The following is a 72,089-nucleotide window of genomic DNA, read 5'->3' as shown; positions in this document are numbered from 1 at the left end:
TGACATCGGTATTGGCCAACACTCAAGGATGCAATATTGGTATTGTCCATACATCCACCCATTTACAGACCCGCTTGTTCCGTTTATCAGGATCGCGAGGGTCTGCTGGTGCCCATCTCCGACTCGCAATGGGCGGTAGCGGTAGGTGAAGGAACACCCTGGACAAGGCGCAAGTACAATGGTATTGTATCAAAGTTAAAAAAAAAAGGAAGTTAAAAAGTTATACGGGGACACCTTTAGATCCCATATACAGTACATCATAACTTTCAGTCACGGTCTGAATACACACAATGGATACTGTCATTGATGAAGCTCAAATTGTATATTTCTCGGTGTAACTGCTCTTCAGTTTTTCATTGGAAATGTGACAAAGGAAGACCTAAATTGTTTCCAAGTTTATTTACAGCTCTATAAGGCCTAAAAGTGTGGTGACAAGTTGAAAAACCTTTAAGTAGTAATAGCTGTCTCGGGTGAAGGCTAGCATAGCAGTGGTAAAATGGCTAAGACAGATTTGAAACTACTAGTATTTTCTCTTTTGTAAGCCAGACAGTTCTATTGGCTTTAATCACAGCGGGCCATAATTAATTATGAACTGTCACCTTAATCTTGTGGCCGTATCGTGATACATGGAATAATGCTTTTTAAGTGTGCTTAAACTTTTGCTTTCTTGAAAAATAACTGGAAAATCTTTTACAACCAGTAAAATATGACAATATATTACATGTTGCCAGAAGCAACTGGTTTTAGCTTAAGGGGTAATGTAGATCAACTCTTTTCTTTTAGAGTGTGATAAATTATTATCCGAGTTAAGTCACACCGTTAAGGCCTCAAGGCTCTCACAGACTTCTGTCTTCAACTCACACAGAGCATATGTCTCACACCTTTTCTTCCTTTACTTGCCTATAATCCCCTAATGACTCTACGCCTTTATTTCCCTTGAGGGCCTGTGAGCGGCTCACTGCTGCGGGAATGCATTAAATTCAAGAGTTGTTGACGCACGCTCAACAGAAAGCAATAACCTGTGCAGGGTCATTTTCCCCTTTCCTTTCATTTTCTGAGGTCGAATAGAATTGCCTTTTAGTGCAAGTGTGATTATGTTCCGTTTAACATGGGAATTATAAAATTACACACACAGACATGGCATTGTGTGTCTAAACGAGATGAAAAACAGCCAGACCGAGAAAGAAAGAGACACTTGGTAATACCAAGAGTTCAATTACAGATGTGTAGTTTTACAGCTTTAATAATCATATATGGCCCTAAACTATTTGAGATTGATGCATTTTTGCGAATTACAATCATCAAATAGTGTACTACATTGCTTGATATATTACCCTGAAAGATGACCGCTGGCTGTTTAATCTTGTTATCTCGTAACAGTTTGCCTTAAGCCTGCTGTTTGGAGCATAAATTTCACAGTTTACAAGATGACGTTTGTTACCAGCCATCTGCTGAACAGGTAAACAATCCTAGCCTTGTGTACTGTGTCAGAGAAAATAGGTAAATTGTTTACGTGGCAAACGAAGCGAAAAGTTAGTGAATCTCCTGGGCAGATGACGGAAAGGTGTGACTACAACCCGATAATGAAACATGTCCTCAGAGGAAGATTGGAAGATGAAAGTGAAATATACATCAGTGAAAGGGGGATCCCTATGCCTGAAGGCCAAAAGCTATGTCCCTTCTGGACTCTCCTTCAGCCTGAAACTCAACAGAGAGCAGCTAAATTAAATGACTGATGAAAGTGGCTGTAAAACATGACTCCCTTCAATCTGATTTGGACTAACTTAATTATCAGAATCAGAAGAGGGGCTTTTTCAAGCTTCTGGCACAAGACAGTTCATTAGAGACCCGTCAGCGCTTTGTTACCACTGCAACTCCTCTGGATCGATGTGTAATGTGCTTTTTGTTTAGGGAGACAGAGGGGGAAGGGGGAGGAGAAAAGACAAACTAATTGAGCTTCCTGCAATTATGATCCTAATAGCCTAATGACCCTCTGCGTGGTGAACCGGCAGAGCAGAGAATTTAGTCACTCAGTTTCAAGCAAGCACTACCACTTGGATCTTTCACTGTTAATCAGCAAATCAAAAATAACAGTGTCTCAATTTTGTTTACATCCAAAAAGTGCCGACAGTGCTATAATGATTTGCACGCACACGCACGCAGGCACACGTACACACACACACACACACACACAAAGATAAAGACACGCTCACATGAACAGCAGTTTGTGAATGGTCAAATGAAGCAGTGCTAATACGATGTCTCACACAGTAATTACAACCCAATCTGGGGTGTTTGAGCTGCATCTCCTTTTAATTGCTGCCCTCTCTTACAAATATTCTCTTTTTTTTTTTTTACAGCACTCTATCCTCTTACGTCACTCAATCTAAGCTTTGCGTTCCTGGCCATACTGGTTTTGAAGTATTAGCTGCACTAACATAGACCTAATTGGCTGTCATTGTGTGCTCAAAAAATGTGAATCCCCTTCCTCGACATAATCGTGTTTACAAGCGAGCATCGGGTGCCAGACTGCTGGGCTTGTCTAGATTCTGCTTGTTTAGGGAGTAATTTAGTGTAAAATTGGAGATGATAGCCAGCCAAAGAGAGAGAGAGAGAGAGAAGACCAAGCTCAGCATTAAATGCATGAGAGTTAAGAGATTCAAGGACTCCCTAAGATCAGAAACATACTGAAGTGTCAATACAGATGTCTAGTAACTTATCCAGACCAGCCAAACTAAAGGTACTGTATAAGCCACTTTATCTATACAATACCATTAAATGAATGCATAAAAAAATAGTTTGCACACTTAGCTAAATGCTATATTTGTTTTTTTTTCTGGTGCTTAAATTTTAACTACGGTAAGGTAAAGTCTCTCTAAAACATCTCTAAATCAATACATAAACACTGTGCCAAGAGGCCATTGAAGGGTGCATATGTATTTTTTTGATTATACTGTTTTATATAATAAATGGAATTAAATAAAATTTAAGGTAATTACTGTCATAGAAATTCAAATGAAAATACTCACCATTATTATTTTGCTGCTCTCAATAAAGGCCAAACACATTTTTTCAAATTGACTTAGATACAACAGTATCTCCCCAATTGTCCCAAAGTGTCAAAAGCAATTGATGATTAAAAGCTTCTTCATCTGCTATCTTGGTGACCGAAGGGCAAGTCTTCCCAAACAGTCCTTATTTACCAGTCTTGCTAATTCCCATTCCCTGCGCAGTGAAGGTTGGGGGGTCCACTTGAGGAGTCTGCACACTGTGAAGCAAACCTGACATTTCTCTTCTCTAATTGTGTTTTCTTCTTCCTTTGCTCTGGATGGTGAGTGTGTGCTTATTTGCTCTGGATTGTTTGTGTGGCTGTGCCAGACTAAATGTTGTAGATAAAACAATATTTACCGTGTTTGTGTGCGCACAGATCCGTGCGTATAGAGGCTATACTTATTCATCTTTGTGTGTGCACAATGCAGTGGAGTTTTTCTTTTCTTTTTGCCAATTAGGCACTCATTGGGTGGCCATCTCACTATCACCAAATAAAAAAGGAGAAAAATTTTTAAGACTCGACAAAGCCAGGACATGTAGAAATGTAATAGCAAACGTGATATAATACAACTCTGAGTCACATTGTGTGTTAAAAATATTTTTAGTTTTAATGTAGTTTCATACAGCTGAGATATCATCCATCAATCCATCTTCTCCCGGTCTTGGGAACAGCATCCTTAGGAGGGAAGCCCAAACTTCCCTCTCCCCGGCCACTTCATCCAGCTCTGGGATTCCAAGGCATTTCCAGGCTAGCCAAGAGACGTGCCCTGAACACCTCACAAGGGAGGGTTTTGGGGGCATCCTAATTAGGTACCGAGCCACCTCATCTGGCTCTTCTCAGTGCGGAGGAGCAGCGGCTCTACTCCGAGCCCCTCCCGGATAACTGAGATTCTCACCCAATCTCTAAGGGAAAGCCCAGCCACCCTACAGAGGAAACTCATTTCGGCAACTTGTACCCGCAACCTTATTCTTTCAGTCATTACCCAAAGCTCATGACCATAGGGGAGGGAAGGAATGAAGATTGAGAACTTTGCCTTTCAGCTGAGCTCCCTCTTCACCACAATGTATCAGTACTCACTGCAGACACCGCACCTATCCGCCTGTTGATCTCTCGCCCCAAGATACTTGAATTCCTCCACTTGGGGCAAGATCTCATCCCCAACACCAAAAAGGCACTCCACCTTTTTCCAGTCGAGAACATTGACTCAGATTTGAAAGTGCTGATTCTCCTTCCGGCCGCTTTACATTAGGTTGTGAATCAATCCAGTGAGCGCTGAAGGTCACGGTCTGATGTAGCCAAGAGAACCACATCATCTTTCAAAAAGCAGTGACCCAATCCGGAAGCCACCAAAAAGGACCCCCTCAACGCCCTGGCTGTGCCAAGAAATTCTCTCAAAAGTTCTAAACAGAATCAGTGACAAAGGGCAGTCCTGGCGGAGTCCAACCCTCACTGAAAACAAGTTCGACTTACTGCCGGCAATGCAGACCAAGCTCTGAGATAGGTCATAAAGGGAACGGACGACCCCTTTCAGGGGGTCTGATACCCCATACTTCCAGAAAATCCCCCACAGGAATCCCTACGGGACATGTGGACTGGTCAGGCAAACTCCAATGCACCCTCAAGGACTCTGCTGATGGTGTAGAGCTGGTCTATATTTCCGCAACCATGATAAAAACTGCATTGCTCCTCCTGGACCTGAGGTTCAACTATTCAGCGGACCTTCCTCTCCAGTGCAGTCAATTACAGTTGGGGTACTATATTTTTAAGAAATATATAATCTGCTTTGCTAAATACTGATCCCAAAAATATAATCTTATTTCATACTTTTCACATTCAGTTTCCCCACTGAGTTTCATCTGGATCGAAAGTGGCCATTTCATCAGGATTTATACCCAAAGAATTATAGTAAAATATTTGGCACTTGGCAGAGGTTTGCGCTCTCTAAGTGCTCTTGTTTATCAATAATTTATTTCTATTCAGGCCTATTATTTATTATATACAAATAAATAAAATACAAAACAGAGTTTTTCACAAAAGGTGGATAAATGAGAATGAATACATATGAGGCCATGCCAAAAAATACCGGACATGTGGCAATAACTAATGGTCAATAACTGGGTACGTCAAATATTTCCAAAATATTTGTGGTTTCTGCGATAGGTTGATGTGAAGATGTGAAAACAACACAGTCCTTATCCTTCTGTTAGCCTTTTCCATAGATCCATTACAACTGCTGGTGTGAGTATTAGGCTCCTTTGGGTAATCACATGGGCAATAAGCCACAAATCCCTGTATCGTAAAATGAATTGCAAGGAAAGCATGGTGCAAAGGTCAGTTCATTGGAGACAAACAACATGACAATGCATTCATCAAAATGTTCAAATTATCAATAATCTATATATTATCTGGTTAAATGGTGATTACCGATTACATACAACAATTGGTACTATCACTAGACTGTAGAGAAATAAATGATATTTTCATCCAACAAGGAGAACACGTTAGGCACAGGTGAGGCAGGCACCTGGATTAACATAAGCTTTATAGTCCTTTAGAAGGCTTATGGCTTTACAATGACTTCTAATAGTGGACACATGGCTCCTGTCAAAGGATCGTAACACAATGGTATAATGAATACTTATACTTAATTTAAAAATATTATGATGAAAAACTGAGAAACAAACAAATAATACCCAGGGTGCGTGAGTATTTTTGTCTGTCTCTGTGACATAATGGTGTCCTGTTCAGAGGATGTTCCCTGTTTTGCGCCAGTTACCCTTTACAAAAATAACTGGGTATAGAAGGTAAATAAAGATGTTGTTCCAATTTTTTGCCCTGGACATCCCTGGCTTCTTCCTTTTTTGATTATTTTTGGGTTTGCATGAGTGGCAGTAGAAGGAATTAGGGAGTAAGTGTCACTCCATTTGAAAATGGCAGCGACTGCATTTTTTGGGAGTCTGTGGTGCTTGAAGAATGAGTGACTCATGGTAAAGGTCAGAGGTTATTCATCATTGGGACTGAAAAAGATCACGGATTTGCATTGTCTGTTTTTTAGTTGCTGTTTGGAACTTGTGATAGGTTTTACATTGAGTGCCTATTTCAAACCAATGCAGCTCGGGACTGACAATTGGACTAGCTGAAGCTTTTTGAAGGTGAGAAATTAGAAAATTATAGGTGAGAAAAGGGTAGAGACTGAGGTTATGCAATTCAAGTAAACAGGGAAAGACACGAAAAGTCATTTTTGGTTGATTAGACAAATTTTCACTCCACTTCAGTGCAATTATCTTTTGTTATTTTGATTAAAAGAAAAATAATCTCTGATTTTTAGTTGGAATAAAAAGTGCCAATAAATTCTTGAGCTGGTTCCCACAGCAGTACTGGAAGGTAATATGGACCACTAGACTAAATGTGCATTAGTTACCTCGTCCTCGATCAATCATTTCAGCATTTCCTGAAGCGATGCCATATGGCATCCCTACCTCGCTCCTCTCACTTTGTTTCTGTACACCGTTGAAATTCTCACCTCTTTGTATCACCTCTTTTTTTTTTCTCTCCATCTCAACGTTCTTCAATAATCATGTTACTTGATCTCAGCATGGTCTTTTTTTTTTTACCTTTTTTTGCTCACCTTCACAGATGGGCATACAAGCACTCACCCATTTCCCACCTTGCCCTGCTGTCACGATTTTTCAGAAGAGTCAGACCTCAGCATGACAAAGAACAGTACAATCGGAATTTTTTTTAACATACTTGGACGACAAAAAAGAACCTTATAATATTTTTACTTTAACAAAAATTTGAATTAAACAAATATGATTTTAAGCATGTGTCATGTGGAAACTGTTAAAATCATATTCTATGAAGTTTTACAGAAATTGGCATTGGCCTTGGCATTATTATCAGCACTGAATTAGTTTGTACCTGCGATGGACTGGTGACCCGTCCAGGCTGTACCCCTGCCTTGACCCAGATGACAGCTGGAGATGGGCACCAGCAGACCCCCCTAAAAAGGAGCAAGCAGGTCAGAAACTGGATGAATGGATAATTTAGTTTGTATAGCTCAAAGGTCTGTCAGAAAATGAGTCTCATTCAAATGACAACATATGTCCTTTAAATTCTGTGCGCGTGAAAAAAAAATCTTAAAACATATATTGTATTGTTACCCAATCAATTGTTCGCCTGTTTTCATCTGCTTTGGGATCTTACGGAAAACCAAAGAAACTGCTGTTTCTTCGATGCAAAGCTGAAATTTTCAGATGGTGTGTGATATTTTGCATGATGAAACTTTTATTATATTGTTAAAGTTATTTGAACGCACAAAGGGAACAAATGTGACATTCTGGTATTGGTAATTAAGAAAAGGATGTCAGAAATGTGCACTGAGTCACTCTAACAAGAAACATTTGACATACATCAAATGAAAACAGTCAATCATCAAAGGTGGAGACAAACTTTAATAACGTACAAAAAATGAATAATCCCACTCAAAGAAGGTTGACATTATCTAAAAGGGTCAACTCACTGGAAATGTTTTCTCTGTATTGTAATGTAGGATATGATGTGGATTTGTTCAGGAGCAAGCTTTTGAGGTCAGCCACAGATATTAGAGATGAGGCTTTAGTACTGCAGTTCTTTCAAGTTCATTGCAAAGGTTTTTAACCAGGGTGAGGTCATACACTTTGCAGGCTAGTCAGGTACATATTAGACCACACTCAAAAAACCAAGGTCTCTTGACTTTTCCGAAAGAAAACACTCTCAACAAAAATTTAAAGACTAACTTATATCTTGTTTTAAAAGCTTTGATGGAGCTAATGCCAACACCTATAGAAAGTTAACAACTGAAGAATTGCATAAGTCACACATTTGAAATGTATCTTCTACTAAATCTATGGATGTAAGCTTAAAGGGAAATACTTTATTCTGATGGTTTTACTCCATATTGTAAATTGACTTGATTTTGGTAGCAATTTAATTACCATCTAAGTAGTCCCAAATCACCTACATTCACACACCAATGAGACACAGCAAGATTCCAAACCATGACAGGGAGCAACTTAGGGTTCAGCATCTTCCCCAAGAACCCCAACACAGGGACAGTTATTCTCAGAACCAAACTGTCTTTTATTCAAAAACTACTCATCTACAACCCATGCCATGGTTGCCCCAAAATGGTAACTTTTACATTTAATGCACCTCAGCGCTTGGTGAACAGGCCTCATACGTTTGTTTGGTCTGCCACTTTGTGCTTGAGCAGCTTCAATCTTCAAAAGTTATTTCTTTTGAACAGCAAAAGTTTAGCAATAAGTAGTTCTAATTGCCCCTAAAATGATCAGAAAACCAAAACATTGGTTATAAATAAATAACCTAAAATAATATGCTTTGAAAGAGAACTGTAATATTTTTAAAAGCTTTGATCTGTAATGGGTTTACGAAACTAAGTAAATGACAGTCAATCAGTCAACCGAAGGATATAAACAAATAGCTGCATAACTAAAAAAATTCTCATGAAATCAGTAAGGACAGCGATGACCGTAAGTTAATGTCAATAAAACTGCTAAAAGTTAGACAATGACTCAATATAACGCAACATTAGAAATGCCACACTTATGACTAGTGGTGGACACTACTGTACTTTTGTATTTTTGAGACTGTACTTTACCTGAGTATTATTCTTGGGGGATACTTCTTACTGTCACTCCACTACATTTGAAAGACAAATATTGTACTTTTTACTCCACTACATTTCTATGTATAGTATACTGTTGTTACTAAGTACTTTTTATCTCCTGTCAGCTCAGGTTTTTTCATTGCTTCGGTTCCGATACTAAAAGGTTTTTGTTCATCCTCATACAAGTTGTCTCAGCTCAACCAAACCTTTAATACGTCAGGCTCGTCAATGCAAGAGCAAACCAGAGAGAGGCAGGTTACATCTAGTAATAGTAGTGTTGTTGTTGTTTAGACAATTGCTTTGGCAGAGAAGGACGAAGATGCTCCGCCTGAGCATCCATTGCGTATTTCAGGCCCACATTCAAGGTTTTTGGAACCAAAAGTGATTTTTATTATGAAAACAGCAATTTAATGTCTGATTGGCTAACCAAAACAACACAAAACATTGTATTTTAATAGTTCTTAGTGTTTATTAAATATACCTCATGAGATTTGAGCATTTCAATTATATTCAATATTTAGGTATTTTTTTATGGAAATACTTAAGTACTTTTTAGTTTTTGACAAGTAGTATCTGTACTTTCACTCTAGTAATAAGGGGGAATACTTTGTCTACCCCGGCTTGTGACTTGTACTCTAAAACTATGGCTCAAAGAAAGAAGCTTTTCCTTTCAACAGATTACATTTTAGGAAAGTCTTCAAATATAGTGGTGAAAAATCTTACAAAAATAAGACGAGACACAAGTAAACATGTTATAAAAGGCCTTTTAAAAATCATATTTACATATTATGTTAGGCTGAACAATAATATTCTTCATGGATAAATGTGTGTAACAGCTTAGCATGGCAGTGTCAGCATCATTGCAGGGTTGTGATGTAAGTTGTGTTTGTTGCATTTATCGTATTCTAAGAAAGATCTTTTCAGGAATATTTTAAGTTAATTATAATTTTTCTCAACTGTAAGTACTCAGCATATTTTTAATCAGTTTTTCTTAGGTTAACTTCTTTTGAATCTGTAATTCATTAAAAACCTATTCCTGCTCAGCTGTTGATGTCATGCCAATAATAGCATAGTTTATTGCTCAGTTGGTTTTTGGCAGCTCATTTTCTTTTCAGTAAGGTACAGAATAAAGTCATACTCTGCTCTAATCCCCACTCAGAGTCATAGGTGAGTATATTTTGGGTTTGATTTGCACTGAGCCTATTAGAAGTCCTTGTCTTTAACAGACTGTTGGGAGTTGTGTTGCAATATCTGCTATTGTTCCACACGTTAAACAGTGTGAATAGTCTAGTAAGGAAAGCCTTTCCACTTAAACACTGCCAAGCCTTTGTATTTTTCACTTGGACTGACCCCTCTGCGAATACAAATTCCTCCGTCCAGTTGTTGCTGAGGCACCATCTGTTATTAACAGAGTCTTTAAATAATGATTAGAAACAATTTGGGTGGGCTAAATAAAAACAGTGTGGACAACTGTAAAGAAAGGAAAATCTGTGTATTGTTCATTCTTTGGTTATTCCATTTTAAAACGAAATCAAAATAACAAATAAACAGTGTGGTTATTTTGTTTTACTGACTTAAGACCAAAGCAGAAATACAGAAAAATAAATAACCAGAGCAGCATTTTTCTGTTTTAAAATCAAACATCCAGTTTGTTTGATATTTGGATATTTAAGGGAAACTCCCCTTTAATGCACATTAGTTGTTTTTTTTTTTTTTTTTTTGAATGCATGTTTTGTTTTATTTGAAGGGCTAATATAAATGAAAAACTTTGTTGTGCTTTTTTGAAAAGCAAAGGCTACTGGAATATTAAAAAAAAGTCAGAATATCAAATAAACATTTACTTTATTTGAAAAACATGTCTAAAAATGTATTCTAGGCTATTTATGCACTATTAAAAAAATAGTGAAAAGCTTAACCGCATCCGCATTTTGGTGCATCCCTAGTTTTGTTTCACTGCCGCTCTGCGAGGTTATTTCCTCAAACCTGCAGCGCATCACACTGTCACGCTTTAGAGCAGGGACCGTATTGGCGACAGATGATCAGTGATGTGCAGTCAGGGTAGGCAAGGTAGGCAGTGCCTACCCAAGAGTGAATTGAATATTTGTTTTAATTATAATATATATAATATATAATATAATTATAAATTATTTATTTTTCAATATCCGATAGCCTACTGTACCTATAAGTTTGAAAATGTCAGTATTTTGTGCTTTTCATAGCCCAAATCGCTAAACATCGCTATTTCCTAACCACTGTAAGGCAGGAGGAGGCCACACCCCTTCTCAAAGGCACGTTTCTGCTCTGCCTCTGTTCCCATAGTGTGTTTTTATGTGTTTGCGCATGCGCAGTCAGTTCCCCAAGATGACAACCATTTACGTCCAAAGGCAGCGTAGAGAGCTGCCTTTGGACGTAACCGTGCTATGCTAAATGCTATACGTAAGTTAACAGTGCATTAGTGAATTGATATCACGTGACCGCTGCTGCTACGTTCTCTAGCTAGTGGGCGCTAGAGACAAAGAAACCTTTAAAAGATGGAAGACCAACATCTTTCTTATTATGAATTTAATATTTTGATAAGCGAATTGAGATGACTTTGTTGTAAATTGCGCTGTACAAATAAAGTTGAATTGAATTGAATTAACACTTGCCAGCAGAAACATATATTGTCATTGGTGGTCTCGATTTGGAACGCCCTACCTACGCAACCTTAGTGCTCACGGCATGTCACTGATGATGATGCACTGATCATTTCTGAATACAGGAATGGAAAAAGTTAATGAAATCAGGCTTTCCACACAAACAAATGTTAATTTGTCATATGAGGGGAAAAAGGAAAGATTTTAAATGTGACTCGGACAGAAGAATGTGGCCGATCTTTCACATTGCAATAACTTGTTACATTATTTATCAATGAAGGTGTTTCAAATTAAAAGTGTACTTTATAATTTTCATGGATTTCAATGACATTTACAAGCGTTGGGAAAACTCCAAGTTCCGTGATTTCTAGACCGCCCCAAAAAAAATGACATAATGCCCCAGTCCACCTCCTTTCCTTCAGACCACCTTCATTCACAGACTATGCGCTTTTGGTCTACTTACGCACGGTGGGCATGTCAGGACTCTGGATGAGAGAATGCACACAGTAGAGAAGTGCATAACTGCAGGCGCGTAAAAAGTGTTTAACTCCAGATGGGAAAATAGACCCCTAATTAAATTGACCTCACTTCCTTTTCGACTTGGCTGCTGCTGTGTAGATTTCAATAAAATAAAGATCATACACAATCACTATTGTTTCTTCATATTTTTAATGACAATAATAATAAATGCAAACTTAGAATAACACTAAAAAGGAGAGGAAATGCTGTCTCCAAAATTGTACTGGTTTAGAGCAGCAAAGTGAAGGATGTTGGTGCTCAAGTTAAAGAACATGGATACAGATGTCCAGGTTTAAGGTGGTTTATTTTGCTGTGGTCTGTAAAGTGATATAACAAACGTCTATCAGTATAGTAGATGCCACACATCATGTAAACTACAATAAAATGAGCAATATCAACTCTGGTGCGTTCAAAACATGGGAAATATCAAACTTATAAGAAAAACAGAGTATAAATGAATGAAACATTAAACTCAATAAAGAGTAAACAATGCATCAAGTGTGGGCTTTCTAACAAACACAAAATAGCGATGACCCTATTTAAAAAAAAAAAAGTCGGTGGGCACAATGCTTGCGTTGCGCGGGCCGGGCTCGCTCATAGTGACGGACTTAACAACAGTGATACGTGCATTTGTGTCTATAAAACACCAGAAAAATCTCCACTAACAAGATAAAAGTCCATACTCTTGTCACTATGTCTCTATTGAGAAAACAGTCGCTAAAAGCGATCACAAAATATACCGGTAAGGAAGGTTGAGTTTTGGTTTCTGTTTTAAAACAGAGCGGAGATTTTTTTTTCCCCACACCTTTAAAAAAAAAATTGTAAGCACAGTGCGTACAAGATTCCGGCTGGCAGTGCCACTGTGTCTGCGGACAGTTAAGCCACTAGTTGACGCGAAATATGCGCTGAGTGAGAAGAGGCGTTTGAATGGCGTAGTATCCTCCGCCCACGCTACTTATAGTAGGTGGAACTACCTGGGGCTGGGCGATTTGGGCGTTTTTAAATCTCAATATTTTCAAGCTGTATCACAATGTCAGTTAAAGCCACATGCCAAATGCCACACAGGGACCATTATTAACAGAGGTGTAGAGAACAAAGAACTATATCAGTATTTAGAAAACAAATCACGTGCATAGGGGTGGGGGGGGGAAAAAAATCGTTTCACATAAGAATTGCGATTCTAATCATCCACAATTCTGAATCGATTCATAAACTTCCAAAATCAATTTTTTTTTTAAATTCCAAGTCAAACAATACAAGCAGAAACACAAAACCAGAACAACAACAAAAACAGACAAAGTACAGGACAAAAGCAGTTATACAGTATATAATATATATATATATATATATATATGAGTGTGTGTGCACCAAGGCTGAGGAGGAGCTGAATAAGTAGCTGGAGGCTGATCCACTGTCTCTACTCAGAAGACCCCCTTCATTGGTGGAGGAACCATGAGACAGCTTTCCCCCTACTAGCCAAATTAGCTAAACACTACCTGATACTAGTGTTGCAGCGGAAAGAGTATTGTCCACCGCTGGAAATATTGTGACAGCACAGCGAAGCAATCTCAGTCCAGAACACGTAGACTAGCTTCGTTTTCTGCAAAAGAACCTAGATGTTCCTGATGGACAGTAATCCCACATGGACAATTATGGAGTGTGTAATTCTACACACAAAAAAAAAAAGATGTGTCCACCATTATGTGATTTGTTGAGAAAACACACAAAATAGCAGCTAACGTTTGCTGTGTTATTTGTACAATTTTATTTTGTAAATATCAAAGAAAACACCAGTTTCATTATTGTGTATTTTTAAATGGGAACCTTATGAGAGAAAAAAGGGCAACACGCCTAAGCTTTTATTTAGGCAATTTCATTTATCAACAGAAGCCTTAACTTATTCTTGTAGTCACTGAGGATTGAGACTTCCTAAAAAATTTCTATTTTGAAAAATCACACAAAACACCAATTTGTTTTATTTGCGTACAGTTTATTTTTGTAACTTCTGGGAGAAAAAGGCAGCCAACCTAAAATATAGCCTTTAATTAGGCAATTGTATTCATGAACAGAAGTTTTTTTTTTTGTATACCTTGAACTTATTCTTGTAGTCACTGATAGTTGAGACTTACTTCTGAAAGAAAGGAGCAGCTGGCCTAAGCTTTTGTTAAGGCAATTTGATTTATTTAAGTTATTTCTTGTTCAGTAAATACATTTTTATTTGTTCAGCATGAAAAAATGTTACCTTTTGTTTTTAGTTTGCCTTTGTGCGATTGCATCATTCAAATCAGTTTATTCAAAATTATCTTATACAAAGTGTATTGTTTTGATGCTACTATTTGCCTTAACACACTATGCATTGTATCAATTTCTGAATCGAGAATCTGTTAAAACAAGAATCGATTTTGAATTGAATCGTGACCCTAAAAGTCGGAATCGATTTGTGAGACACCCAAATATTCACATCCCTATGCATTTGTGCACATTTTAAAAACAACTTCAGCTGATCAGTGTTTTTTTTAATTATTATTACAATTAACTATTAATTATTTATTTTACTGATAATTGTGAATTTATCAAATACCATTATCAAAAGTATTATAATACAACAGTTGCCACTACTAAATACACGCACTGTAATGATTCTGAGGACTATCCCTTTAAAGGCCATGGTAACGTAAGGTCAGAGTTCAGTCAGACCTGTCTTCTTCCTGATTTGTACTGAGCGCATGGAGGGAGTTTTATGTTCCTTTTCTGTTACCGTCCCGTCTGAAACGACACAGAAGCAGTGTTTGAGCTTCCCCTGCATACAATAAACGTGCAGTGCGACAGTCACGAATGGTTTTGAGTCCTGTTTACAATGTTATTGACTAGGGATGTAACGATTAATCGTAAGGCAGTTAAAAATCAATTCATAGGTATCAAGGTTCACATCGATGCTGCGAAAATTTAATCGCAGTACTTTTTTAAACCAGCAGAGGGCGCTATCCAGAAGTGTTGGCAGCGAGCAAAATCTGCTAATACTTTCTTTCTGGCCGCCTTCTACTCTTAAACATTTTCATAAATGATTCCTTACTACTTTAGCACCGTAAGAATATCTGTAATATTACGTGAATATCTGCAAAAGTGAGGTTTTTCTATTAGCTCTGTCTGCTAGCATAGCATCTTTTCTTCACTGCAAGAATAACAGCATGCCAACCGACCAATGAGTTACCAGCACCCTCTGCTGGTTCAAACAAATATCTGACGTAAATACAGTAAAATGTTTTGTTTTTTTAAGTCCAATTGTTAAGGCACAAAATACATTTTCAGTTGCACTTTTAAAAAGAAAAAGAACTATTATGCAGTTTTGTATTGTTTACTATAGAACCAGAATTTAAATAATAAGCCTCTTCTTCATTTGTATTATTCCTTTATTTATTTCATTCAAGATTTATATTTAGTTAAATTGCATTGTTTTGAATAGTTTATCAAGGGATTCTTTTGACAATGAAAAATAATACAGTATTTTCCCAAAAAAAATAAAGGAATGTTTTTCAGTAATTTATATACAGTCCCATTTTGTTAAATAAATCGTGAGAGAATCATATCGTGAACCCAGTATCGTCAATCGAATCGTATCGGGAGTTGAGTGAATCATTACATCCCTATTATTGACTCGCGGAGACCTCCGGATCTCTACAACGAGCACACACAATCCTGCAAGCACTCACTCACTCGCACACAGTGACACGCTGAAGCCAAACCATTTCCAATTTATTCAACAATTATTCTCTTTTTTTCCACTTACCAACTCTTCGTTGGTGGACTCTGTCTCAATGTTGTTGATGCAGAAGTGAGTAAGTGGAGGAGGAGGGTGTTTCTTCAGCGCTGTGTGTGTTGAGTTTCACTCAGAGGGACAGAGCGGGAGAAAGGCGGGGCTAGGTTAAGATAGACAGTATGAGGAGAAAAAAGGCATAATGGTGGCTATACAGAAGAAACTTTTAATGTTACGTGAATTATATCGATATTTATCAAAAACTTGATATATCGCCCAGCCCTAGGACTACCTGCGGCGGACGGATACATTTCACCAGCTAATCAGGATTGGCGTAATGAGATTGCGCTTCTGAGGGCTGCCAGCAGTAACGTGCATCCCATAGTGAGACATCAAACAAGTATTAAGAAAGAACCACTGTAGTGGTATTTGTGCAATCTGAAAAAAACAGAGCGAGTGAGAGCAATGGACACGTGGTGTTGCCTTCACATCCAGATTGCGTTTTTAATTATTGACAAACCATATTATTTCAGTACCACAAAAGTACATTTTACATTCAGTTTTTATCCAAAACATATCTATATAAACACAGAAAGATATAAAACAATCTCAACAAATCCACATGACATCATCTATCAACTACTGAATAAATGTTCTTCAGCTAATAAACTCACAAAACCATTTAAAGTTTTAACTCTAACACTTGAGATGGTCCGAGATCATTAACTTGAATTCTAAACTTAAGGTAAAGTGCATATTAACAAATTAATAAAAGTAAATTAAACTCCCGAAACCAGTCTGTGATATCGCGATATTTCGGAGACTCCGCGAGAATCTCGCGTGACTTCACCGTGCGGGAAAGGTCCTCCTGCTCTACCCTTCACACAAACATTGGTTACAAAACGCCAGTAATGTTTTTAACAGTAAAACATACATATAAACAACAAGGTAGTTACCTTACAGTGTAATAAATGACAGATTTCACTGTGTACTTACTGACCTGAAAAACACTGTGAGTGAGTGAGCGCAATGAACACGTGCTGATGCGTCACATCCACATTGCGTTTGACCGGAAACAGGAAGTTGCACCGTAAAACCAACCTGGGGCGCAGCGCCTCCAACACAAAGGTTCCGCTTTGCTCTCTCACCCCTGACTCAAATCAGGACGGCACGAATGGCATATTAAAATGTCCAAGTGTTTAGATAAATGCCTAATATTAAAGAATAAATCAAACCATGTATGTATTACCATGAAATACAAAATAAGAAATAATTAAAAACAATGTCACATATTTTTAGGTGCACCCAAATTACTTTATCAATGCCATTGTTGTGTGATTTCATACTGGCTACTTACCACAGATCTTCATATTTTCGGTGGTTAGTGTTGCTTTGATAGAGCTGTTTTTACATAGCAGGAGACTGATGTTTGTTTTTCAATAGACTAGTGTTTGCCTACGTTCATGCAGCAATGACAATACTTCACGAATATGAGTCGGAATGCGCAAAATCTATTTGCACAAATCATGCGCAAAATCAAAATACTGTTTTAATCAGACCGGTGATTGCATTTTTATTTTAAATGAAAATGATTGGAAATACAAATTAAATATTTTTTTATTTTTACTTGAAAACACTAAGAAAAGTGGTTGAAAATAACTTCCTAAGACAATTGAAACAATAAAAAAATAAAACATTTACAAATAAAATGTAAATTACAATCAAAATGGCATTGAACTAGTTGTTAAAAAATTTGGTGCTGAAATGCAATTAATCTCCAAAGATCCCATGGACAAGTTATTAAAATATATTACATTAGATAGGGACCAAAACTCATATCTCAATATTTTCTTTCAAAATGGTGATGTACAAAATAAAGCGCAATATTTTTAACTATGAACAGAAAGACAATTTTGGGTTAAAATTCCTGGTGACAAATGGCATGCAGGCACTTAACAAACAGCTGCACATGTGCCACTTTTGGCTTTTTCTTCTATAAGGGACAGCACGTGTGAGTGAGTTCTGTAGTGTGGCTTGTTTAGGGGATGGTCTGATTTAGGACACACTCAGTAATCCATCTAATTTGGCTTTTTCATGCTGTTCTGAGAAATAGCAAAAGCAGTGACTCCTAAAACAACTATTTTAATACAAAATAAGCTACAAAATAAAAGCATTTTAATACGAGACATTGTAATTTCATATATCGCCAAAATAGAAATCTCGATATGTCATGAATCTAGATATATTGCCCAGGCCTAATTAGCATTATGATACAAATTATTAGACCTATATGTATTTTGTTAAAAAATACATAACTTGTGTAGTCCACCTAACTTTAGTTTCCTTTTTTTCCTTTGTGTTTGAATCAGTGACAGGAGGGGGGCTGTAGGGAGCAAATTCGATGTTAGATGATCTAAAAATAGAGGCTGCAATATCTGAAAAGTGTCTGCATTTGTGGGAGTCTGTGCATCTTGTGGACTGAGGGAGTCTCTGTCGATGTCGGAGGTTATTCGTCATCGGGACTGAAAGAGATCACTAATTTGCGTTTTTGATTGTAGTTGTCACTTTGTTTCACTCCAGTAGTATATTTTTTTCTCTCTCTTGGGTGTTTATGCACACCTTTGTCCCTTCAATTCCATTTGGCATTAGCGGGAGGGTATCAAGGCGAAAGTATGCACGGCAGCATGAAGTGTGCGTTTGTGTGTGTGTGATGCATTATAAATGTAAGCACATTTCCATAGAACCTAAATATACTGCTGCATCAGACCCCAATGTCAGCATTCTCCTGACATTGAGTGTAGAGGGCAGGACATGACTATATAAGATTAGACAGGGCTAGGATTTGGTAGAGGATGCCAAAGAGTAGCTGAGCAGCACACATACTGGCAAACACACACTTTGTGACCTGCTGCCGACAATTACAACTCACTTGCTCAAACACAATCAAATTACATCCGAAGGACAAGGCTTTTGGACCGACCCACGGATCCATACTCTCTTCTGTTTGATACGTAAAATATTCTGAATATTGATGCACTGATATGGATTTTTTTTTCTAACTGACCCAAAAATTTTGGGCCTGGGCAATATATTGCAATTTTAATATTGCCTATAACAATATATATTTTTTTATTTTATAGCTTACCGGTATTTTCTATTAAAATACTAATTTTAGGAGTCACTGCTATTGCTACTTCTTAAAACAGCATGAAAAAGTACAGTGAGATGGATCACTGAGTATCCTAAACCAGACCTATAAGGGACACCACACGTGCTGTCCCTTATAGAAGAAAAAGTCAAAAATGGCACATATTGTGTCACTGCTTGTTAAGTGCCTGCATGGCATTCATCACCAGGAAATTTAACCCAAAATTGTCCTTCTGTTCAGACTTTATTGAGCAAAAAATATTGCGATTTATACTGTATAACGCCTTTTTGAAAAAAAAGAAAAAATCGTTGTATCAATTTTGGGTCATATCGCCCAGCCCTACCTATAACTGGTAAAATGAAATATATAAATACCATGTTCAAGTAAAGTCTGACATCTAAACAAACAAAAATAATCTACAGTACTTACAGTATACACGTTATATTATTTTCTTTTCTTTTTTAAAACTATTGATGTTTACCACCGTGAGTCCGGTTGGTGGGCCAGTGACAACGTTGTCAACATAAACATTGAGGCAGATGAATAAACATGGTTGCAAAGCACGTGTGTTATGCTGTTTCAAAGTTAAGAATCTCACGTTTTCAAGCATATAAACCAATCTCCGATACAACCATAACAGCAAACACAGTCATCTAATTTAGAAGCAAAAAACGACGAAGTGAAAAAAAACAGTATTACTCAACTTTGAAATCATGTCCTGTCCCACCTTACAATGTATGTGGTTTGTGTGTGTTATGATGTTGTTGTTTGTGTTTTTATTGTCTCTGCTTGGTTTGTGATATACAGTGTACAGTTGTTCTACTACTATTACCTCTGTGGGACTTTGTATCTTGTTAAATAAAAAACAAAAAAATGTAAAAGCATGTCTTTTGTACCTCCTGTACCTCCAAGTGACATACTGTAATGCCTATATTTCTCTATTTTTTTTTTTTTTGTATACATGATGTTTCCCTGTTGTTCTGCTGAATTGTAAACTTTTGGATTTTGTCAATAAAATGAAATAAATGGGAAAAAAAACATACCTAAAAAAAATTATCACAAATCTGGGTTGGTTTTCGCTTTAGGTTTTGCACATAGCCGCATATGGAGAGTATAAACTCAGACCTTTGTGATTGTGACAAGTCGGTAGAGGACCATGGATTTGGAGGTGCTGATTCTTGTTGCGGCCGCTTCACACTCAGCTGCGAATCGATCCAGTGAGAGCTGAAGGTTGTGGCCTGATGGAGGCAACAGAACCACATCATCTACAAAAAGCAGTGACGCAATCCTGAGGCCACCACCAAACCCCCTCGACGCCCTTGCTGCGTCTATAAAAGTTATGAACAGAATATGTTACAAAGGTAAGTGGAGTCCAACCCTCACTGGAAATTAATTTGTCTTACAGCCGGCAAGCTCTGACTCCTGACATATAGGAAATGGATGACCCATATCAGGAGGTCCGATACCCCATACTCCCGGAGAACCCCCACAGGAATCCCCAAGGGACAATATCAAATGCCTTCTCCTTGTCCACAAAGCACATGTGGACTGGTTGGGCAAACTCCCATGCACCCTCAAGGACCCTGCTGATGATGTAGATCTGGTCCACAGTTCAGCGACCAGGACGAAAACCTCATTGCTCCTCTTGGACCTGTTACTCTATCCTGTGGATCCTCCTTTCCAGTGCCCCTGAATAGATCTTACCAGAGAGGCCAAGGAGTGTAATCCCTCTATAGTTGGAACACACCCTCCGATTCCCCTTCCTAAAAAGAGGGACCACCACCCCGGTCTGCCAATCCAGAGACAAGCCGCGGTCCACGCGATGCTGCAGAGTTGTGTCAACCATGACAGGTTGTACCACTTTTATAGAGAAATACATACAGCTTCATATTTTTTAGCAAACTATTTTAGTTACATTCGCTTAAACACCACCAGTGTCCACCAATGGGTTTGGGTTGTTGCCGCCACGACAACAACGACAGACCCTCACAATACGTTTGGGTCTGCCAGGTCTGACTGGTATCCTCCCCTGTTGTCGGACCCAACTCACCACCAGGTGGTGATCGGTCGGAAAGGTAACGGAATTAGTCTACTAAAATATTATGCCATTTAGTTGATTAAAAGCATAGACTATAACTGAAATAGTTCTGATGACTACATTTTTACTAAAACTAAGTTGAATTTTAGTTAAGACTATGACTAAAACCAAATCAAAATTTCCTGTCAAAATTAACACGTTATTTTTGTTGTTGTTTTTTTTTTTTTTTGACTTAGCAAATAGGGGAAACACCTATTGTACATGTTTTTTTACTTTATGGATACACAAGTAAAGACGCAACAAAAGACACATGAGGTGTGCACAATGTGTAGGCAAGTGAAATCCTCCATAACCGAAACAACTCACAAGTTAAACAATGTTATTTTCATCACTGAATAAAATCCTGAGAAAAACGGCTTTACAAATGTGGGGAAAACAGTAGCGATTGGTGAGGAAGCAAAATATTTTAACTCCTGTCAATGTAAGAATTCCCTGTATAACATGCTCAACATTAATATCTATAGAATAAAGTTAGCCAAATATTATCATGTAGACAATTGAATTTAAGAGAGACATCTTTTTACTTTATAAACTTTTAAAAACTTGTAAACAAAGATACATATACACTGAACAAAAATATAAATGCAACACTTTTGTTTTTGCTCCCATTTTTCATGAGCTGAACTCAAAGATCTAAAACATTTTTTATACACACAAAAGACCTATTTCTCACAAATATTGTTCACAAATCTGTCTAAATCTGTGTTAGTGAGAACTTCTCATTTGCAGAGATAATCCATCCCACCTCACAGGAATGGCATATCAAGATGCTGATTAGATAGCATGATTATTACACAGGTGTGTCTTAGGCTGGCCACAATAAAAGGCCACTCTGAAAATGTTCAGTTGAGATACACATCACAATGCCACAGATGTCGCAAGTTCTGAGGGAGCGTGCAATTGGCATGCCATCTCCCCCACTGTTATCCTCCTTGGCGATTTCAACATTTACATCTACAATCTGTCGAGTACTTTTGCCAACGATTTCACATCACTCCTGGACTGTCTCGGAATCACACAACATGTCAACCTCCCAACCCCTAATACAGGCCACATGCTGGACTTAATCTGATGCACTGACATCAGCCCCACCAACCTTGACATCATGGATTTGCCCATTTCTGAACACAAAGCTATGCTTTATGACATTCACACCCAACTTCACAAGTCAAAGAACAACGGACTATCTCCTTCAGAAACATCAATCCTATCAACACCAAGCCCCGTATCCTCCGCTGCTGACCTTGTGACTCATTATAATAACTGTCTCTCACCTGACCTTAAGACCATGCCTCCTCTGAAAACCCGCTCAGTCTTATTTAATCACACTACTCCCTGGTTCACCCCTGACCTACACCAGCTTAAAGCCACAAGCCATCGACTGGAGCGACTGTACAAAAAACCCGGACTCACCATACACAGCCAAATGTACTCAGACCACCTCCATCACTACAAAACCGCCCTTACTACTGCCAAAGCTTATTATTATTCCAACCGCGTCAACACTTGTGCAGGCAACAACAGAGTCCTCTTTGTAACGATCAGCCACCTATATCCTAAAACCCTCCCACCAGACACATCCACCAATCAGTGCACTGCTTTCCTGAACTTCTTCAACTCAAAAATCAATACCATTCGCCAACAACTGGCCTTATCCTGCACCTCCTCAAATGATCCAACTTGGATGACCACCACCAGCTCCCTCTTCGATTTCACCCCAGTATCAGAACACACCATCTCTGAACTCATCCGCAAAGCCAAAACCACCACCTGCCAGCGGGATCTTCTTCCTACCTCCCTCGTCAAACTTGTCTGCCATCCATTTCTTTGAGGATCACCAACATAATTAACTTTTCACTCACCACTGGCACTGAACCCCCCACTCTCAAACTGGCTGCTATCACCACCATTATGAAAAAACCTAGTGCTGATCCAACTGACTTTCAACTCCAAAACACTTGAAAGGGTGGTTGTCGCACAACTACAGTCCCACCTAAACATAAACAACCTCCATGAACCTTTTAAACACTGAAACAGCCCTTGTCAAAATCACCAACGACCGTCTCCGTGTAGCTGACTCCGGACTTTTTAACCATTCTTATCCTCCTCAACCTCATTCGATACTATCTCCCACACAATACTCCTGGACCGCCTGGGTGGCATTGGGATCACTGGTGCTGCACTCCACTGGTTTACATTGTACCTCACTGATCGCCAATAATTCGTCCAAATAAGGGACCACAAGTCTGGGTGCTCGGGTGTTTCACTGGGTGTCCCCTAGGGGTCAGTCTTGGGTCCATTACGCTTCATCAATTACCTCCTCCTCCAGGGCACCATCCTCCGTCATCATGGTATCCACTTTCACTGCTATGTCAATGACACACAGGTCTACGCTCCTCTAAACCCAATGCTGCCACCCCTCCCACCTCCCTCATCACCTGTATGGACGACATCCAGAGCAGGATGAGCAGGAACGTCCTGAAGCTCATGGGAAATAATACCGAGGCCCTGCCCTACCCATCATCATCAACAGGTTCCCTGTACTCTTCTCCCCCTAAGTCAAGAACCTTGGCGTCATTCTGGACAGCACCCTCTCATTCGCACCTCACATTAGAAACATCACCCGAACTGCCTTCTTCCACCTCTGAAACATCTCCAGACTCCGCCCATTACTGTCCCAGTCCAGCACCTAAATCCTGGTTCATTCATTTGTCACTTCCCACTTCGATTACTGCAATGCCCTCCTCAATTAACTCTCCCTGCCAAACTCATCCACAAACTCAGCCGCCCGGATTATCATCCGCACCAAATGACTATATCACCCCTATTCTCATCTAACTTCACTGGCTCCCTGTACAGTACCGCATCCACTACATCCACTTGTTACATACAAAGCTCTTCACCATCTGCCCTCACTTACCTCTGCGACCTCCTCCATGAGTACCATCGCTCATGCACCCACCGCTCAACCTCTGCCGGACTGCTAACCATCCCCAGACCACACCTCAGTGCCATGGTTGCCCAAGCTTTCAGCTGCTCGGCACCCAGACTTTGGAACTCCCTCCCCCTACACATGACAGTCAGACTCCATCTCAACCTTCAAATCCAAACTTAAAACCCACCTGTTCAGACTGGCACACTCACTCTAATTGGTCACTGCGCACTGCACTTGTCTTTTATATTGTTTTTAAGTCAATGTTTGGTTTGCATATTCCGAAATGTTATCTTTATGCTTTTTTCCAATATGTAAGGTGACCTTGGGTGACTTGAAAAGCACAATCAAACAAATATGTATTATTATTATTATTATTATGATCGTTTGATACCAGCCACCAGAACAGCTGCTGCAACAATCTGTTTGCATAGCCAAATAATTTCTGCACAAACTGTCAGAAACTGTCTCAGGAAATCGTCTGCATGCTCTTCGTCCTCATCAGGGTCTCGACCTGACTGCAGTTCGTCGTCGTAACCGACTTGAGTGGGCAAATGCTCACATTCGATGGTGTCTGGCACATTGGAGAGGTGTTCTCTTCACAGAACAATCACCATTTTCACTGTTCAGGGCAGATGATGGACAGCGTGTGTGGGGTTGTGCCATTCTTCCACAACCATCACCTCAAGTTGCAGCATGATAATGCACGGCCCCATATTGCAAGGATCTGTACACAATTTCTGGAAGCTGAAAACATCCCAGTTCTTGAATGTCCAGCAGACTCAGCAGACATGTCACCCATTGAGCATGTTTGGGATGCTCTAGATCGGCGTAAACGAGAGCATGTTCCAGTTCCTGCCAATATCCAGCAACTTCTCACAGTCATTGAAGAGGAGTGGACCAACATTCTACAGGCTACAATCAACAACTTGATCAAAGGAGATGTGTTGCACTCCTCTCACCAGATTCTGACTGGTTCTAACCCCCCACCAGACCCCCACAATAAAGCAAAATTGCACATTTCAGGGCAACCTTTTATTGTGGCCACCCTTAAGCACACCTGTGCAATAGCATGTTGTCTAATCATCATCTTGATATGCCACACCTGTGAGGTGGGATGGATTATCTCGCAGAGAAGTTCCGCTCGTGAAAAATGGGAGCAAAAAGAAAAGTGTTGCATTTATATTTTTGTTCAGTATAGTTTTTTAGATCTAAATAAAATGTTCAAGGTTTTATGGATTTTAATGTTATTTTAGTATTATATTCCCCATAAAAATAAAAATGTAATAAATGCAGATGTAAAGACAGTCTTTGGGTATTTATTTGGAATAAAACTGTTTCCCCTATCCCATATAATTAAGACTAAAAATTAAAAATTGCCTATCAATAAATAAATCTTTACTTAAACAAAATAAGGGTGAAGAAGAGAAAAACTGGAAGAGAAGATGTGTCTATTAGAACACTGAAAATAAAATCCAGTGGTAAAACATCGGGAGAAGTCATGGTGGCAGATAAAACAAATGAAAAGTGATAGTGGCAAGACAAGTGTAAAGAAGATCTGGAGGAAGAGAGGATGAAGGATGTTTGCTTGTTATCCCAGCACTAATTTTCCCACTGGAGCTCATTAGAGTCTGGAGACAAACGAACCACAAAATCAACCAAGGGGAGAAGGAATGATGGACACAAAACGTGTGTCTGTGTGTGAGATAAAGAGATAGTGTGTATTTATGAGTGTATCATAGCATTAACTTGCCATTTTATAATAAATGAATTAAATTAAAGACCGTTAAAGATAGACAAGGAAAGTACACATGTGCAACTGGTGCGCACCTCCAGTCAGTACACACTTTAACACATCTGGGTCTCTGTGCATCCCACATTGCTTTTAGATGTATCTTCAAACAGAAAACAAAAACAACAAAACACTAGAAAGCAAGCCTTAAAGTAGGTTTAAAAAAAATAAAAGTACCATTTAATTTTATTGATTTCTTCAGAGCAAATTAATAACAAAACAGTAGATAAATTGATTTGATTGATCATTTAAACAATATTTTCATAGTCTAAATATTCACATGTATTGTACAGTCAAAATAATATGAGTAATATGAAAAATTAATGTTCTTTTTTTTAAAGATAGATATTCTTATTAAAGTAGGACAAACTTTATCGCCACAGCTTGGTTTGACCCACAAACAAAAACAAGAAGCATGTTGTCATTAGAAGAGCAGAATGGCAGCCTTGGGTTTCCACACAATCACTAGTAAGTTTCTTCAAGAATACTTTTTTTCTTTTATAATACATTGAAGTACGGAAATACAGATATTATAGTCATCAACCAAATTCAATTCTCAGTAGTAGAATAACCATTATAATCATCATAATATCAGGAGAATAGAAAGAGTGGCTTAGGTTCTGATATATTTATATGTCCACCTGTATATATCCTGTAAATATATACAGCCTGTTTGTGTGTTTCATTGTCTACAGTTCAACAACAAGCAACCAAGAGGCAGGAAGATCCGTGCCTGTACAGTAGCAGATTAAAAACCAACATGAGGTGGAAGAATACAACATGGAACACTGGGGGGAAAGCAATGCTAGATTTGTTTTGTTTTGTATTTAAAAAGAAAAAAAGAAGGACTAAATGAAGTCATGTAGTTATTCTTAATTGCAAAATGAATGAGAGTAGATGATCTTTAAAAAAGAGATGAGAAATGAGAAAACCAGAGACACACACACCGATGAAATGAGAAAACATCGATTATGAAAAATATAGCAACTTTGTCCGTTTTATTTGTTATAGTATTACAGTATTGTTTGGTTTACTTGATACAGTCAAAAGCCAGTCATAGACGAGTAATGGTAGACAAATGTTTTTGACTCAAGACATCAGTGGGACTCTGCAGGTTGGTCGTGAGATCAGCATTGCTGTGTGCCTTTACATTTTTGTCACCTTGGCCAAAAACCTGATTGTTTGAATGACAACTAGCACTTAGCACAATATGCCAAGTAACGGGACTGAGCATCACCCACACTAGGCACTTGGCGAGTTGGCTAGGCTCAGTGTTTTGGCCGTTTCACCCCTCTTTGTTGTTCCCATTGTGTATTACATGTCAAGCTTTTACTCATACACTATACATGGTGGGTAGTTGGGGTCTCCCGATACAACTTTTTCATTTCCGATTCAAAACTGATATTTCTTTCTTGAGAATTGGTCGATATCGATATCATTACAATATCAGCAAGAATCTTGCTCATATAGGACCATTGTTTCAAATCAATTTTGCATCGGGGCACCCTTAGTGGATAGAGGTCATGGGCCAGGGAAGATGGTATATCAACAATGTGACTCAGTTTAAGTGTGGACATTTTTTTGTAGAATTCAGCCGAGAGATACAAATCATTGCAGGTTTGCCGAAAAATGTCTCCACATGGTCTTTGTAGGTAACATTACACTTTAACAGAAATCAAATCTTTAACATTTTTAGTAACTATAACCAAAAGTCCCAAGTAGCTCCAAACGCTCCCACGGCTGAATCCTGTAATCTACCAGGCTTTCTGCACGTATTATAGACACCATAAGGGGAAGAACAGCAGCATGGATCATTATAAGTAAAAACCATTAGACTTTTCCAGGATAAACTATCAAGGGTAGTCTTTCCAGAGAAGATAAATATGCACTTTCCCCAGGTTTGAGACCAACGATAAGAATATCGGTATTTCCCTTTTAATCCTTGGTTGGCTTGAAAGGTCAAAACTGCTCCAGAGTCACTAACATTTATCTCAACAATGGCATAAAAAGTGGTGTCATGTGTGGAGTTTATTCTCAGGAAACATTCATCAAAATGTATGTGGATGTTACTAAATGAATGAAACAGTCAATATGGAGGGTAGATTACATTTAGGCTGAAACTTATCATGTTTAATTTGTGACCTTGAGCAGATATTGAAAAATAAAAACATTTTACCTTTTCCAGCAAGCTTCAGAAAAAACAAATGGAGGAAATGAATAATGGATGGATGAAAAGAATGTGAAGAAGCGGTGCCATACGCTGTTACGCAAGGCCTGAGAAATGCTCAAAATTCTCATACTCAATTTTAAATTCTCGAGAAACACTCATTCAATCACTGCTAAATTACATCTCTGATCCTTCGTCTTCTCTGAATCTTCTCCTCCTTCTGCAGCAGCCAAACCAATAGTCTCATGTCCCATCATGTTTGTCTCTCTTCTCTTCCTCCCTATTCAGTATCATTTGCTTCCTTATTTCCACTCTCTGCTCCTCCTATCCGCCCGTCTTCGTCTTCTCTACATGGGGAACACCAGAAAGCCAGAGAAGGTGGAATATTTCCATCCTCCCATTAGGTTTCCTCTCTCCAGTTTGAGGTAGACCCGGTCTCCCTTCTCCATCTGGATCAGAACACCATTGCTGGCCGCCTCACGTGTCACATCCTGATCGCCAGCAAATGCTGAAATGACTGGCCAGCCATTGTGCATCAGGCTTACCTGGATGGGATGGAAGAAGACAAACCATTCAGAGAATAGATAAGCCTAAGTGCTTTACTTTAAGGCGTTTTACACACATATCAGAAATCTAATAACCACATTAATTCACTGTACAAAATAAGGAATAAGGGACATGCACAACACCTCTCACTGGTGCTTCACTAACCAAAGAGCCTCGAGGAAAGGGAGAATGTTTTTAATTATAGGCTATTTTGGGACAGATGATGCAGGTGCTACCTCATTAAAAATGATTTAAATTAGTTTATTACATACAGTATCATTTAGTTACTCATAATCGAGCAGTATTCTTATTTGAAATGATACTGATAATTGAGCAGTATTCTCAATATAAAGGCCTATTACATAATTGATGGACATGTAAAGCCTAAAGTGAATGTCAACACAAAACAATGAACACTAAATACTTTATCATACTTGTACAACATTATTATACATATGATAACAAATATATAATACAATGAGTTGTGTTAAATTACTGTAAAATTCATTAATTTTTTAGTTATTTTATTTATTTACAAAAGACAATTGGAATGTTAAGAATAACTAAACCCCAAGGTTTTGGATGAAGTGCGTCTAGGTTCCTTGATTATGGGCGGAGCTCCTGGAGCAGTTAAGACATACCCAGACTATATTATTAAATCTCCAAAAAAAAACAAAACATTATATGCTATGCTAACCAACTACTCGATACTCACAATACCGCTTTATTCACAATCCAACCTACTCGCCACGTATTGTAGAGGGGTGGGGCTAACAGTGGTAGCTTGTGATGAAAGAAGCCACCAAAACATCACAAACCTCCATTCTCAGCCAATAGCAATATTCGATTGCAATAGCTAGGTTTCAACCCATAGAGTGCAGTCATTCTTTCAGTTTTACAAAACAATTGACTAAAATGTTGAGTAAGAGTTGGACAAGAATCAATCAACAACGCTACTTTATACCTGAATACATTTGTTTTCAGTTTTGGAGATTTGGTTACTCATGAATTACCTTCACATGAACAGCTTCTGCATTTAAAAGCCAAAGCAAGAAACACACACCTTTTAGGAATCAAAGAATAACTTTGCTTAACATACACAAATTTATCAGAGTGCCTTTCCAAGTATTTTTGTATAGCACTAAAGATGAAGTTAGCAATACATTCACACACACACACACACAAGATCAAGACTGTGTCTGATTCAACAAATGTGTCTCTGGGGAATATCATGTATTTCACACAAAGAGATGTAGCTGTCAGAAGTGTATCCAAACTGTTCCCAGGCTAGCCGACATAAACAGCAGACAGCGGCTTTCATCGCTTCTCTTTTGAATAACGGTGGCAGGATAAGCACTCATTTTATGTGTTTCTCCTTTATCGGTCACCTGAATGACAACATCGTACTATGATACATCTGTGGCCCATATAAAACTAGAGCTGAATGAAATGAGAGGTGTTGGCCTGACATGAAGAGAAATAGTTACATTCCTACAATCATTTACTCCTACAGGGGATGGGTAGACTCCAGTAACGCTACCTGGAGAAAACCCATGCAGACACTGTGAGAACATGCAAACTCCGCACCAACTCTAAAATAAGTTCCTGTTCGGATGTGTTAAACACTACGACACTGTGCTGCGGAAGGTTAAGTGTTGTATTAAAGCAGAGATATGCAACCTTTCTCATAGTGGGGACCCAAAAAACTTTTTGATCCAAGAGCGACATTATCAACATTCATATCAGCATTTAGAATAACAACCAATCTGAGCTTTATATAAAGAAAACCACAAAGGGTTTGTGGTGTCATTTTACAAATATTTTTCTGTCATTTTAATGTATTTTTGTTGTCGTTTTGTGTTTTTTTTTTGAGAGTCATTTGTTTTTTTTGTTGTTGTTTGGGATATTTTTGTCATTTTGTGTGTTTTTGTTGTCATTCTGTGTAATTTTTGTTGTAATTTGGCTTGTTTTTTTTAATCTTATTGTGTGCTTTTGGAGTCATTTTGTGCAATTACTTAGGGGCCGCCCACCACACAAAATTAGACAGAGGGCCCCATATACAGTATCTGCATTTAGGGAAGTAATGCTTTGAGAAGACCGTTGTTCTGAAAAATTGTTTCTAAGCAATTTTTTTTTTACCGCAAATCCTTGGACAGTTAATGTCAAATGAACAGTAAAACCCCCCATCCTAACATTAGTATCCTACATGTTTGTTACATGATATACTGTATATACACGTTTGTTATATGTGAGCAGGACCAAATTATTCCAGCAACATTAACAAAGCATTTCACCCTTTTTTTCCATTCATTCCTGACTTTATAAATGCTTAAGGACTTTGGCTTAGTCATTTATCATGCCTTTACAGAAATACAACATATTGTACTTTTTTGTGCCACTAATTGGGTGGAAAATTGTCTGGTTTCAAATGGCCTTTAAAAATATTAAAAGATCACTCTATGTATCCATTGCAATTTGGTGAAGTACCCCTTAAAGTGTGTGTATCACTGGTCTCGAATCACTAAAAGATACAATTGTACAGATTTTTGTCACACATGTAAAGCTGGAAAACTGTTGGACTTTTTCGTTCTGGAAAACGGTGCACACATAAAATATCATTGAAGATACATAGACGATTGAAAGAAGATGCTGTATTTAATCACTTGGTCTAAACATAGCTTTAAACATAATGTCTCCACTGTTTGAGGAAACAACTATGGTAAAATGTACCTGACACCTTTTATAATATATAGACAGACATAAAGTTCAAACAAAGCTAAACACACTGAAGCATTAATTCCTCATAATAAACAAATAATTCTAAGAAGTAAAAATCTCTTTTTGTTTAACTGCATAAGGTATTTCTACTTTAGTTCAAATATGTTTTAATACTGCAGTTACTCTTAGAAGCAAGAGCCTGTCACTGAGTGGTGGCACACAGTCACAACATCCCATAATTAAACACTCACCCACTTCATTCAGCCTGATGGTCACAAGAATGAATGTGTGTTTGTGTGAGAAGGGGGCGCAATACGAGATGGAGAGCCTGTCATCATTGAGAGGCCTCTCCTCTTAATATGTGACCGTGTGTGTGTGTGTGTGTGTGTGTGTGTGTGCGCTGATGAATATTCTACTGCTTTTATAAAATGTTTAATCGTGAATTTATTTCATCTCAAAGGGTGAAAATAAGTGAATTTGCTTAGTTACAAAGATGCAAAACAAGTTAAACAGCTAGTAATAAATACATGTTATATTCATTTCATTACATCTAGATCATCGAGAACTTGTGTCAAAACTCAAGGCCCGGGAGCCAAATCTGGCCCTTAAGAGCAGTGTTTCTCAAATGGGGGTACGTGTACCCCTAGGCGTACGCAATGGCACTACAGGGGGTAATTGAGAGAGAGAAGAAGATTAACAAACAAAGTGACCAGAAATGATAAAAACTATAATCAATCTATTCAGGAGCCACTAAATCAGTGTTTTTCATCCTTGGTGTCAGGCCTCCATGTAGGGTCGCCTTAAATGTCTGAGAAATTAAAATAGATTTTTGAATTTCAAGAATTGTTCCTCTTTTGTTAAATTAAATAACACATAATCTTGAACAAATTGAGCATAGCAGTAGTACAGGCCAGTCGCTAACATCAAGCTAGCCACACCCTTAAATCAACCAACAGCCCAGATTGGCTCCCCATTGGTCAATACATAGAGGAGGCACTACTTAAACCATAACAGCTGCCTCATACCTCCTCAGCAAGGATCTCGTATGATATCGCTCAGATCATCAGATGCATCATTCAGCTTACCTTGCTACTCATCAGAAGATCCTAGGCCACAACGAAGCTCCATGGCAGATCAAATCAAGGACTACAAAGCAAATGAAGCCATAGGCAAGCAATACTCCGTGTTCCCTGAAAAAAAAAAGGCGCGCAACACAACACAACAAATCTCCACAGGAAAAACGTGGAGAAAAGGAAGCATTTATCCACCATCACGCTGCAGTACAAGCCCCAACTACAAGTGGTCCGGCTAAACGTGCACGGTGCTCGGCTCGTAGCTGGCCAACAACTCGGGTCCCAGCTGATGCCACGTCTTCTGGACCCTGGGTAACATTCAGTTGGCTCTGTCCAGCATCAGCTCACGCATCCAAGCCTTGGAACCGCTTCAGCTCCCTCCAAAAGCTTCTCTCTCGGGCTCAGCGGCTTGTTTACATGTCTCACGCACTAAATGCCGCCAGCCTGATGATGTCACCCTGGCGTGAAGTGATAACATCACTATCCCGCAAAGATCCCTGGGAAGTGTAGTCCTTATCTCACCGGGTCCGTCTTCCCTGCAGCTGCTGTCATCTTTCAGAGTATGAGATATCAGATTCTTGCCGGTAATGACATTTATTTAGTTGAAAAAATGCTACTTCAGTAGTGTTGTGGACTGTGGAGACATGTAGTTATGCTCAGTGCTTAATTTGGAAATCACCAGGCCCCGGAACACCGGCCATGTGTTGTCCGGCTGTAAGAGAGACAAATACTAAATACTTTAAAAATATATATAAAAAAATGATAATAATGAAACAAAGAGACTTTGCTAACTGAATGGGCCAGTGGCGTCACTTGCACAGGGATGGCCAATTACCCTAAATGTTTGATGGAAAAACGATGAATCAGCATTGGAGAGGCACGGACAATCGCCCATTACGGAGCACATCTGTCTCTCACTCTGAGTGACAGCTGTCAATTCTGCCATGTTTTAGCACCAAGGAGAGCTCAAATCACCGCTAATATAGAACTAAAAAACTCCTTCCGTGTCCTGATCCTGACTGGTGGAGGCCGGTGCTCCATCATCGCTACAGGTGCTCCTACTCATTATGCTAACGGCTGCTACTCCCTACACTAACTGTTGCTACTCGTTACGCTAACTGCTGCTACTTGTTACACTAACTGCTGCTACTCACTACGCTAACTGCTGCTACTTGTTACACTAACTGCTGCTACTCGTTACGCTAACTGCTGCTACTTGTTACACTAACTGCTGCTACTCGCTACGCTAATTGCTGCTACTCACTACGCTAACTACTTCCATAGCACCAGTCTCCACGCTAAATGCTATAGGATGTTGGACATCTTCTACCTATGAAAGGTACCTGCGGCTGAAGCCATTCTTAATGCTCAAAAAGCGATGAGCGCTCAATAACTACTGGCATTTCAGGATGTAAAGACCTCAGAATAAAAGTATCTATTGGCTCCAGGGCGCCCAGCTCTAATATTTTGATCATGTTGCTTAACTGCAAGCTCGGCATAATATGGTATTGGGGGGTCCGGCAGACCTTCAGGCATTCCATGAAGGCTCAGGGAGGGAAAGGGAGCGCTATCCTCGCCCTGGGCTTTTCCACGTGAAATCGTGAACATTTGGTATTTAGGAAGTGCTTTTCTAACTGGTAGCCCTTCAGACTATACAATACCTATGAAGTAGCTCACAGTTTCAGAAAGGTTGGTGACCCCTGATCTAGAGCATCTAGAACCTGTTGCATATGGAAGTTGAGATGTCCGCAAGGAAGTAGTAGCCCCAACATTAAATGGATATGACATAACTACTTAACTTTTCAGAGTCTGTTTATAGGGTATAGACCTGAAATTATGCTAATAAAGCTATTAAACAGTTGATATTTTGAAGGTAACTAATACATTGCTATGCCAGCTGATACACCCATCAATCGTCTTTGTAAAACAACAGATGTTTGCCATTTTCAAAGGAGCTTCCGTCTTTTCACAACATGAACAATAATGATGTTTGTTCTCCCTCCTGATTGATTGCCAACATTAGGACATTTCCACAAGTCTTTTGTCACCGAAGAAAGACAGACACAAACTTATTCGATTTTTTATCACAGTGTTATTACATTGCACAAGTCATTCTTTCTCTGCAGCTATTATCAATAGCTGCCTTATTCATATTATTTTCAAATGTAAGATGTACAGTATTGAAAGAACATTAGAAATATTTTGTGCTGTAAAGGGTTTAAATTTGGTAAGTCTAATCATTGTTTTCTAATGTGTTAGATTTGTGGCACTCTCACTGCATTTATTGTCATCTTGTGTTTTCTGTTTTGAGCTGTTTCTGATTATTCCTGCCCTGTCAGGTTATCCTAGTTTTACCATCCATGTCTTCTATGCCTCTGTCCTCCGATTCCTTTCACTTAAGTTCTCTTTGTATTTTGGGATGAGTATTTACTGGCATCATTTTGGAAACAAAAAAATGGCTGGAGTCCATTAAAACACAGACATTATATTACACAACACTAGTGGAAATGGCACTGATACTTAAGCATAAAAGACAAGCACCAAATCTAATCTCTGCCAGATCACTGATGTGGATCAATGATCCTGATCATGGTACCATGATCATTCACACTTGAAAAGCTTGGAAGAAAATTCCTTCCCCATTATCAATAATAACAATACAGAAGGTCAAAACGTATGGGCAGCCCCATTTTTTTTTTTATTTGAGATGAAATGCAAAATCTAGATTCAATGCAGATGAAACTCTGTGTGGTAATAGAGGAACCAACCAGACAAAAGTGACTCAAATTTAATAGCGATCAATCAATTACAAACAGACGTGAAATTTTACCAATGATGAGATATTGGGATTGTTAAAATTTTGAAAATCGTCCAGAATCTGCATAATAAGCTGGATCCCCTCCAAATATTAATGAAATCTTCCATGGCCTAAGGTCTATCTTTGGTTAAAAATTTGTCAAAATCTGTTAAGTACTTCTGCTGAATCCTACTGACAAACAAATATTTCCTCCTTGACGGAGGTAATAAACACAACTCCCAGAACTGAATCCAGCCATTATTGATAAAGATTGGACTGTAGACAAAACAAGGAGATTTGTTATGGGTTTTTGACCATAAGAATATCATTTTAGATCGCAGAAAATACCCGATTATTACACGACAAATATGTGATAATAAATGTGGAAAATTATACACGTTACATTCATAGTTTTTCTTAAATTGTAAGGATAAATATCTTTTTAAATATCAAATGCACAATTATGGATAACATACATTATAGATACAGATGTTGCTAACAAATATACAGTATTGGGACTAAAGTCACTTTTATAGTCTATGAAAATATACAGGTGAGAGATAGCAAGTTTAGTGCCAATAATAATTTCATGTGTTTCTAATATGGTTAAATACAAATGGGTAAGCTACAGTACATAGAGCAAAAGAGAGAGGCTGAGGACAGCAGATGAAAAAATAGTACTGTTTATTTTGTGTTTCACCAAATGGAGAAAGATGGCACATTAAAAAAAAACATCACACCTAGATCACTTTGTTACCCCCAGATACGAGCACATACACGCTCCCCTGACAGGACAGATAATTCACTCATGCAGAATGCTGAAAACCTTTACCTCCCCCTGTGAACCCACGGTTTTCCACCAAAATGCACAAGGTACAATCTATTTTGTTTTTTCTGTGAATTATTTAAGCTTTTTCTTCCTTTGTTGTCTTGCCTGATTGGGTTTTTCTAAGACCTGGGGTTTTAATCATGGTCAGGTTTGTCTATTATTAGAGATAATGGCTTTTTTGCAACCTCAGTGGCGTTGTAATGTCACACTAAGTCCCATGGTAATGGAACAGTTGGTCGAGCAAAAAGCTTTTTGTGGTATTTGGCCAATCATGGACAATCAGAACAGCGTACAAGTGAAAACCAGATATGTTTCTTTAAAATGTTAACTTAGTAATCACTCTACGTTTTTTTCAAAGTCACAATACGAACATATTTTAAAGATACTAATGTGTAATAGATAAAAAAAATATGTATAGTGCTCAGCAGCCCAAGGTACAGTTATGGTTACATCAGGATAATTTATGATTTGAAAGCATTTTTTTCTTTGTATATTTCTGTCACACAAAAAACACAGACACACACACAAAGTCGCACAGGGTCAGTGTGTGGTAAGTGCTTGTGATGTATAGCTCTAATAAAGCTGTGACAGTGGTATTGGAAGAAAATGGGTCTGGTAAGCACATACACTGTCCCCCACACACACATTGTCCCACAGACACACACACACACACTGTCCCACAGACACACACACACACACACACACACACACTCACTGTCCCCCCCCCACACACACACACACTGTCCCACAGACACACGCACACAGGCGGTAAAATACACCGACTTCCAGTCAATTAGTAGCTACAAACATGAAAGAATGATAATAGGTCCTCACATCATGTCACCCACAATCGATCTGCATTTATTAATAAATGAAGCCCAATTAAGTGGCTGAGTAATAGAGGAGGCAGAAAAAAGAAAATTAAAAGGGAGGGACTAGGACCTAGGGGAGGGGTGGAAAGTTTAAAAAAAAAAAAACACACAAAGGAAACAGACAGTGTGGGAGAAGAGGAAAATAGTAATGGAAAAATTGGTTCTCTTTAAAAAAAAAAAAATAAAACTGGTTTTACAGGCCATGACTGCAAAACCCAATGATATCCTGCTATTGTGTCATCAGGCCAGATGACTGCCTTGACAAGACAATGACACCCTTTAGGTCATTTTTCCTTTTTGTCTTTTATCCTTCACATCTTTATATCCTTACACAACTTCTTTTTTTTAATTCCACTTAAATTTCTCTCCCTTTCCTCCATTAACTTGTTTTTTTTTTGAAAATTCTCAAGACAGAGACATGATGATGATTCATATATTAGGGAGAGTGTCTCTGGGGTCGGAGACACTACTTGACTTGTGGATAGCAAGTTTTTATATAGTTGATGTTTGCAAAAGTTTGGTAAAAAGTTCATCCAGGCTCATCCAGCAAATGCTAATGCAGCTAATGCTAAAGCTAATCATTTAAAAAAAAAAGGTGACAAATCAAATACATCTATGGTTCTGTCAACAAATACACATAAATGTTCTTAAAGACTGAATCTAATTTAGCAACTCAAGACAATGCAAACTTGCACTCCTCTGCTAACCATTGTGTCAATGAAAACAAAATAAACATATTTAAATTTTCCGGTAACTAAAATTAAACATAGGGTGAGAAGCTCAGTCATTCGGGAGGGGCTCAAAGTAGAGTCGCTGCTCCTCCGCATCGAGAAGAGCCAGATGAGGTGGTTCGGGCACCTAATTAGGATGCCCCCTGAACGCCTCCCTAGTGAGGGTTCAGGGCACGTCCCTGGGGGCCCCGGGGAAGACCCAGGACACGCTGGAGAGACTGTGTGTCTCGGCTGGCCTGGGAACGTCTCGGGGTCCCCCCGGAAGAGCTGGAGGAAGTGGCCAGGGAGAGGGAAGTCTGGGCCTCCCTACTGAGGATGCTGCCCCCGCGACCCGGAAACGGCTAAGCGGGAGAAGATGGATGGATGGATGGATAAAATTAAACAACTGCTGTGATATGCAAATTAATAGCACAGTAATAGCTTTGCATGACCAGTGAATTAATATAATATAACCTATGAAAATGCACAGAGCTAAGTAGCTGAACTGAGATCAAAGAAAAAAAGATAATTAGTAAATCTGTCATGGTTGGTGGGCTGAGTTTCTTTGTTTTCACTTCTTTAAAAGGCACATGTATAGAGCATAGTCCTGGATTTTCAAAATTAAGGTAATAAATTAAAATCTGTGAGGATCCTTTCTCTGTTGGGTTTGGATTAGTTTATATTTGTCTTGTTGGTCTTTGTTTATTGATATAATGGTTAGATTTTCCTGTGTCTTTCTGTCTGGGGTTTTTGGATTCCTGTGTGGGTCAACACACTCTGTCTTCTCAGTATGTATGTGCCTAGAGAGTGATCTTGTCTCCATTCAGGTGTTCCCCATCTCCTGATTAACTTCCCACACTATATAAAGGAGCGTTTAGACACAGAATGCTTTCTGGATCAATGTCGTTTATTGGCGTCTTCCCTCCCTGGTACATTATATTTGTTATTTAGTTGTTTTTTGTTTGGATAATAAATTGACTTTAGTTTGGACACCACTTCACTTGCCTCCTCCTTTATCTTTACATCTGCATTCCCCAACTCACGTAACAAAATTAGACTAGATTAAATGAACAGGTAATGTAAATTAACTTGTTTAAAATTATTTTATCTCTAAAAACATTGGCTAATAATGGTAGGTGGTCATGACTAGTGTGATGAGATGTTGAGACCCCCCCCCCAAAAAAAAAAAAATTAGTTTTAAGAAAATCCATCCAGGATGATAATCCTCAGAATTTATTTCACACTTATTTTTTAGCTTTAGTATTTCAAATCAAAACAAGGTAGCAAATCATTTCAAAATGTTATTTGTCAAAGTATTACGCATTTTAAGTAAACTCTCTATATGGTAACGCCCACTCTCTTAGTACTTTCCGTTTAACAAGTCACATCATCATTTTTTGAACACCAGCAACAACATAAAGGAGCCAACTGAAATGAGAAGAGCTTCTGTGAAACTAATGTCAAAGAGACACAACAGTGGGTAGAATGCATCTAATGAAGGCTGTATTTTGCAGGAGATTGCAGTGTAGTTAGGGTTGTTGAAATTGGTATAATAAGATGGCTCTATGCTGATAAGGACATGCTCAGAAAACTCCAATCATGTTGCATAACAACCTTAGTTTTGAGACGGAACTCACATTTTCATCATCTAAGGTGTAATCATTTCCGTTCTCATATGTTCACCACCACTAGAATTTGGAATTAGGCCTGTTATACATCATATATATCATATAACTAGGCTTTACACTGATCTGATTGGCTATATTGAATCGGCCAATATTTTGCATTTTGTGCAATTAATGTGATCGGCTGTAATGTCTTAATTTGTCGATCCGATCAATGATGTCATTGCCGTGATGAAACTTTCCGTAGATGCTCCCATTGCATTGTTTTATCGTCTCATTTACACTGGAGAGTTGTTTGCTTGACGTGACATGGCTTTATTTCACTCACATTTGTGCACAAAGATGAAAACCTATGAGCAAATGGCAAAAATGTCTCTTGGTTGGAGTGGAGCGGCTAAGCACCGGACTTCTACCCCAGTCTACTGGCTCTGAAAGCGGGGGCAGCGTCTGCTGTTATAACGTGTGCGTGTGTGTGTGCGTGTGTGTGTGTGTGTGTGTGTGTGTGTGTGTGTGTGTGTGTGTGTGTGTGTGTGTTTTTGTTCATTCAGAGTCCTAAAGCTGAGCGATGCCTCCCGTTTTCTTTAGCATTCATAGCGGACACTTATGTCTGTTTCAGGGCGGTGGTGGAACACAGAAGCGTGTGTGTGTGTGTGTGTGCCCCACCTCCGCTGTGCACCTGTGAATATGGACTATAAGCAACAGCAGGTTTTGCGATGCCATAGTTAGTAAATATGTATTTGCTCCTAATGGTGGCTTCATGTAGTTCCAGTGTGGTCGGCCTCCGCAGCTTCATCTCCAACTCTCTGTAGTTGCTCCACAGCAGTCATTGAGTATGACATGGGATTCCGGTTTAATTTAACAGCTGCAACGTTTATTTTGCCAGTCACTCAAAAACAGCATACGGCCTAAAATCAATCTGCTCCGTTCACACACGCTCCCTCACTCCGCACATTGGTCGAGCGTCGAGGGCATTCACTCAGCATTTAAAGGGCCGTGCACACACACGCACACACAGATAACAAATGTTATGTTCATGTCCTGCATGGAAATTCTTCAATTCTTCCACTCCCTCACAGTCACAGGGCTGTGTTTTAATGGAACCATTTGATTTTCCGTGAATCTGCATCAGGTCGTACCGAAGAAATTCGGTCGGTACCTAAAAAAAACAACCTGAATTCATATGATCAGATCGGTGATCGGTGATTGGCCCAAACATCCGGATCGTGTAAAGCTTACATATAACAGGCTTTATTTAGGTCAACTGTGCAAATTTGGTGATGTTTTAATTAAAAAGTAATGTTCAATGAAAACTTCAATAAATGCAAAGAATTGAATACCAATACAAACACTTTAATTTCCTCCAATATGTTTAATATGGCTTGTCTTTTTTATCTTCACAAATAGTTCATTGTGCAACACCTAACACACTCTTGCTGTAATTGCACAGATGACCCTAACCTGAAGCACCTCGTTGCCTTAAAGAGCTACAAGCATGCTTGAACAGTCAGTGATGTCGCAGATACATATTAATGATGCATTTAGTGAGCATGACCGTGCTGATTGGACTGACAGTGGGTTTAACACCTGCTTGTTCTGAATTCAATAGGTTAATGCAGCCTGCAAATGGTCAGAGAACCAAGCAGATGATCATAAAAAGAGAACAGGAAAGCAACAGCAAGGGTCAACACTTCCCTCAACCATTTGTTGAATAGACCAGACTTTAAATATATATTCATATATGTATAACATTGATATTTACAAGTTTTCTTCAATAATAACTCAGAGAACAAAGAAAACAACCTTAGAAACTTGACATTCTGATGTTTCTATCTGTATACTAAGAATTGCTATTTTATTTCTGAAAAAGTAACAGTTTTTCTCAGAGATGGAGTAATGTGAATGGGTGGATCATTATGATATATGTGGGAAAACATTTAAATAGATCACAGATGGTTTTGTATCAGTGTAAATGTGTTGAATTTCTTTCAAAGAGTGAGAATGTAAATATTGGCCTGAGTCACGTATTATAGTGAAATTCTCCCGCAGTCCAAACGAAGGTCTTTAAATAAAAAGGTTGTGCTCTTCTCCTCATTTCTGTTAACTACGGCCATTACCTGTTTTCTTGCTTATGACTATGGCACATTGAACATGAAGGATGAGTCTAACAACATAAAATGTATTATTTGACTTTAACTGAATCATTGGATCTACCTTTTAGGGCATTTTGCAACAGCTTGCCTGGAAGCATTGGTGCCAGTACTTTATTAAGGCTTATAGCGAGGCTTGTAGATTGAAATGTTCATTTTAGTAACTTTAATATACTTCAAATTAGATAGTAATGTGTCAAACAGTAAGGAGTAAGACAGTATAATTGTAAATCACTTTATATGGAAATTTGTCATCAACCAAATTGTAGTTTATCCTAGCACAAATGAGCTAAAGTAAACACCTGTGTTTGGTGCTTTGTGTTTCATTTCCATTTGCTATTCAATTGCGCACTTCTATATCGTTTCACAGCTGTTGTGTACAAATTAAACAGTAATTACAATTGTTTATTGAATTAGCTTTTTGTGTTGCTCAAAAAAAAACATTAAAATTGCTACATTTATTAACCTTTCATTAACCTTTTATCAATGAAAGCTAACAAAGCCTTTATCTAGAGCCTAGGTTACCAAAGTGGTGTACGGGTATCCCCAGATGTACACAAATTGTCATAGGGGGTACTAGTACTAATGCTAGCTGCTAATATGAGGCTAATGTTCATGCTAAGCTGATGCTAGCTAATGCTAATATGAGGCTAATGCTAATGCCAAGTAAATGCTATGCTGATGCTAGGCTAATGCTATGTTGATGCTAATGCTAGGCTAATGCTATGTTAATGTGAATGCTAGCTAATGCTAATTCAACTTTATTTATATAGCGCAAATTACAATAGTCATCTCAAAGCACTATGAAAATATTAAATTCTTAAGAGAAAAAGAATGCTAATGTTAATGTTAAGCTAATGTTAATGTTAACTAATGCTAGTTAATGCTAATTATAGGCTAATGCTAATGATAGGTTAATGCTACCTCATGCTAGGCTAATGTAAATTTGATTTTATTTATTTATTCAGTTTATTTCCGACATGGTTACATTCACTTTTTTTTTGGTACATGCCGAAAAACGAGACGAGAGAAGCAGTTTGCTTATTTGCAGTGTTCAATGACGTGGGCTAGCACCTGCATCCTCACTTGTATTTTCTTCAGGAAATACAAATATTCTATTTATACTGTATATGATTCCGTAATAAGATAAGGTGTTTTTTTTAAGTGTGAAAGAGTTGGGGGTACATGGCTTCAGGTTAAATGTCTGAAGGGGTACGGGACTATGAACAGTTTGGGAACCACTGATCTAGATATTACAAGATTGTTTTTTTACATGAATGCAAAAGTTTCCATTTTTATACAGATAATGGTGCTGTAGTGACTTTCTTCAGAAATGTTCAACAAAGTGTACATAGTACATTTTTATATATCTATATCTTGTGCAAAATTGGACTTCCTCAACGTTTACATAGTGTTTTCTTTCTTTTTTATTTTCATATATCTAAATTGCTTCAAATACCTCATAGCTTTCTCAAATGGAATCGTTGTCAGTCTATCCATTAAATGTCAGATTAGAAAAATGACTTTAAACAGGGGAAGAAGCTGTAAGGTGAGCTGTAATATTTGACCTTTTTGGAGAATATTTTCCTAAAGGTGTGACCTTGCATTGCTAGGTTTCTATTAGTGCTGGTTGACCATTAAGGAAGGTCACTTGTTTGACAAATTTAGGTCGAATGTGTAATTAGCTGTAGGTAACTTGGCTTGAGCCACAAATATCTCAAATGAAAAAAAAACTGTTCTAAAATTAATCTTAAACAGCTTATTTAGGCAACAGAAAATCTTTGAAATCCAAACAAATGATGCATTTGTCAGTAGCAACAAATCTGACAAAATCTTGAATAAAACTGTTCATTGTTTTAATTCCTGTTTTCCTCTCTGTTTATTTTCAAAGTCAAGGAAATGTTGAAACTGATCACCGATGTGTATTTATGGAGTTTGGAGCTGTCTCTCATGCCCAGCATCAGCACAGCTGGAGCTGAACCCTGTCAGGAACCAGTAGGAGACTGCTGGAGTGCTGCTGTTTTTTCCTTCTGTTCTAATAACCCAGTTCACACTACTCCCTCTGATCACACTTCTTTGTCCCATGATGCATCAATGAATTCAGTGGTCACTTCTGCTTCTTCCAAAAGTCACTGTCAGAGTAATATGACAACAAAGACACAGTGCAAATTTTGGGTTTTAAAAATCAAAGCTTTAAAATTGCTATTTGAAAAAAATAAATAAATAAAATAAAAAATAAATATATATATATATAATTCACAGGACATTCACAGCAATTGTCGCAATTACATGCTGGCAAAATAATATAACAGGTATGATGATATATAGTTTGTTTTAATATATAGGGTAACTCATTATCACCCTCAGTCACACACACACACACACGCACACGCACACGCACTGAAACACTAATGCTGTGGATCAGTCTCAGGGGTTTGGCAGGTGTCAAGACCACAAAGTTTAAATATTTTACACAAAAAATATATATTCAATTTCTCTTAAAAGATACATTGTAAAATAAAAGCATTCTGAACAAAGTAAAAAAATCATCCCAGGCTTACATGTCGGTCAGAATAAAATATATATCTACATTTTGAAAAAACATAGATATACAGTATATTACGAGAAGGGTTTGATGAATGTTCTGATGAATCTTGCAGGTTTCAGTCGATCCATGAAGGTAAAGGACCACTGCCATAATGCTATAAGATGCCCTACCTTAGTTGCTCGATAAGTAATGTCAGAAAGAGACATTGCACCAACTTTGGGATACAGCCATTGATCACAATTTACCTCAAACTGAACCTGTTTTTTTTTTTTCTTTAATGTATTACAAAAAAATTATCTCTGCATTGTCTATCTTGTTTTTCATAACAATTGTATTAATGGTAACAACCAGTTTTTTTGTTTGTGTATGTCCTTTTAAGCAATGTTTGAACCCTCATGTTGATTTTATTTTGAAAAGTGGAAGAAACACAATGCAAAAAACTACTTTATGTGACATGTAATGCTGTTTTGATAAGAATGACTTTTTACAACCTAAAGATCATTAATTAAAGTCAATAAATAGCAAATTTGTAAAGACGATTTAAACTCTGCTTCATCCTAATCTCTCTCTGTGTGTTATGTGTCCTTGAACGTGACATTTCACCCGTCTTGCTTGGATTTACTCGAATGCTTCACATCAGACTGTCCCAGGGAAGCTGTGGCTGAATGCAGCTTACCTTCACTAGCATCACTCTATTGTATCTGTCCATGCTTTCAAAGCTCTTTATAAATAGAAGCTGTTTATTACCATAATTGTGCTTTTTTTTTTTTTTTTAAGATCATGTTTACAGTTTAATGTATTATTAAACCCTCTTTAACAAAAGGACTGTCCTTTTGCTACAAATAGAATAAATCCTTTTGGTCAGGGAGCGACAACAACACCTGCCAACAAAGCTAGCAGTGGGTAGATTTCAACAGTGGCTGATGTAGCACGCACACGCGCACGCGCACGCGCACACACACACACACACACACACACACACACACACACACACACACACACACACACACACACACACACACACACACACACACACACACACACACACACACACACACACACACACACACACACACACACACACACACACACATAAGCACACCTTAAATGATCTGCACACAGACACACACTGACACCCAGGCTGGAACACACGATAGTAATTAATTCACTGTACAAAGGCGAGTAGACTAAAAAGGCATGGAGAAAGAGGGGCAGGGGCAGAGCAAAACAGCATGAGAACGACAGAGAGGAGCATGAACCAAAACAAGCCAACGGCCACCATCTAATGTCCTGACAATTTCCCATTAAAAAAAAAAAAAAGCATTTTGAAATAAACATGTTTACATGACCCCTTATCACAGCTAATTCATTTATAACCACCTGTAGTTTCATTTGTGGTTGTTTTCATCTTTTCATTATATTACAATCTACAACAATCGTAATACGTCAAAGCACATTTATTGTTCCCTATAGCTCACTTTTATGAATTAAATACAATATTGAATATTCATGACTATTCTTGAGCAGGAAAATATGGTTTGTCAAGTAGCTTTTAAAAAAAACAATAGCCAAAGTAACTAGTAAGTGGAAATGATGTCAAATACCGCGTATAGTGGGTTTAAAAAACTAATTCTGTATGTACAGTAGGGTAGTCCGTCAAAGCATGGGGAAAAATACAGTTTCACATAATCTTGATTAGAACCCTGCATTAGGTTTTGGTGTCCAGAAGATGACTTAGGAGGACATTTGGAGAAAAAAGATGTTTTAGAGATTGTACAAGCTGCTCAAAGTTTCCTGGAAAGTGACTAATTAAATACACATTATATACAGTATATAATATTATGGAAAATGAAGGTTCAGAGATTCCACCAAAGCGTTGTGACTCCCTTAATCAAGTAGATTATGAATGTAAGCAGATCAGTGATTTTGTCACCACCAGCACAAGGCATTTCTTTGAAACTCTTTACTCCAAGTTATCAAAGAGAACTGGAACATAATTGTCAACAAAGCCACAGGGGTTGCAGGACTTTCTAAGTTTCAGTTCATTTTTGCAGAACAAAACCAAAAATTTGCCAATATGCCTTTTTTTAAATTTGGCTCACTATCTTGTAGTATGGAGCAATTTGTGTCTTGTGCAACCTCTAAATAATAATTAATTAGCATAAAATTTGAACTTTCGCAAGATATGGAACCAAGTGCAGGATTCTAACCAATAGAATCTAAATAAAAATGTTTTGGACCATCATAATGTCGAGTACATCATTTTCCGATTGAAAGCTCATGTGTATAATCTTGTGTTGGTGGAATAGTTGGGATTAATAATTATTAAAGCTGAAATACCTGAATCTTGAACTATGACAGAGGGGCATGGCTGAATTTGAACCGTAAATCCCTCCCCCCACTCTGATAATCCCTCCCAGTCTCCTCCTCTGGAATTGCACGAAGTCGCACATGAGCGCTGAATGTGCACACGCACAGGTTGACAGTCTGAAGTTGTATCCAAGCGTCTTTCTTTTCTTCCTCTGATGGTCTCTTTTTTGGGTTTTTAGCAGTATACGCAGTAACAGCAAGCACAGGTATAGCGATCTTTCCTGGTGGGTGTTCGGCAGCCATGCTTTACTGAACACAAGTTCGCACCAAGCACGTGCATCACTATATACAGTATCGCGGCAGCCAATGAGGAGGCTCCATCGTGGGCTCTGCTCACCCCTCCTTTCTCTAAATCCTGTGATTGGACCAGGAGGGGGTGACCACCAAGATTTTGTCTTCTGGGATTTTATTAACTAAAATACTTAATTATAAGGCACAGACAGCACGCAGACATACAATTTTTTCAGAAATGATTACTTTTATATGATGCAAATGAGAATTTTTTTTTTAATTAAAGAAAATAATTCAAGTACCCCAGCTTTAACTCATTCACTGCAAGCCCTTTTCAGAGCAGCCAACCCCATATTGCCAGGCGTTTTAGATGATTTTCATTGATTTTTTTAAGACCCACAGAATATGTTGTACTATGACAATCTGAAACCAGAAAACCATATTCTGAAAGATTAGACTCTCTAGTTTCATCAGAAAAAATAATATTGTTTCTAGCTTGTTTGGTTCTTCCGTGATGAGCAGTTGAATAGAGGCAAGTTTCACACAAATCGCCAGTTTGTGACAAAAAGCTGAGAAAAACGGCTTTTTCCGAAAAAATCTTTTTGTGACTTTGAAGCATTTTTTTTTTGCTTTAGTGACACCTCAATATTAGTTTCCTACTATAAAACTACAAAAACAACACCGAGACCAGGCTTCCGATGGCAAAATTGTTATTGTTTTTCTTATTTAGGTCAGAATTGAATGGTTTTCTTACTGTACTTTGGCCTTCCTCCAAGTCTCTCCCCCCGTCAGTCTCCACACACGCAACTTCCTCCTCCTCCCAGACATGCCTAGTCTCACCGCTTGCCCCGTTTTTTGAACGTTTTCCCTCACCATCACGACACTCTCAATAGTCCACTGAGTTTCACACATGCTCTGGTCGAATGCGCTGCTGTGCGCTGGTGGGAGCTTCACCATCAACTCTCGTAGCGCCATTTTCTGTCTTGTAAACTCCTTTCCTCTCTCTCTGAGCTCTGCCCATCGCGAGTGATCTCTCATCCAAAGGTGCGCTGCTGCCACCTACATGTCACCAGTTGGTCACTACATCATGGTACAAGCTCGATATTCACAGGAGAGCTTTGTCAAACTGTCTCCTAGCAACCCCAGCCAAAAAACACAATTAACGTCTTTAGAAGTCAATGAGTTGAATGGTGGTGAATGATAAAAGTAATAAATAAAGTGTTTTTAAGTCCTTAACTGGCTATGGGTACAAAAATACACAATTCAGATTTTTTTGGGAGAAATATGATTTTTTTTTTGCGTGTGTGTGTGCATTTGCTCATATTTCTCATTAAATGCAATGTGTATCAACTTTTTTTAACTGAATGTGACACTGAAGTGACCCATATGTTAAAGAGGTTCTGCCTAAGACACTGAAGTAAATATGGAGGCATCTTGTTTCAGCGTGTGTGGCGCGCTGATAATATTTTTAACATAATAAATATTTATTTATTCTAAGCGCTCACTCTCCGTCCACTGTCCACTTTACACTCCATCCTACACCATGCTCCTCCTGGAATGCAGAATTGTGACGTTTATCGCATTTTGATGATGTAAAGGTCGGGATAAATGCGACTTGGCCCTAAGACAGCATTCGCATTGCAAAATATCAGATATGTATGAAATTTATAACTACATATGAAAGTGCCCTGGGTTGGATTTGAAAATAATCACATTTGTGCTGTTCAAACTGTCTTTAACAGCAAATAAGTAGCCAAAATTAGCCCTGCAATATACAAGCATGGGGGGATTCACTCAGCTTTGTTTCAAAATAAAGCTTTATCTTATAGTTTATTCAACTTGATACTTTAATCAACCTAAAAGAAAAAAAATGACGATTTCTCTAGTGGGAGTATCTCTTAATCTCTCTACAGAAAGGAGCTGACTCTGTTGATGCAACAGTGGTAAACATTTGATAGTGGGATTAACTGATTTATGAACAAGCAGTAATAAGGGAACAGATGAAAGACCACAGACTTTTTAGAAACAGATGCTGCTCATTAGAGTCCAGACGGTACAAATGTGTTTTTACTCCTCCGAAAAAGCTTCATAGAAAATGGGGAATTCTTCTATTTAGTGGCAATGCTGTGCAGTGGCTTGAGGCAGTGGCTCAAATGTTGAGTTTTTCTGCAGGAGGAGCGATTAGAGGCTGATGTTTTAATGCTCAGATGAAGGACTGAACGATGTACTGTATGCATTTTCACTCACCACATCAACTGTAAAACAATCACAATATTTTTCAATCTTTGAAAATGGTTTTAGTTCTTCAACTTTTATCACATTTAAGATGAAAACATGAGTCATTTGGCATTTATTTTCAAATAATTACAGATGAATCTTTTTTAAATGCAGAATACTATAAAAAAGATTAAATCTATCATTTCTCTTTTTGATCTGTGAAAGTTTTTACTAGCTTATTTTCATTTTTGACTATTAAGATGATGTACGTGATGTCCTGAAGTTGTAAATGAACAAGCCATTAGTGAATAATTGGTATAAATCGCTTTGGATAACATGATGTTGATTGATTTTACAATATATTATAACTGCCAAGCAAGATTTTTGTCACCCACATCTCATTGTTTTGTTTTTCTCTTCCTTTGTTCATTCATCCATCCAGCATCTCTAATAAACACATTATATCTGGCATTCTCCTGGTCTTGTTATGGTTTTACTCCTTCCATCTAGTCAAATAATTGCCCTCTCCTTTTCTTTCATGCAGAGGACAATACCACCACAGTTTGCTTTATTTTTCTTTTCCTATCCAACTCCCTCACCACCTTCTTCTTCTCTGTAAAACATTTTCTCAGTCCTGCTTTCTTCTTTTCTTTTTTCATTTCCCCCCGCAACATTTTACATTTACTCTCAAATACTCTCCTTTTCCTGCTGTCTCTCATCTCCTTCGAGCACCACAGTAGCCGCCTCTAAGGTAATAAAACAGTAGGAGTTTTCAACACAGCAGATGTGCCGGATGGATGAGTAGAACAGGTTGAGGGTGAGCGGCACACAGCCTGGGTTCTTGAAGGAGAGAGGCCAACCTACACCTGTCTCATACGCTCTGGGAAAAAAAGAGGCTTTTTCTTCTTACCTTGTTTTTCAAATGTAGTTTTTTATCATCTTTTATTTAGGCTTTTTTTTTTTTTTAGCTAAATGGGCCTGAAAATATCTGTTAAGGCACAAACTTCATTGAAATGTTTTTACTAATGCATCGTTGAAATGTTCCTCTTCATTGAGCTAAATTAGCTCAGTGACAAGAGTCAAGTGTTTGCCAGCCGCCGCCTATATTTGCAGCCACAGATGACTGGGAGTAAGTGGCAATCGCGACATGGCTTTCCAACCTTAATCATTGGTACTGATGTTACTGCTGCTGGTGTCCCAATTAATACAAGATCTCAATAATAATCTACAAGTAGCAAAGCACAATTCTAAAACTCCAGGGAGCCAACAACATAATTACAGAATGGTTTAATATACAAGAGATACACTGTAATTAACGCTGTGTGTTGTGTAAAGCAGTGGTTCTCAAACGGAGTGCTGCGGCACACTGGTGTGCCGTGATGCAAGTACGGGTGAACCGTGGGATTTAGTGACAACCATACATATTGCAATATACAACTACACAAAAATAATTATTGTTTAATTTACTACTTTGTATGCACTCATTTCATAAAACAGAGGCAAACTCTGTACCTATTTTACTTTTTATTTTTTTACTGTTTCGTTAATAAATGTTTCATGAGTAATATAGTTGTCTTTGTCACATTTTATTTGGGATTAGTAAATAATTATGCACATTTACAGATATTGTACATGATATGAGTGAGAACACGTGCTATAAAGACTATTTTGCACAATATGTGTGTGCCTTCAGATTTGTACTTGTCCTTTGGTTTACCTTGGACACAAAAAGTTTGAGAACCACTGGTCTGAAGCATCAGCACACTTGGGTTTAAAGCTAGAAATGGTGCTTCTTTCAAAATAATGTGGTGACTACAACTTGAACATCATGAAAACAGTTGTTGGCAATATGAAAACTTTTTGACAGGATGAACGTGTCAAACTCAAGGCCCAGGGGCCAAATATGGCCCTTTAGACCATCCAATTTGGCCCACAAGAGAAAGTTGAAAAGACAGAAAAAACATAAAATATTGTATAAATGACCAAATAATTCAGTTGTAGATATCTCAACCCTTCTAAATACACAAATTTAACGAAACTCGACAATATTTGGAGGATCGCAATTTTACAATGCTTTTGTCAAAATTTAAAACTCAAATTGTTCAACAAAATCAATTTTCCTGAAACTATTTCACATAATTTCCCCAAATTACATACAAAAATGTGGACAAAATCAATGGCATTTTAAACAGAAAATATTGCAGGGACTGATATATCACTTATATCTGTCACTCATTGCCTGGATATTGTCTGTATCATTTATACGTCGTGAAAAGTGCAAACCTTGGGACATTAATGTTGAAATGGCTCGTTTTCCAACATAAAATCTGTGGCCCACTTGAGATCAAATGTGTCTGTATTTGGCCCCTGAACTAAACTGAGTTTGAGACCCCTGCCTGAACTACAGGAAAAAGCATGCACAAAATGAGTTAGTGTGTGTTTGTGCAAAAAGCTTTGTGTGCGTACAAGGGTCTCAATGCCTGTCTGCAGGTTTCATGTGGCTACTGCACTTTCCTTCCAAAAGTCTAAATCATGTATGTTAGGTTATTTATGTCTCTAAAATAGAAGCAAGAGTGGAAATGTTTGTGTGGTGGACTGGCGGGCTATTCTGGGTGGAAGCCGCAACGAGCCATGAGTAAATTAGGATAAGCTCCAGCGCTCAACGCTTGATCAAGAGAAGTTTGAAGATAGATATATGGATGTTTTAATCTTCTAAATAATGAAAAGTCCCCATTAGCCTGGAATATGAAGGGGGGGGGGGGGGGGGGGTAGAAAGTGGAGCTGTCCGTTGTGCTGAAAGCTCAATTGCTGGAGCAGTGGACATTCAACCCTACCGCCTGCACACACGTCTATTAGCTCTGTTCTCCACACGCTCATATCGATTAATTATGATTGGCCCAGTGGTGGGCGGTGGGCAGCGGCGGGCTTTCATATGCTAACATCCGCCTCTGTAGTTGTCTTTGGGGAGGGACACTGCAAACATCTCAAGAAACCACTGCCAGCTCGGCGGATTTTCAACTCTGTACAAGTGCAGGCGAAGGTCGGTAGATGGGACACACACGCACACACACACACACAGTTACCTGTATAGTTTGGCGGTTGTAGACTTTAACCACATGAAAGTTAAAACTGTAAATCCCTTTGCGCGGTGCAATGAAATTACTTCTCTCCTCGTCAAAATTTCGACCAACATTTACCAGAACCTGAGAAAGAAAAAAGAAAGAAAGAAAAAAATTACAATTATTCAAAACTTAGCACACAGTGATTTGCTGCCAAATAAATTAATCGAATTTGCACAAAAGTTGAAAAAATAAAAATCTGAACAAATAATACTGCAAAAAAATACTGCAAAAACTACTGCATTTATATAGCACTATATATATATATATAGCAACCAAAAAAATACACACTGGAGCTGGATCAATTTGAATTTATCTTTAAAAAAAAATATATATATATATATATATCAAACATTGTGCTTTTATTGTGACGTTTCTCTAATAAATAGAAGTACATCCAAATCAAAGCATTATTTCTTCTCAGAACTTTTTTTTTTTTTTTTCATGGAAAATGAAAGATAACTCGATTAATCTTTTAAATAAAAATTCCAATTATGCATACCTGAATGCTAAATGTCTGGTTTTATGGAGGAGGTGATTATAACTGCTGATGGTAAAGCAGTTTGATTGAGAATTAACCTTTAATGGTAGGTGGTAGGACTTTGCCCTCATGACCTGCCGTTTCTAAATTATCAGGAGGGATTTCACTTCCCATATCTACACCGTCAGCTAATGGAAGTTTGAATATTCAAAAGGGCTTCCCTACTGCGCAATAACATCACTAAATGCGTTACTTAAAATAAAAGAGTCGCTCCGGGGACACTTTATACTTTTAGGCACCACAGTACCAATAGATTATGAGGCGGACCAACTAGGCTTGGGCTGGAAGGTCTTTTTTTCCCCTTTTTTTTTAGTTGTAATAAGTGTAAAAATGAGTTTTCACCTGGATTTGGTTAGTTTAGATTAGAATATATTTAGGCAATCATTACCACCAACAAACAGTGACGTTCCCATATAAAAAATACAGGCTGCAAACATAATAAAGGGATAATGAAACCTAATGGTATGTCTTAATTTTAGAGTCACTTTGCAGTAGTCTATGGTTTTAAATGTTACACCCTACCCGGTCGAAGTAGATGACCATGGTCCGGTTGCTCATCTCCGAAGGCTCGTGGTTGGTGTTCCGGACAGCGGAGAACGCCACCTTTGCGCTTCCAGAGCGCACGGATATCCCGAGCGCCGTGCCCGTGGGGTCCGAGGTCGGGTTCGAGTCGCACACTACCAGGCACTTCCCCTCCAGAACGATCGGTTCCGTCTCGTTCTGAGCGCGGACCGGGCTCAAAGTGAGCCACACGGCGCTCAGCAGGCAAAACGCCAACATGCCGGAGCGGAGCGGAGAACTTCTGCTGGCTCTCTTCAAAAGTCCGCTTCTTCAAAGATGCCAACAACACTGTCCACCGTGTGTGTGGAGGTTTGACGGATGGATAAAAAGCTCAGGTGTTGACCGACAGTGATTGGACTTCCTGACCGGGTCTTTTTTTTTCTTCTTCTTTTTGGGAGAAACCAAACGTTTTTCTACAAAAGGGTAACCTAGTCTCTCCTTTCCTTTAAAAAAAAAAAAGAAGAGTTTGTATAATGTTCCAAGTCCAGGTGTCACTTTAAAAAAATACCTCGGTGACTTTAAGAATGCTACACACAAGTTAGAGAGACGCTCCGTGCCGAGGGGCCCAGGACCAGAGACGGAGAGGCACTGCTCATAGCGCGCTCAGCGAGGGGGGGGGGTGTGGTGGGGTCCGTCTGCTCTCTCAAGCGCGCAGTTGAATTATTGATGTGTGAGATATCAGAGTTTCAAACACAAAGGGCTGGAGAGGAAGGGACGAGGCGGCGGCGAGCGAAACAGGTTCCCACCCTCTCTCTCTCTCTCTCTCTCTCTCTCTCTCTCTCTCTCTCTCTCTCTCTCTCTCTCTCTCTCTCTCTCTCTCAAACTCAGAGCCCTCCTTCCTCGCGCGGTAACGGAGCCTCATCATCGAAATAGCGCGTGAGCGTCTTCGATATTTTCCAATCACCACGTGCTGCGCTAGATACATCTCTCTAAGACACCATCTATCTATCTATCCATCTATCCATCTATCTATCCATCCATCTATCATCTATCTATCCATCTATCCATCTATCTGTCCATCTATCTATCTATCTATCCATCTATCCATCCATCTATCCATCTATCTATCCATCTATCCATCTATCTATCCATCTATCCATCTATCTATCCATCTATCTATCCATCTATCCATCTATCTATCCATCCATCTATCCATCTATCCATCTATCTATCCATCTATCCATCCATCTATCCATCTATCTATCCATCTATCCATCTATCTATCCATCTATCTATCCATCTATCCATCTATCTATCCATCTATCTATCCATCTATCCATCTATCCATCTATCTATCCATCTATCCATCTATCCATCTATCTATCCATCTATCCATCCATCTATCCATCTATCTATCCATCTATCCATCTATCTATCCATCCATCTATCCATCTATCCATCTATCTATCCATCTATCTATCCATCTATCCATCCATCTATCCATCTATCTATCCATCTATCCATCCATCTATCCATCTATCCATCCATCTATCCATCTATCTATCCATCTATCCATCTATCTATCCATCCATCTATCCATCTATCCATCTATCTATCCATCTATCCATCCATCTATCCATCTATCTATCCATCTATCTATCCATCTATCTATCCATCTATCCATCCATCTATCCATCTATCTATCCATCTATGTATCCATCTATCTATCCATCTATCCATCCATCTATCCATCCATCTATCCATCTATCCATCCATCTATCCATCTATCCATCCATCTATCCATCTATCCATCTATCTATCCATCTATCCATCTATCTATCCATCTATCCATCTATCCATCCATCTATCCATCTATCTATCCATCTATCCATCTATCCATCTATCTATCCATCTATCCATCTATCCATCCATCTATCCATCTATCCATCTATCCATCTATCCATCTATCTATCCATCTATCCATCTATCTATCCATCTATCCATCTATCTATCTATCTATCTCAGACATGGACAACTCCCAAAACACACAAATTGACAGAAAAATGCAAAAACACACACAAAAGCACGCACACAAAAAACTCATAAAACAAAATGACTACAACAAAAGCTAAGCAGGTCTGGGCCTGGTTAGTAGTTGGATGGGAGACCATGGACAATTCCAGGTGCCACAGTGGAGGACAGTCGCTCCAGTCATTGTGTCCTCGGGCAAGGCACTTCACCCACATTGCCTAGTATGAATGTAAAGTGTGAGTGCTGGTGGAGGCCGATGGCGCACTATGGCAGCCTTGCCTCCGTCAGTCTGCCCCAGGGCAGCTGTGGCTACAACAGTTGCTTACCACCACCAAGTGTGTAATGAAAAAATAATGCCTTAATTAAGTGTGTCTATGATAAAGTGCTATATAAATTCCAATGCATTTATTATTATGGACAAAAATGACAGAGAAATACACGTAATGACAAAAAAAAAAAATTTTCAACAAAATGTGCACATATTTTGTTTATTGGTGATACATAAAGCACATTTTAAGTTATATACAAGACTAGTAGGTGCCCTTTAAGTTCATTTCTACTACAAAGATCTTGAATATTTAGATAGAAAGATTCAAATAATAGATTATTGTTATGGTACTTAGAGCTACAAATGGCAACAAATTGTTTTTTATTGACGTGAGGTTTTTGTCAAAATCCTGCAACATTTCTCAAACTATTCCACAAAATTTCCCAAAATTTATTAAAAATTGCTCACAAAATCCTGGAAATTTAAAGTGAAGACTGTTGCAGGAACTTATTTCTTGCAGGTGCATTCCCTTCTTTATATATAACTTATACGTGGAGGTGCAAAGTATGATACAATAATTTTGAAATTGCACGTTTTCCCGCCTAAAATCCGTTCCCCACTAAAATCTAACTGCTCTATATTGGCCCCTGAACTCAAATTAGAAAAGCTTGTGTGTTCTCCTCGTGTTGGGATTAGTTAAATCCAGGCTTTTCTGTATGATGCTTTACACTGATAAATGAATTATTAAATGAAGTGTGATATGCATTATTGAGGGAATGGCCTTGCATCCTCTCTGAGCTACACATCCCTCTTTTCTGATGTGCTAATGTACAGTAGATACAGTACAGATGTCTTTTTTTCAGGTTTTTGTCCATAATCAGCAATGGAGCATTCTTTCATTTTTTTTTCTATAATTGATTTTATTTACTTTTTACCCTGGAGATTTTACCTAATAGCAGTGGACGTCAAGGGTCATAATGAAATCATGATTGCTTTCTGATTTATGCACCGTTTCCATCCCCACTCAATTCATGTCATGGCAATGATTGTGAAAATGTTTTATTAGGTCAGCCTCCTTGAATTCCCCAGAGTTGTAGATATCAAGTATTAAGTAGGTTCACTTGAAAGACGTAACAAACATTATCCAAGTGATTTTCCTGTTTTCTCAATCTGTGATTTTTTAAGATCTACAGTCTAGATTGAGAAAAACCATTTGGTTGTAAATTAGTGGAAGAAAATTAATCAAGATAACTTTTTTCTATATGGCTTTCTCTTAACACTATTCTATGTTATGGTTGTTACAATGAGCAACAATCATTCAAAACATTTTTGTTCTTCAGTGTACAATATAACATGACTGTATTTAGTTTGTATTTACAGCATTTATTCTACTCCCATTTTGATGTTTTTTATTGTTATTTACATTCCCAGCATTGTCTACTCCAAGTCTTCCTTAAGTCCCTCTTAAAATCTTTGGTTCCCATTCCTTACCTCTCCTACATCTCTTCCCCTTGTCTTTGTCTTTCTCTGGCTCACATTTTGGTCATAGCGTAGCATGCATGGTGCACCATAGAGGCCGGATTGTTTAATTATTTATGGCATGGACAGAAGGTGTGCAAGAAATAACCTTTGCCCTCAGGATTACACCCACTACATTCAACTGGATCACACTCCCTCTTTATTCAGAGCCTAGGTTCAGTAAGGTGAAGCTGTCTGATGGGAGCTGGCGGTGGTACCCAGTAAGAGCACATTTATCTCACAAATACAACCACCACGCTCTGTATTGGTACCGGTCCATGGAGTGTTTGGTGCGCCTGTGTTACATTAAGTTAGAAAGAGATTCACTGTTTCAATTTTCTCGCATTAATATCTCACGATCAAAAGGTAAAATACGTATGATTTACACCTCTGCATTCAGTGTTAACACAGACAACAAACTACAGAGCTGTTTTCTTCATTAGAGCTATAAATATGCATCGGCTGTGTTCTAAATGGCATACTCTGCACTATGCATTACAAACTTAGTATATACTGTCCACGATATATTATATTGTATGTATGGTTAGGATGATTAGGATGATGACCGTTCCCACTGAAGTATAGAAGAATAGAAGAAAGTCCTGTAAGTTTATCGTAGTTTTTCCATATATCATGGGTATACGGTTTATTATTAGAGCGGAATATAATTTGTTTTTGCAGGAATGAGTTAGGAAGTCTAGTTATATGAGCAATGTACTGAAGGTGTTGGACAAGACAGAAGTTACGGATCAGTGTAGCGTGGGTGAGGCGTATGTCGAGATTGGTGTATTTGAAGCGCCTGTCTACGTTGTCTTCTTCTAACTATGGTGTTTAATCTCTTATCTCTATACTTCCAAGTTTCCCAAGATGCATTTTTAATCTACAATGACAAAAAGCTGAAGCACGCTGAGGCTAAATATCGCTGATTCGCCATCTTTCACAGTTCTTTACGTATTTGAAGCGAGAAAGTCACCAAGTAAAATATTAACATTTGGCCCGTTGATCCTTAAAACTTGCGAAAAACACATTTCATTCTGACATTTCGGAGAAGGAAACACACCATTGTGCTACTGACAAAACTTCTGGTTAACTTCGAAACAGGAGCCCTAATTACAAAAGTGTTAAAAAACCAATGGAAGAGATGCTATTGTTTTATAAAGGGGATGTTTGATTTTTAGCTTGAAGCCGGTGCTAGGATGATTTTACATTCCACTCGCAATGCATCATGGGGCTGTTGAGTATGACTAGTGTTGCCACCTTGCACACTTTAAAAATGTCCTGATATATTATACATCTGGGAATTTCTTGCGTACTTAATCTTTTTATACTATCTAATGTGAACACACTACATTCTAATTTTAACATCAGAGTAATACGTTAGTATGACGTTTTGAACACAGCATTAGATGTCAATGAGCAGAGCCGGCAGGGACCGTCTACAAAGTGCAACAATGAAAGGAAAATATGTCAACAATAAAATCAATAACTTTAGTGTCCGATCACATGTTGCTCTTGGAATCATGTGAAATGTTTAACAGGCCATGCTGATCATACTACAACAGCTATTCTAGAAAGAAATGCTTTTTGATACATTTTCGTAATGGATATTTATTTGTAAATAATCGTTGGAGCAAGCAGGTGCTGAAGGCAAAGCTGTGCTTTAGATCACATAAAGCAGGGCCTCTCTGTGTTTTTTCCTCATCCCTTCTGTCATTCCTGCAATTTTCATCCCTGTCTTTTTCTGTCCCAGGGGTTTGCTTCGGGTTCTAATACAAGCTGACGGTGAATGACAGGCCAAAAGGACTTCTGTGTGATGCAGGGCACTGGGGACGAGCCACATCAACTCGGTGTCTGTATCTCTCTCTCTCTCTTTCTGTCATACACTCAGATATAGATGCTGCCACACGCTCAAATCCCTTGTCCTTCCTTCTTCCTCATAACTACACGTACGAAGCTTTTTTTTTTGCCGCAGTAGCCAGGGTGGTTTATTCGAGTGTTGGTTCGTAAAGATTCTCTCAGTCACTCAGAAAGTGCAGAGCTTATGGTTTCTTAAGGTGTGAGTGAAGTTTTAGTGGACAGACTGAGAGAAGGATTGCTGTTTTGTCATTGTGTGTTTCTTTGTCCATATTTGTGAGAGTGCGTATATGTTTGGTTTCCTTTTTACTTCACGGAGATTGTAAGGGTGATCATGGGCCGTCGTATTCATTGCCTCTGCATCACAAAGCTTTTATTCTCCTATTACTGCTTGTCTGTCCCTGTCAGCTCAATCATTCGTCTGTCTCTCAATTTTAACCATCTGCTTCTGAGTCCACCTGCCTGAGGATGTGATAAAGCCTCAGTCAAGGCTGTGATAAAGCCTCAGTCTAAGGCTGTATAGCGCCGCATGGCAGTTATGTAATGTATTATGTCTTTAATAGTTCAATGTTTGGACTTTAGACATAACCGTTGACAGACCAAAGGAACTGGCGGCCCAGGGGCCACATGCGGCCCTTGCTCTGAATTTGTGCGGCTCACTCAAAAAGTGAATGCACAAAATTAGTTAAAAAAAAAAACATAAAAATACAGGAAAATACTCAAGACAACAAAAAACCTAAAATGACAAAAAAAAAAAAACAAAATCCTGCAATTATACATACTGGTAAAAATGACTCCAAACACAAAATGAAAATAATTCACACAAAAAAAACACCACAAAAAAAAACCATAATGGCACGAAAATACACAAGACACCAACAAAAAATACACAAAATTACTACAAAAACAGAAAACTGTATTAATGCTCAGGTTGTTCATTTTTCTGCTGTAAACGCTGAGATAATGTGGCCCTCGGCTCAGACAATCACATTTTTCATCATAAGATGTGCCCATGCCCACCCCTGATCATTTAGTATCCTGTTAAACTATTATTGTACTGCTTTGTATAGCGGTATGATGTTAATTGCAAATTTTTTCTGAAAGTTAAGTAAAAGCGTATTTCATGAGGTAACATTACAGGGTCCCTTTAGGAAAGCAATACTTTGACTCCTGCAGGCTAAAAATTCTCTAGTTTCTAACCATGTGCTCAGATATATTTAAACAACACCTCCCACTGAATTTCTAGTTAAAGATCTCTTAACAAGTCTGGGATGTCACATGGTCTCTGCCCACTCATCCTCAAAGAAAAGAGCACTGTAATCCTTCTGTAAGGAACACAGAGATAATGCATTACTTTAAGTGTCTCAGGGTTAGTTTGTAGAGTAGACTATAGAGCACAGAAACTCAGTCAAGTTCGAGCTAAAGCAAGTTAACGTAATTCAATTTTAATAAATTATGCAATGCAAGCTACCATTTGTCTATTTTGAGTATTAGTTCACACACAACTCTTATACCACTGTTTCAAAAGTGCTGGTTAAGATATACAAATTGTATATCTATATGCTTATATTTGCTTACTTTTGCAATGTGATATCTTTATTGTATAATACAACTAGAATATTTGCATTTCCTGAAGAAAATGCAAGTGAGGATGCTGGCATGTGTTGCACTGCATTAGCTCGGTATTAGTATTAGCTAGCATTAGTTAGCATTAGCCTAGAATTAGCATTAGCTTAGCATTAGCCTAGCTATAGCATTAATCCAGCATTAGCAGTAACCTAGCATTAGCACTAACCTAGCATGTGCCTAGCATTAGCATTAGCTTAACTATAGCAGTAAGGCAAGGCAAGGCAAGGCAAATTTATTTGTATAGCGCATTTCATACTCAAGGCAACTCAATGTGCTTTACATGATAAAACATTCAATTGTTTAAAATCAATAAGAACATTTAAAATCATCAGTAAAATCAATTAAAATCATCATGACATCAACAACATGACAAAAAATCTCTCTCTCAATCATATGCAGTAGAGAAAAAAAGTGCCTTTAACTTTGATTTAAAGATGTTCACATTGGATGCTGACTTAAGCTCTGCTGGCAGTTTGTTCCACTTCTTTGCAGCATAACAACTAAACACAGCATCACCATGTTTACTGTGAGCTCTGGGCTCCACTATCTGACCTGTGTCCATAGATCTGAGAGACCTGCTGGGTTCATACCTGACTAACATCTCACTGATGTATTCTGGACCAAACCTATTCACAGATTTATACACCAGCAGCAGAACTTTCAAGTCTATTCTGAGGCTGACTGGGAGCCAGTGTAAAGACTTTAAAACTGGAGTAATGTGTTCTGACCTCTTTGTTCTGGTTAAGACCCGAGCTACAGCGTTCTGAACCAGCTGTAGCTGTTTGATGCTCTTTTGGGGGATTCCTGTCAGAAGACCATTACAATAGTCCAGTCTGCTGGAGATAAAAGCATGGACCAGTTTCTCCTGATCTTTCTGAACCATTAAACCTTTCACTCTGGAGATGTTCTTTAGGTGGTAGAAGCTGTTTTTGTGATAGATTTGATCTGACTGCTGAATGTAAGATCTGAGTCAATCAGAACACCAAGGTTTTTGACTTGGTCTTTAGCTTTTAAAGATCGAGACTCAAGATACTTGCTGACAGCTGTCCTCTTTTCCTTGTTACCAAAGACAATCACCTCCGTCTTGTCATGGTTTAGTTGAAGGAAGTTTTCACTCATCCAGCAGTTTACTTTTTCTAAGCAGTCACACAACACCTCAATGGGACCATAGTCATCTGGGTTCAGTGATAGATATAGTTGTGTCATCTGCGTAGCTCTGATAATCAACCTTACAGTTGTGTAAAATTTGTCCTAAAGGAAGCATATAAAGTCGAAACAGAAGTGGTCCAAGAACAGAGCCCTGAGGAACCCCACAGGACATTGGTAATCTGTCAGATTCAAAGTTTCCAATGCTTACAAAATAGCTTCGCTCCTCCAAGTATGACTTAAACCATTGCATTACTTTTCCATTTAGTCCAACCCATGTTTGCAATCTGTGCAACAAAACTGTATGATCTACAGTGTCAAATGCAGCACTTAGATCCAATAGAATTAGAACAGATACTTTTCCTGAATCAGTGTTCAACCTTATGTCATTGATCACTTTGATCAGAGCAGTTTCAGGGCTGTGATGAGAACAAAAGCCTGACTGAAATTTATCAAATATTTTGTTGAATGTTAAGAATTGACTCAGTTGGTTGAAGACCACCTTCTCAATGATCTTGGCCATGAATGGAAGGTTGCTGATTGGTCCATAGTTAGCCAGCATAGAGGCATCCAGTGTTCTCTTTTTTAACAGAGGTTTCACAGCAGCTACTTTCAGGGATTTTGGTACGGTGCCTGATTGGAATGAGCAGTTAATTATCTGACACAAATCAGTGACAATTGACTTTACAACAGTTTTAAAGAAGTTTGAGGGTATTGTGTCAAGGCAACACATTGATGAATTCAGCTGCTGAACAGTTTCCTCTATTGTTTTTGGGTTCACTGTAATAAACTCTAACATTGTAGTTGACTTATCCCTCAGTGGTTGAAGCTGTTCAAGCTTTTTGTGATTTTGCTGGTTTGTTCTGATGTTTGACCTTATTGATTGTATTTTTTCATTGAAATATACAGCAAATTCATTGCATTTTCCAGCTGACAGTAATTCAGGGGCTATCTGATCTGGGGGGTTGTGAGCTTTTCAATTACAGAAAACAACGTGCGAGAGTTGTTGACATTTTTGGCAATAATTTTAGAAAAGTATTGCTGCCTTGCTTTGAACAAGCCATCATTGAATTTTCGCAGACTTATTTTGTACAGTTCTAGATGAATTTGGAGTTTTGTTGATCTCCATTTACGCTCAGCTCTTCTACAGTCAGATTTCAAATTCTGCATTATCTCAGTCCTCCTCCAAGGTGTTTTCTGTGTGTATGGTTTTCTCTTAGTTTTGATTGGAGCCACCACATCTATGACATTACAGACTTTTCTATTATACTCATCCAGAAGATCATCAACTGTCTCAGCACTCAATGTTGGTGTCATTGCTATGGCTTCCATAAACTGTGCACTTGTGCTCTCATTTATGTACCTTTTCTTTAAACACACATAACTAGGGGGAACAGATGTTACAGTCTCTAGGTCAAAAAAGACACAGAAATGATCAGATAGAGCTAAGTCTCTTACATCAACAGCAGAGATATCAACACCTTTAGAGATAACCAGATCCAAAGTGTGACCTTGAGTGTGTGTCGGACCAGTCACATGTTGTGTAAGACCAAAAGTATCCATTAAAGCATACAGTTCTTTACAGTAACCTAGCTATAGCATTAACCAAGCGTTAGCATTAACCTAGCATTAGCATTAACCTAACATTAGCATTAGACTAACAATGGCATTAGCATAGCTATAGCATTAAGCTAGCTATAGCATTAACCTAGCATTGGCATTAGCCTAACATTAGCATTAGCCTAACAATGGCATTAGCTTAGCTATAGCATTAGCGTAGCTATAGCATTAACATTTACCTAGCATTAGCATTAGCCTAGCTATAGCATTAACATTTACCTAGCATTAGCATTAGCCTAGCTATAGCATTAACCTAACAATGGCATTAACCTAGCATTAGCATTAATCTAGCATTTATTATTGACCTAGCATTAGCAATAACCTAGCAACAGCATTTGCATAGCAATAGGATTAACCTAACATTAGCACCAACCTACCATTAGCATTAACCCAGCATTAGCCTAGCATTAACCTAACATTAGCACTGACCTACCATTAGCATTAATCCAGCATTAGCCTAGCATTAACCTAACATTAGCACCAACCTACCATTAGCATTAACCCAGCATTAGCCTAGCATTGACCTAACATTAGCACTGACCTACCATTAGCATTAATCCAGCATTAGCCTAGCATTAACCTAACATTAGCACCAACCTACCATTAGCATTAACCCAGCATTAGCCTAGCATTAACCTAACATTAGCACTGACCTACCATTAGCATTAACCTAACATTAACATTAGCTTAGCATTAACAATAGTCTAGCATTATCAATAAGGTTGAAAAAGGTTGAAATGTGTTGAAATTGTTGAAAAAAGTTGAAAAGGTTGAAAAATGTTTGTAGTTGAACATGTTAAAGGTTGAATGGTAGAAATGGCTGAGGATGATAGATGATAGAAATGAATGGAAAAGAAAAAAATTAATAACTCATAAAGTTTTAAAGTTACAAATTATAAAAGTACAAGCATAAATCTCTGGAACTTTCTGAATTTTTTGATTGCTTATTTGTCAAAATCAGACAATCGGTGTAGGAGGAGTTAACGCAGATGGAAGAAAAACGGATTACAATAGTGATGACGTTTTTCACTAATAAAGATATCACATTGTAAAAATCAGCATATGCCTGCCTTTGCTTATTGTACTCCTTAAATGCAAAAAAAACAATCATTATTGTATCCATTAAGTAAAGAAAAGACCCTGGTTGACCTTGTAAAAACAGTGAAACACTGTTTTAGTCTATATCAATGTTCGAGCATTAAGAGTTTCTATCTTAAATTTGATTATTATTATAATATCCAGTGATCCTGACATTAAAACAATTTTCATCCTCTCCTGCTATTCATATGGGCCTATTTTTAAAGTGATGCTGCCATTAAGTGAATTATTGCCTGTCGCTGGATGCAGCACTTCTGATGAAATAATTAAATCTGATATGTAAAGCACAACCAATAATCTCATTTCCTAAAGCTTATTTAATTTTAGTTGACAAGATATTGGTTCGCCTGAAGATTTCTGCTCTGTAACCTGCACGTGCACAGCAAGGTCGTCATGTCCGGTTGCAAATGGCCTGAATGTGATGAGTAAACATAACACAAAAATACATGTTTACCCGCTGACGACCATAGTGTTAGATGAGATCAACATAAAATGGCCTTACGTAGTCATAGTCTCCAGCATCGCCTGAGACCCTGTACAGGAAAAGTGAGTAATGATGACAGGGCATGATAATCAGGCCCTAAATAAATATAAAATCTAGAATATCATTTAAAAACCTCCAGTTATTGTACAAAGCTGTTAATGATCAAGCTCCAGTATACTGTATCTTTAAGACCTGATATTGCCCTGTTTACTGTTGGCTAGGCCGCCAGTGATTAAAAATGTTTGTCATTTTGTGCAAAAAAGTAACATTTCATGAGAAAACATAATATACAAACAATATTTTATGATACATAACGTGTTGTACTGCATCCAGGAGTAACGCTGGAGCAGAGCAGCTCAATCCAATGTACCTGAGGGCTGTTTCTTCCCCTTCACACAGTCTGAGTTTAGCTTTAAACCAGGGATTTTCAGCTATATACATATATTTTACACAACAAAAGAAAAACAGCTGTGTAAGCCATGTTTGTACAAGTGACCGAAACAGAATTACATTTATGAACATCATCTTTAAATATAACAGAGCAGGCACGGCTCACCTGTGGGGGATGTGGGGGATGCGACTCCCGCACTTTCATAAAAACTGAGATTCTTCCCTCTCACTTTTCACTCACTTTTCAATCACAGCCACCCATGTGAAGAAGCCGCCATTCCGAGAAGGTAAAGAAAGAGTTAACGATGAGTAAAGTGCAAGTGAAATGGCAAAAAATGAGTATCAGGTGGCAAAAAATGGTCCAAAAGTGGCAAGAACATGGTAAGATAAGAGTGACAAATGTCGAGAATGGGCCAAAAGCAGTGAAAAAGAGGAAACAGGTGGTATGTGATGGGAAAATGTAGCTTAAATTAGCAAAATGTGGCAAATGATAGTGAAAACTGGCAAAAAATTGAATAAAAGTGTAAAATTGAACTCGCAAAAATTGACAAAATTTAGGAAAAGGGGATATTTATTGGTAAAAGGAAGCTAAAATCTGAAAAAAAAGGGGAAAGGGGCCTAAATGGGATAAAGGAAGATGTAAAAAGGGTTAAAAAGTTTCCCCCTTTTAAGGTTTTCTGGGGCAATATTTATTAAAATTAAGATATAAAGAGCAGCATGTTGAGCATCACTGACTTAAAAACAGCTTTATCATGGTTTTAGTAAATTAATTTAATAAACTAAATTGGGAGGTTGCCCTACCCTTAGGTTAGAACACCCTCACTTTTAAAATTATTATTATTATTATTATTATTATTATTATTATTATTATTGTTGTTGTTGTTGTTGTTATTATTAACTGTTTGATTGGTTTGATTTTCAAAAAAAAAAAAGAAATAGAAGTACATTCTATTGGGTTATTTTTACTTATAGTTGAAGTTTATGCACTGTTTCTTGTGGAAAAAAATGCCAGAACAAAAAAACATTTTTTCACAAAAAAAAAAATGTATAGATCACTGGTCTTAAACTGTAGACCAGAGGTCTGCCACCTTCGGCTCTGGAGCCTCATGTGGCTCTTTGACTCTTTTGCAATGTAGCTTTCAAAAAATATATCAAAATAATGAATTGCTATTTCTCACAGAGAGTATTGATTATTCACGACATTGACTTCAAATATAATTATGATAAAACCATTTGTTAACCTAAAAATAAATCACCTCCTGAAACCTCTACAGACCGTCAACTTTACTTGCACCTGTGGCTAACCTTAGGTTTGAAATCCCTGGTATGATAACTAACAAAAAGAATATTCTGGAACAAAATATAATTTAATTTAGTTTAGTTTAATATGCATGCTTGATGTTGCGAGAAATGATCACTTAGCATGTGTTGACCAACGTGATTCGATATAATTTGAACTGGAGAATTTAATACACTGTATTGTCTTTATTGAGAAAGTGTTTTTTTTTTTGGCTCCGGAAGGACTTTAATCCAGGTGAGATTAGACAAAATGGCTCATTTGAGAGTAAAGGTTGCAGAGCCCTGCTGTAGACTGTGGTTGTTGTTAGCTCTCTGTCATATATTCTGAAGCTGTGAGCTAGTAGAAGAATATTTGGGCTGACAATCTCCCTCACTGCCTGCCTCATCTCATGCCTTTTTACTGTGGATGTGTGATCGATCTGCAAGACTGAACATTTCTCACACATTTATACGTCATCTAAAATATATAAAGTCAAAGCGCATTATACAAGTCTACAAAAATGATGATATTGCTGACAGATATAGACCCAGAGGCACACTTTGATTTGTTGCCAGCACAGTTTGTATAAGATATTGCACGATGCAAAGTGAGGCACTGGGTGATTCAAAATTGTCATGATTATTAGGGGTGTGAGGAAAAAAAAATTGATTTCACGATATATTGCGATTTTTTTTTGGTGCCGATTTAAAAAATGTTTTTTTTTTTGCACTTTATTTTCCTCATACTTCTCAGGTCAGTGTGTTCAGTGACATAGAGCACATATACAGTATGTATGCACAGGCATTTTATTTTCATATGATCTGTTCAAATCAGTGTTCAAACTGACACAATAGGATACATTTACGTATTTTTGTTCATTGTCAGTAACTCAGGGTACTTTATCCTTTATGTTCTCACTTACAGTTGTTACAATGATTTCAATGTGTTGCAATGGTTACTTGTTGCACTTTACTGTATGATGGCAGTATGTAAAACTGCATTTTCTTTTTTTCAGTCAAAATGTGCAAAAACACTAATGATAATAATAAATAAGATATTTTGAAGCAAATAGATTTGACTCAATTTTGTCCTCTGAATGAGCAATATCTTCTGAAGACCATCTGAGCAACTTGATTTTTCATCTTTATGTTTAATTTTGATATTAACTGGGTAGAATATCGCAATTTACCGTGACATCGTGATAATATCGTATTGTGACCCAAGTATCGTGATACGTATCGTATTGCAACATCCTTACCAATACTCAGCCCTAATGATTATGAGTTAAAAAAAAATAAAAAAAAATCATTGGACAAATGTCAAACTTTAATTAGTTTAATGTATTTAATCATTAGTGGGTTTTTCTTTCAACAATGAGAGGCTCTGACTCACCTGCCCCCACCTGAGTACATGTCACTGGTGCCTTTGTATCAACAATCCTGACCATACAAACATACTGTAATTTCTTGTTTCTTAGCTTGCTATACTTTAGATCCACTTTGTCTGGGTTTCTTCATGCTTTCCTACACTGATACGGTGACAGTGATCCTATTAAGAGTGTCTACAGTGAAGGTGCACCACCTGCTGCTCTGAATAAATGATGAATTAACAAGTATACACTGGTAGACCTTGAATATATATATAAGGCCCTGATAAATAAAATAATTCTTTGAAAAATTGACTTTGCAACAACACAGTATTTCCTTCTCCGTTGTACAGGTTGTAGTTAATACAGAATGTCAGATATTGGAAAATGCTTTTATACAGCGGGTTGTGTTTTTGCTCCATTTTGCCATGGAAAGCACTCAGCAGAAAACAGTAACAAACTCTGGGAAACCTGCCATCAATATTATCTGATGTCCATTTTCTCTCAATGTTGGCATAAACTCAGACAGAGAAACCATCTGTAGTATCTAAAACTGTGCCATTGTTGTGTTTTATGTTTAAATAAAAGATTGTTTGGCAGAAGGGAGAGATCTTGGAGAAGGAGAATGACACAGAGATCATGACTGGGCAGTAAGGTTGTGGTTGTCCTTTTGTAATAAAGTCTTATGAGGAATCCTCAAGCCTGTTTATTATTTTTCTTTCCTTTTTTGGTCTGACTTTTCTTAAAGCTGATGATTGGGAGTTTTTTTAGCATGTTTTCTGCCTTTAACATGACTTATATTGCAATACTTACCTCAGTGGCAGAAATTTAAGTGTCAACCTACAGCATATGTGTCAAACTCATGGCCCAGGGGCCAAATCCGGTCCTTTGGTGCATCCAATTTGGCCCGCTGTAGAAAGTAAAAATGACTGAAAACATGAAATATTGTGTAAATTAAACACAACAATATTTGCAGGGGCTTTTATTGCATGATGGCAGTCATTTTTAATGTTAAACTGTTGTAAAAAAAAAACAAAAAAAAAAAACTCCAAATTCTTCCAAAATCTTTTAGTTTTCCTCAAATTATTACATAACATTTTCCTTAAATGAATAGAAATTGGTCACAAATCTAAGAAATTTAATGTGAAGACCCTGTTGCGACTGATATATGTAAGTTATTGCTTAAATATTGTCGGTTTCTTACATATTTTGTATTTTATGTATACCTACATGGCTACAAGTGTAAACTAGGACACAATAATGTGTTGAACTTACTTGTTTGCCAGCATAAAATCTGTGGCCCTCTTGAGATCAAACTGCTCTGTATTTGACCCCTAAACTGAAATGAGTTTGACATCCCTGACCTACAGTATCACAATTTTTGCTCAATTGACACCAAGTCTGAAGGCTGCTACACCTCATTTTCAGACTGTACTACACCAACAATCCACATAGATTTTTAATTTATCAAAAAATTGAACTTAAAGTGCATCAAAATGTTTGCTTGTGAATGCTATTGTATATTGTAAACATACGCTTTTGCAAATTCTTGCTAAATACATTTTCATTGTTCAAAAAAATCTGAATTTTATCTGAAAAACTGAATTTCTTACAACAGTTTATATTTTGCTCTCATACTAACAATTGTAGACAATGCAAGAATGTCACTTAACGAGCTAAAACAACCCATTGTTAAAAACAAACTACGGAATTTTTGACAGCCGTTGTAATGATTTATAATTGCCTGGCCCCAAGCATTGCTGCACAGCAGCTATAATATTATGCTTGAATTCAATTACAATACCAAACACATGACATGTTGTCATAAAGACAATACTGTACTTTTGGCATTATTATTACTTGTGTAGTGCCCGTCGGAGATATGTATTCATATAGTGGGAGGAGCTTAAGTAGAGTTGTCAATTATGGCCAAATGCGTATGTGTTTGAAGGTTAGATGTACAAAGAGGTGTACATACTCTGTACTCTGTAGTGTTATAAAGGGGTTTATTTGCAGGTGCAAAGTAAAATAGTGTGTGAGTTCCCTGGTTTAGTTCTCTGGGACATGCGCATTATAAATGTGTTTGGTTTTTTTTGACTCATTTTTATATATTTTTTTTTTTGTTTGGTTGGTTTTTTGGAGTCATTGTGCGTATTTTTGTATCTTTATTGGTGTAGTGTTGTGCATTTCTGTTGTCATTTTGTGTATTTTTAGTATAAATATTTAGTTTTGTGCATTATATATTATATTGTATATTTTCATGTTTGTTGTTCTTTGGTGTATTTTTCTGTAATGTGTGTTTTTTGGAGTCATATTATGTGTTTTTGGAGTTATTTTATGTGTTTTTGGAGCCTTTTTGTATATTTTTGTGCATTTCTGTCATTTTGTGTACTTTTTCTATAAATATTGTTTAATTTTTTGTTTTATTTTACTCATTTAGTATATTTTTATTGTAAATACTGTGTGTGTCGAGGAGATATTCGCTCCACACACACAAACACACACACACACACACAGACAGACCTTTCTTGCATTATAGATAGATTATCGGCTGATATCTGTCCACACTGGTAGATCTCGAGGATCCAGCTATTTGAAAAGTAGATCTTTCCTCCAAAAAAGATGTAGGCGCTGATCCAGTGAATCAAAATTTTAAAAACCTTTTACTAAGTTTTCCACACCGTTGGGGGAAATTAAGCCGACTCCTGCTAATATTTAGGGAGAAGAAAAGTTTATATGGAGCCTCAGTTTGAAATTTAATCCTCATCAAACATGAGAAAAAATCTCTTTGGAAAAAAAAAATGTTGCTCGAAATTTAGCCTTAACACTTGAACCTTACCACCAGGGGCACAGGCCAATCAATATCACTCAGTGGTCTTATAATCCTTTAAAAATGGAAGATACTGGCTGTGTGTGAAAATAGCTTGTCTTTACTCTCAATCGACTGCCTCGTATCTCAGATCATGAATTGACAGTTGAGCAGCCAAGAAGCCACATAATTATGATTTTTACAGGCAGTGTTGGAAATGTAGGCCAATCGTAACACTACTTGACCTGGATCACTCTGAGAAGATGAATTGCTCCTGTCCGTGCACTACTTTAAGTGTCCACTATCTAGCTCAACAATCAGCAAACAAACAGAGTGGGAGTCAAATACCAGGTCTTATCCAACAGGCATTATTTAGGACTCACTGTAGAACTGCTTAATGCTAAAAGTCAGTTGCTGCTTTCGTTTCAGTTCTCAATCTAAAGTTCACATTCCAGATTTCGCTTTTCTCTTAAGCCAAGGAAAGGAAACTTTGTTTAAACCGGTTTATTTTGTGTTTTGAAAGTGTTTTTTTGTACTGAGCTTATGATGCAGCATCTGTTATTGTATTACATGCATAACCTTTTGGAGTACGTGCTACTTTAGGTCATCTGTCTAAAAATGAATAAAAATGGTAAACAGCAGAACCGTGGAGGTAAATGTGTGCTGTGGCATGTAATGCACTGGTCATGTGTGCAAATATTCACACAGTGATTGTCTCGTAAGAGAAATGTCATTGGTTCATGCCTGACTTTGAACTTTTCCCTTTGATTTTCATTCACACACTCATCCTCCCCTTTTTGCATTGCACAGCTGGATTTCCCAGGGTGTATCCATGTTCTTTTGTCACATTAATGGAGGGAAATAACCTGATAGTATCTGTTGAGCATTAAGTGAAACGTTCACCTTGACTTTTCTCTCTCTAACACCATCAGATTATCTGTCAACACCTCGTTTCCCATCTTTATCTCTTCAAGTTGCTCTAACGCTTTTCACTTGAAGAATTATTGTTCTTATTTTTATTAAACATTTTCCACTAACTACTGAATAGCAACACAGTACTTAGAATTCAGGAAGGTCCTTTTACTTCTTTACGTTGATTTTTAGGGAAGCTTTTTTACCAATGTCCAAATTTATCATGATCAACCACAGAAAATGAGCTTTAAAAAAAAAAGGAGAAAAAAAGAAAACATGTTTCCTAAAACATAATAAAGAGTAAATACTTAAGGGTAAATAAATCAATAGATAGTGTTATTATATATGTGCACAATGAAGAAAAGACTTGTCTTGACAACAGAAAATAGCAACACTGTGACAGCATGGGCGCCCTATACTGTAGTGTACTGTATCTGTGAGTTATTTTGCTTTTATATTTGACTTTGACTGTATGCATGCCTGTATAAGGTGTACAGTATGTATGAAAGGGTTTTCATTTGGTTATGAGGCGGCAGAAGGGCAATTGAATCTGTGGCGTGTCCGAGGAGAACGGGAAATAACATCAGCCGGAGAAGAGGAAAGGTGAAAAATAACCTGTCATCACTTCTCGCTCTTCATTGCGCTCATGTTTTTCTTGCTGGTTTTCTGAACTCTATGGCTATGCTGCTTCTCTTCATACTCCCAAACCATGCATCATTCCTGTTTGTTATCATCCTTCATTGTAAAGCGACTTTGAGGACCCAGAAAAGCGCTGTATAAAATTGATGTATAATAATAATAATAATAATAATTGAACTATCCTTCATTAGCCTCATTTCTGCTAAAAGAACACACAGCTGAGAGTCAGAATATCCAGTAGTATGTAAATATAGTGTTTTATACTAAGCCATTCCTGTTCAATAATCCAATATTTTCGTGACAGCAAAGCATGTTTCTTTTTTTATTGCAATTAAAGGAATCACCAGCCCTCCCTAAGGAAGGGTAAAACACACTTTATTAAATGTGGAATCAAAAAAGACAGGGCAGTGTTACACCTGGTGAGGGGGAAGGAAGC

General features: G+C 37.9%; 1 protein-coding gene across 1 annotated transcript; it reads right to left on the bottom strand.

Annotated features, from left to right (window-relative positions):
- Nucleotides 1-25,766: 25,766 nt before the first annotated feature.
- cbln1 (cerebellin 1 precursor) lies at nucleotides 25,767-53,387 on the bottom strand. The gene is made up of 3 exons (XM_028449690.1): nucleotides 52,632-53,387; nucleotides 51,533-51,652; nucleotides 25,767-28,311 (listed from the first exon to the last, which is right to left on the bottom strand). Exons 1-3 carry the CDS (start codon nucleotides 52,887-52,889, stop codon nucleotides 28,114-28,116), a joined length of 576 nt encoding a protein of 191 aa, XP_028305491.1. The 5' UTR covers nucleotides 52,890-53,387; the 3' UTR covers nucleotides 25,767-28,113.
- Nucleotides 53,388-72,089: the final 18,702 nt, after the last annotated feature.

This window comes from Gouania willdenowi, chromosome 6, assembly GCF_900634775.1.
Source record: "Gouania willdenowi chromosome 6, fGouWil2.1, whole genome shotgun sequence".
NCBI lineage: Eukaryota > Metazoa > Chordata > Actinopteri > Blenniiformes > Gobiesocidae > Gouania > Gouania willdenowi.
This window is presented reverse-complemented; position numbering and strand designations above follow the sequence as displayed.

Excerpts from the sequence above, each read along its gene's own strand:
- cbln1 (XM_028449690.1), bottom strand. The coding sequence starts at position 52,889 with ATGTTGGCGTTTTGCCTGCTGAGCGCCGTGTGGCTCACTTTGAGCCCG. Across the intron at positions 51,653-52,631 it reads TGGTCATCTACTTCGACCGG|GTTCTGGTAAATGTTGGTCG; the intron begins GTAGGGTGTAAC and ends TTTCTTTCTCAG. Across the intron at positions 28,312-51,532 it reads ACAACCGCCAAACTATACAG|GTAAGCCTGATGCACAATGG; the intron begins GTAACTGTGTGT and ends CATCCCATCCAG.